Source organism: Arachis stenosperma, chromosome 4 (assembly GCF_014773155.1).
Source record: "Arachis stenosperma cultivar V10309 chromosome 4, arast.V10309.gnm1.PFL2, whole genome shotgun sequence".
NCBI classification, from domain to species: Eukaryota; Viridiplantae; Streptophyta; class Magnoliopsida; order Fabales; family Fabaceae; genus Arachis; species Arachis stenosperma.
In genome coordinates, this window is record NC_080380.1 from 4,334,628 (window position 1) to 4,397,634 (window position 63,007).

The 63,007-nt window shown below is 30.6% G+C and overlaps 5 protein-coding genes across 6 annotated transcripts; 4 read left to right on the forward strand and 1 right to left on the reverse strand.

Annotated features, from left to right (window-relative positions):
- Positions 1-11,681: 11,681 nt before the first annotated feature.
- LOC130976977 (probable 1-deoxy-D-xylulose-5-phosphate synthase, chloroplastic) lies at positions 11,682-15,176 on the reverse strand. The gene is made up of 10 exons (XM_057901963.1): positions 14,952-15,176; positions 14,703-14,834; positions 14,411-14,575; positions 14,176-14,326; positions 13,810-14,081; positions 13,452-13,725; positions 12,886-13,193; positions 12,539-12,820; positions 12,172-12,456; positions 11,682-11,977 (listed from the first exon to the last, which is right to left on the reverse strand). Exons 1-10 carry the CDS (start codon positions 15,060-15,062, stop codon positions 11,822-11,824), a joined length of 2,136 nt encoding a protein of 711 aa, XP_057757946.1. The 5' UTR covers positions 15,063-15,176; the 3' UTR covers positions 11,682-11,821.
- A 10,487-nt stretch (positions 15,177-25,663) lies between these two features.
- Positions 25,664-31,372, forward strand: LOC130974149 (squamosa promoter-binding-like protein 7). 2 transcript variants are annotated; one of them, XM_057898903.1, is made up of 10 exons: positions 25,664-26,324; positions 26,857-27,029; positions 27,190-27,416; positions 27,510-27,584; positions 27,688-27,795; positions 28,149-28,263; positions 28,591-28,726; positions 29,147-29,309; positions 29,669-30,235; positions 30,774-31,372. In XM_057898903.1, the coding sequence occupies exons 1-10, from the start codon at positions 25,801-25,803 to the stop codon at positions 31,059-31,061; spliced, it is 2,376 nt and encodes a 791-aa protein (XP_057754886.1). In that variant the 5' UTR covers positions 25,664-25,800; the 3' UTR covers positions 31,062-31,372. The 2 variants fall into 2 exon arrangements, with proteins under 2 accessions (XP_057754886.1, XP_057754885.1); XM_057898902.1 differs by having other exon boundaries at positions 25,665-26,324; positions 26,857-27,035.
- Positions 31,373-42,063: 10,691 nt separating this feature from the next.
- On the forward strand, positions 42,064-46,001 carry LOC130974844 (sugar transporter ERD6-like 16). Its single transcript, XM_057899685.1, has 17 exons — positions 42,064-42,435; positions 42,516-42,578; positions 42,801-42,890; positions 42,972-43,031; positions 43,110-43,175; positions 43,263-43,404; positions 43,508-43,572; positions 43,674-43,766; positions 43,974-44,054; positions 44,157-44,241; positions 44,316-44,362; positions 44,461-44,523; positions 44,619-44,678; positions 44,828-44,881; positions 44,990-45,049; positions 45,419-45,533; positions 45,676-46,001. Exons 1-17 carry the CDS (start codon positions 42,265-42,267, stop codon positions 45,798-45,800), a joined length of 1,440 nt encoding a protein of 479 aa, XP_057755668.1. The 5' UTR covers positions 42,064-42,264; the 3' UTR covers positions 45,801-46,001.
- A 6,636-nt stretch (positions 46,002-52,637) lies between these two features.
- Positions 52,638-54,758, forward strand: LOC130974430 (uncharacterized). The gene is made up of 2 exons (XM_057899317.1): positions 52,638-53,544; positions 53,623-54,758. Exons 1-2 carry the CDS (start codon positions 52,638-52,640, stop codon positions 54,756-54,758), a joined length of 2,043 nt encoding a protein of 680 aa, XP_057755300.1.
- Positions 54,759-55,453: 695 nt separating this feature from the next.
- On the forward strand, positions 55,454-56,849 carry LOC130974431 (uncharacterized). Its single transcript, XM_057899318.1, has 2 exons — positions 55,454-55,948; positions 56,205-56,849. Exons 1-2 carry the CDS (start codon positions 55,454-55,456, stop codon positions 56,847-56,849), a joined length of 1,140 nt encoding a protein of 379 aa, XP_057755301.1.
- Positions 56,850-63,007: the final 6,158 nt, after the last annotated feature.

Genomic DNA, 63,007 nt, shown 5'->3' on the forward strand with positions numbered 1-63,007 from the left:
AGACACCCCGTTTCTCTAAGTGATGTACAAGAAAGGGCCGAGAAGTACATCAACATGGAAGAGAATGCCAAGTTAAGAGACCTAAGTTCACGACCTGGACCTACTTCCTCCTCTAGGGAAAGGGAAAGGGAAGTCAGGAAGAAGGAAGAACCCGGTCTCGAAAGACCCAGAAAGTATCACTCTTATACTCCTCTAAAGACTTCTATAGTGGATGTATACAGAGAGATATACAACACTGAAAGGCTGCCACCCCCAAGACCTATTAAAAACAAAAAAGGGGGAAGTCGCAGCGAGTATTGTGAGTACCATAAAATATATGGTCACTCCACCAACGACTGTTACGACCTCAAAAATGTGATAGAAAAGCTGGCTAGAGAAGGCCGGCTTGACAGATATCTCATAGAGAGGTCGGACATCCATGGAAAGAGAAAGCGAGATGACATGGACAGGAGAGATCCACCACCACAAACCCCAGAGAGACATATCCATATGATCTCGGGAGGATTTGCGGGAGGCGGGATCACCAAATCTTCTCGCAAAAGACATCTCAAAAGAGTCTACCAAGTCGGGGAAGAGACACCCGACTTCCCCACCATCTCATTCACGAAAGAAGATGGGCAAGGGATAATCCCCAGGCATGATGACCCCGTGGTGATAACTATGATCCTAGCCAACGCCCATCTCCACAGAACCCTAGTAGACCAAGGAAGCTCGGCGGACATCCTTTTCAAGCCCGCCTTCGACAAACTAGGGTTAGATGAAAAAGAGTTGAGAGCTTACCCCGACACCCTATATGGGTTAGGGGACACGCCAATAAAACCACTGGGATTTTTGCCCCTTCACACAACTTTCGGAAAAGGGGAAAAATCGAGGACTCTGAGCATAGACTTTATAGTCATCGATGAAGGGTCAGCCTACAATGCCTTAATCGGCAGAACTACCCTTAATCGCCTTGGAGCAGTGGTATCAACTCCTCACCTCTGCATGAAATTCCCGACTCCAGGAGGAATAGCAACGGTGAGGGGAGATCAAAAATTGGCAAGAAAGTGCTACAACGAAAGCCTAAATCTGAGAGGAAAAGGCAAAGAAGTCCACACCATAGAGTTGGGCGGCACAAGGACAAGAGAAGAGCTACGACCCCAGCCGGGTGGAAAAACCGAGGAGATACAAGTCGGTAAAGAGGAAGGAAAAACGACTTACATAGGAGCCAACCTGGGGGAAACCCTGAAACAAAGGTTGGGTGAACTCCTAAAAGCTAATTCCGACCTCTTCGCCTGGAAGGCTTCCGACATGCCCGGGATTGATCCCGATCTCATGTCTCACAGGCTCTCGGTTTATCCAGGGTCCCGACCTGTACAGCAAAGAAGACGCAAGCTCGGCCCAGAGAGGGCCTCCATAGTAGAAGAGCAAGTACAGGCGCTCCTGGAAGCCGGCTTTATCAGAGAGGTCAAATACCCAACATGGCTAGCCAATGTAGTGCTAGTCAAAAAACAAAACGGTAAATGGAGGATGTGCGTCGACTATACCGACCTGAATAAGGCCTGTCCTAAGGACCCTTATCCCTTACCAAGTATTGATACCCTGGTAGACTCCAGCTCAGGGTACCAATACCTATCATTCATGGACGCCTACTCGGGATATAACCAAATCCCGATGCATGAACCCGATCAAGAGAAAACATCGTTCATCACACCAAAAGCCAACTACTGCTACGTGGTCATGCCATTCGGATTGAAGAATGCAGGAGCCACGTACCAAAGGCTGATGAACAAAGTGTTTTCCCCCCACCTAGGGAGCCTAATGGAGGTATACGTCGACGACATGTTAGTAAAAACCAAGCAAGAAGTCGACCTCTTAACCGACCTCTCACAAGTTTTCGACACTATAAGGTTGCATGGGATGAGATTAAATCCCGCAAAATGCGCCTTTGCAGTAGAAGCAGGGAAATTTCTAGGCTTCATGCTAACACAAAGAGGGATTGAGGCCAATCCCGACAAGTGCAGAGCCATCCTAGAAATGAAGAGCCCGACTTGTTTAAGAGAGGTTCAACAGCTCAATGGCCGACTTGCAGCCCTCTCCAGATTTATGGCAGGATCGGCACTAAAATCCCTTCCATTATTCTCCCTGTTAAGGAAGGGATGCCAGTTTGAATGGACTCCGGAATGTGAGGAGGCGTTCCAAGAGTTCAAAAATTTCTTAAGCCAACCTCCTATCTTGACCCGACCAATACCGGGAAAAGACCTCGTCCTATACCTATCCGTCGCAAACAGGGCTGTCTCATCAGCCCTGATCACAGAAGACGAGGTCGGTCAACACCCGGTCTATTTTACCAGTAAGGTTCTACAAGGCCCTGAGCTAAGGTACCACAAACTAGAGAAGTTTGCCTACTTCTTAGTGATAGCCTCACGAAGGCTACGACCTTACTTTCAGGCTCACACGATAAGAGTCCGTACGAACCAACCCATGAAGCAAATCCTCCAAAAAACGGATGTTGCAGGGAGAATGGTTCAATGGGCAATAGAGCTCTCCGAGTTCGATTTGAAATATGAAACTCGGACAGCAATCAAAGCCCAGTGCCTCGCCGACTTCATTGCAGAATATGCAGGAGAACAAGAAAAACCGACTACATGGGAACTCTATGTAGACGGATCCTCCAACAAAACAGGGAGCGGCGCAGACATAATATTGGTAGATGGAAAAGGAACCCAGATAGAGGTCTCCTTAAAATTTGAATTTCCGGCTTCAAACAATCAGGCAGAATATGAAGCCTTGATTGCCGGACTAAAGTTAGCAGAAGAAGTTGGCGCTACAAAGGTGATGATCTACAGCGACTCGCAAGTGGTGACTTCCCAAATAAGTGGAGAATATCAGGCGAAGGACCCCAACATGAAGAAATACTTGGAAAAAACCTTGGAACACCTAGGGCACTTTGCGGAAACCGAGGTTAAGCACATAACTCGGGATCTAAATAGCAGAGCTGACGCCCTGTCCAAGTTAGCAAGTACCAAACCCGGAGGGAACAACAGAAGCCTGATTCAAGAAACCCTCCAAGAGCCCTCGGTATCAAAGACAGAAAATGAACAAGAGGTACTTGAGGTAGTCGGCCTAAACCTCGGATGGATGAATCCCTTAGTCGAATACCTGAAATTCGACATCCTCCCCAAAGAGGAGAAAGAGGCTAAGAAGATCCGAAGGGAAGCACAACATTATACATTGGTGAGAAATGTCCTTTACAGAAGAGGGATATCAACGCCATTGCTGAAGTGCGTACCGACCTCAAGGACCACCGAGGTGTTAGAGGAAGTACATAGTGGAATCTGCGGAAACCATCTCGGAGCAAGATCGTTGGCCAGGAAAGTAATCCGAGCAGGATTCTATTGGCCGACCTTGCAGAAAGATGCCACAGACTTTGTGAAAAAATGCCAGCCATGTCAAATGCATGCAAATTTCCACGTGGCTCCACCAGAAGAGCTCATTAGTATAACTTCCCCCTGGCCTTTCGCAAAATGGGGAATGGATTTGTTAGGTCCTTTTCCCCAAGCACCAGGGCAAGTCAAATACTTGATCGTGGGAATAGATTACTTCACAAAGTGGATCGAAGCAGAACCACTAGCCACTATCACCGCTCAAAGAAGTCGCAGGTTCCTCTACAAAAACATTATCACAAGGTATGGAATACCTTATTCCATCACCACAGATAATGGAACTCAGTTCACCGACGCCACCTTCAGAATTTTGGTAGCCAGTATGAAAATCAAACATCAATTCACCTCGGTAGAACACCCACAAGCCAATGGGCAAGCCGAGGCAGCTAACAAAGTCATACTGGCAGGACTGAAGAAGAGATTACAGGAAGCAAAGGGAGCTTGGGCTGACGAGCTCCCCCAAGTGCTATGGGCTTATAGGACGACCCCCCAATCCGCCATAGGAGAAACACCCTTCCGACTAGTTTATGGCGTAGAAGCAATGATTCCTATAGAAATCAGTGAGCAAAGCCCAAGGGTAATTCTCCATGATGAGGTCGGAAATGTACAGGGGCACAAAGAGGAGCTTGACTTGCTCCCCGAAGTCCGAGAAAACGCCCAGATAAGAGAAGCAGCACTAAAGCAAAGGATGACTACCAGATACAACAAGAAAGTCATTCGAAGAACATTCGCCGTAGATGACCTGGTCTTAATTAGAAACGACATTGGGGTCAACAAATCAGGAGATGGAAAGCTCGCCGCAAATTGGAAAGGGCCATACAAAATCAAGGAAGTGTTAGGGAAAGGTTATTATAAAGTAACCGACCTGGATGGCACTGAGTTACCAAGGTCATGGCATGCTTGTAATATGAAAAGGTACTACAGTTAGAAGCGAACTCTACTCCCTGATGTACTCTTTTCCCAGCTTCATGATTTTTTCCCCAAAAAAAAAAGGGTTTTTTCTGGAGAAGGGTTTTTAACGAGGCATCATAGTAGGGGCTAAGGGAAAATATGCTGTCAAGACCCTTAGTAGCAAAAAGGTACCTTCCCAATTAATAAAGATCTTTTTTCATTCATAATATCTCTTATAATATCCTCCTTTATTTTTCTAAGTCTTTCTACGAAACGCGCCGACTTAAGCTCGACAAAGCGTAAAAATCCCATGAACCGACCTAGATGGTCGTCAGGATAAAACGACGAGGTACAAGTCGGTGTAAAGAGGTTATACAAGTCGGTCGTAAAAACTCGGAAACTAACCCGACTCATAAGTCGGAAAGTGATCCCGAGTAGAGAAACTCGGAAAGCTTCGATCCACAGATCGGAATATAACACCGAGTAGAAGAAAAACGCATCGCAAAAATAACCTAAGTCATAAAAACTCACTAAAGCAAAGTCGAGTATAAAGGATAACAAAAGAGATATGACAACCTGAAAAGTTTAAAGTTTGCATACAAGCCTTTCCACGAAAAAGGCTCGAAAAAATAATGCAAGCTAGCAGAAAGTTTTTCGAAAAGATCAAACATATTTCAAAATAGAAAAGCATGTGCACGCGCAAAGTAACTTAAACCCTTATCCAAAAAAGGGCACCTACTTCGATTGGAAAACCCTTATTCAAAAAGGGCATTTATTTTGTTTAAAACCCTTATCTAAAAAAGGGCAACAAACAGAATATTTTGTTTACGGCCTTGAAAGGCCAGAAAGCAAATTGTTCACAAACCACCAGCAAATAAATAGAAGTTTAAAAAAGAGGGGACCCACAGGCCGGGCCCCCATATAGCCACAAAAATAAAAAAGTCATTTCTTGGACGGAGTAGAGGAATCACCACCACCAGGAGGAACACCACCAGGACCGGGAGGAGGAGCCAAAGAGGAAGTCGGAGCAAGGGTTGAAGAACTCGGTGGATCTGCGGAATGAGGAGGAGACTCTATAATCCTCTGCCCCCGAGTCTTTAGGTCTGACTCGGAAAGGACCTCGGGAGCAGGAGGATCAACGATGGCGCCATCAATCACCACTTTGTCAGGATGTAATGGAGAAAGATCCAAGTCGGGGGCTATAACCCTGACCTGCTCCAGGAAAATTCTCCAAGACTCCTCGGCGGCATCGGCGATAGAGTCCTCCAAGTCAGCATAGGCATTCCGAGAGTTCAACAAATCCTTCTTCACCTCCACCATATCTTTAAATAGGCTTTGGTAACTCTCCTGGGCTGCCTTCCTTAGGTTTACCTCCATAGTGCATTGGGCTCGCAGCTGGCTCTCCTTCCCCCGGAGGTCATCTCTCTCCTTCCTCAACTTATCCATCTCCTCCTTTAACTCCTTCTGATGTTTTTCAAACATAAGAAGCCTCTCCTCCAGCTCCTCGACCTTTGGGGAAGTCCCCAGAGAGCTAAGAGGAGTCTTCTCAAACATGTCCAAAAGTTTGCCACAAACTCCCGCCCCCCTAAAACTTTCTTCGGCCAGAGTGGCAAGGTGTTTCCGAACAGAAACATCATCCATATTGATAAGTGGATAGATGTTCTTTCGGACGAAGGCAAGAGCCTCCGCCCTAATACCACCTTCCCAAGAAGGGCCAGACTCTGAAGTCTTGCGCTTCTTACTCTCTGGCTCGGAGAACGGTTGGGCAGAAGGGAGTGGTCGAGCCAAATTTGAGGAGGAGGAAATAACAATAGGTTGAGATGGAGTACCCACGTTCCTAGGAGGAGGAGGAAGAGGAGGAGGAGAGACGACCGCCTTACCCCCGGACCTAGCCCGGGACTTCGCCTTGGCTTCCTGCACCCGCTGGTAGGACTCTTGAGCATTTTTCTTTGCCATATCTACAAAAGGAACAACCAAGTTACAAGTCGGTAAAATACAAGTCGGTAAAATGCAACTCGGAAACAAGAAATGCATGCACTACCTATGCAAGATTGAACAAAGACCGACGTCCCCTGGAGGATTTTCCTCGTATCCAAGTATGGGGCCCTCCCCCATGCTTCTCGGAAAAACCCCACAATGGCCGCCTCCACCTCGTCTAGGTCATCTAGACCGATCTTTTCACAAGGGGTGGCCGGCAGCCAATAAAGGGGAAAGCGAGGGGAGGAATGCTCGTCCAGAAAAAAGGGGTGGTGACCCTCTACGGCTTGAACCTTGAAGAAGAAATTTTTGAAGTCGTGGAAAGATTCGTCAAAAAGGGTGAAAATCCTCCGGCCTTGAATGGCTCGGAAGGATACCCATTGTTGTTTGTTGTTTAGCCCACTAAAGGGCTTAGTCATATGGAAAAGATAAAAGAAGATTCTCAAGGAAGTCGGAAAGTCCAGAGCGTGGCTTATAAACTGGTAAATCTTCAAAAAACCCCATGAATTGGGGTGGAGTTGAGTAGGGGCAACCTTACAGTGGTGCAAGACGGATATCTCGAAATCAGAGAAAGGAAGAAAAACACCCAAACGGGTGATCATACATTCATACAGGAAGAAAAAATGAGGGGCCGCCTCATTAGCTCTCCCAAAACAGACCCGGTCTTCAGGACCCGGGATTATTAGTTCATATTTGGGCTCGTCCTCGTCTGAAGTACAGAGCCTATGATGAGTACGAAGGTGGGTGATGAACTCAGCGTCAACCAACGGTTCCTCCCCAAGGACCGTATCGTCAACCCACTGAGAAAGAATGTCTACAGAGGCCATTTTTTATAAAGAAGAAAGTGGCAGAAAACCTACAAAAAGGAAAAAGAAAAAGAAAATCAAAAATTACGGCCACTAAAGAAGAGAGATTCGAAACTAGAATCTACAGGTCAACCTATCTACTCGCAAAACATGCAAACATAAAAGCATGGCATGAATAAAACAAAACTAACCTTTATCCGAAAATGGAGGATGGAGAAGAACAGAAGTCTTCGAACGCAAGGATGCAGTACGAACAAGATAAGGAGAAAGTTTGAAAGATTGCAGAAACGGAAAATGGAAAGAGAGGGAAAGAATTTATAAAAAAGGCTAAGGGGCATAATGGTAAAAAGCGAGGCAGTCACTAATGAGACTGCACCGTTACCAAAGCCCTCAACCCCTAAATGATCCCTCAACGGACACGACGCTTGAATTGACGTAACTGTCAGAAATCAAAGGTCGCGAAAATCACGTCGGTTTCCAAGATCCGTATTCTCTCAAAAAAGTCGACTACGAACCCGAATTGAATACTTGAACCCAAACTTTAAAGAAAATTTGGGCTCAAGTAGGGGCACTGTTCATACCCTGGCCCAATGCTAAGGGCCCAGGTCCAATCGAAAGGCCTGATCCAATAGATTAAACCTAGCAAAGCACCCACCTCAACTCAAGAGGTCGGTGTCAACCCCGACTTGGTACGAAGAAGTCGGTTGTGAGATTAGCTGGCAGATAAATACTCATTCAAATGAGTAACCGCCCCTAAAATCTCTCTAACCACTTCATAAAGCCGTATCTTAACCTCCCTAAGATAATGGGACGGTTACCATCCTAAAGATGCGGCACTACTCCAACGGTGGTTATTGGCTCACCACTATAAATACACTGACACCCCTCAGGTATCACTAAGTCCAATACTCTATAAGACCTGCTTACACCCTTGCTAACTTAGGCATCGGAGTGTCTTTGCAGGTACCACCCCCCATTCACACGCGAGCACAAGTCGGACGGAGCCTCCCGAGTTGCGAACCTACCTGGAGTCCTCCTCTATTATACACTTGGGCCGCCGAACGCCATCCATTGGACTAATCTCCGGTTACCTACCGTAACAATATCCATTAAGTATTGATAATTTTTTTTGAAAGTTTCATTATTTTTTAGGTAATTATCAGAGATTATTTATTATATTTTTATATTTTTATTTTTTATATATATTAACTAAATTTAATGTGTAAAAGTGGTTAAATATTACTAATGTTTAATTTTTTCATTCATACAAATTAAATATAGTATATATTATGATATTTAAATAATTTTGATAATATAATATCTTAACAACCTTTTAAACAACAGTAAACAAATTTGAAAATCATTAATATTTTTTTATTCTTACACAATAAATTTAGTCAATTGTATATGAAAAATATAATAAAAAAATAATAAAAATTATAAATTAATAATTATCTTTAAAAGACAATAAAATTTTAAATAAAAAATTATCAATTTTAATTAGTACTTAACGAATAAATAAATCAGCATATGTTATGTAGATATATTTCATTAATTCGAAAAAAAAAAATAATTAATTAGTGTTATAAAAACAAAAATTTAAAATTTAAAAAGTATTTTTATTTGTTAAAAATACAAAAAATTAGCAAGACTGTTTATATTTTTTTAAATAAAACAAAGAGTAAAGTGACAATTAAATCCTTAAAGACGTTGAATTTGGATTAATTAGTTCTTCAAAAAAAAGAGTATCAATTAAGTTTCTCAAAATAGTAAATGGTGAACATATATGCTCTTTTGTCAATAAATAGTGCGAAACAAAATTAAATTATCCATGTATTTCATTATTTACAGTGGTGCATGTCTTGTTACTGTCACATAAACATAAAAATGATGTAGTTTTAGACAATAAAATATTATTATCTTTTGAATTTTTATATACTCTTTATCAACTGCTCTTTATTTATCATAAATTCTATTAGGATAAAGTATATTTTTAGTCCTTAAAATTTGACTATAATTTTAAAAATATCCCTAAATTTTATTTTATTTCAATTTTGTTCTAGAAGTTTTTGATTTGCATCAAATATATTCCTGACGGTTAATTTTTCAAAAAATTTAAGACCGATTCAACAACAATTTCATAAGAACAACCTCTCGACACAAGCAAATCAAGCATAATTTTTGTGCATTATTGTTAAATTAGTCTTAAATTTTTTGAAAATTTAGCCGTCGATGATATATTTATTTCAAATCGAAAACTTTTGAGACAAAATTAAAACAAAATAAAACTTAGGGATATTTTTAAGATTTTTGCCAAACTTCAAAGACAAAAAATATACTTTACCCATTCTATTAAAACAAATGAAAAACTCCAAAAATTTTAATCTATATATTTATCTTTCATAAATAAATACATTAATACATATAAATATCATCGTTAAATTTTAATTGATAAATTTATAAAAAGTTATTATATATCCACTATTTATTATTTTAAAAGACTAAATTTATTATTTTAAAAGACTAAATTAATATTTCTTTTTTAAAAAACTAATTTATTCAAAATCAAAATATCCAATAACCTAATTATCACTTTACCCTCAAACAAAAATACGAGAAAAGAAGGGACCAAATCGTAGTCATATGCTTCGTATAAATGTGACACGACGTTGTAACACATTTTCATGCACGCATTTCTTGGAAGTAAGTACATATCCATTCATCAATAATATTGGAGGATCCTAGGTGAGAAATAAATGGGAAACTCCTAATATATATATATATATATATATATATATATATATATATATATAATTACATTATTTTGTAAAAAAAATACATTATCTATTATAAAAATAAAGACGAAAAAAAATATTTTAATAAATACTAAATATTAACAAAAAATTCATTAGTAAAAGAGATTAAAATTTTATAAAAAATAGTACTCTATAATTTGAATCATTCTTTGTTAAAATTTTTTTATTATTTCTATAATTATTATTGCTATCAGCTTCTCACATTCAAAAACTTTTAAATTTTTTATCTTTCACAATATCCAACACAGAGATATAAAAAAAACTATAAAAAATGGTCCTCTACTAATATCTTTACTTATGCAAATTTTATTATTCTATTTTATACTATAACATTCAAAAAAAAAAAAGAAAAAGACTAAACCTCAGAAGTAAAACCATATTGTACCAAAACGTAAAGAATTATTTTATTGTCATTTTTACACCTTGAATACATTACTAAAGTATTTGATATCTCCAACACTTTCTATAATCTCTTTATTTATATCTCCAATAACTCTTTTGTTTCAGCTATTAATACAGTTATGAATAGCATTCACGTCATTTTTTTCTTTATTATTCAAAGGAATAAAACCTAAATTTTTTCTACTTTCTGTCATGGTTAAGAAAAGTAATATCAAGAGAGAAAAAAGATAAAAAAAAATTTGCTTCTAAATTAAGAATAAAATTATGAAATATATAAAAAATATTGATGACAGCACAAAAATTTTATTAAATTAAAAAATCTAATAGAATAATTTTAAAAAAATACGTACTCTTACTCCATGTGAGAATATATATATTTCCAATGTATCCATACAAGTTTAAATATGGATCTAGGTATAATAGGGACAAATTCGTGAATCAAGATTGAATACGATAAAATACATCAAACATATCCTAACTAAGATCTTTTACTCGTCGTTCCCAGATTTTAGTGAGATTTATGCACATTTTTTAAAACATTTAAAATAGTTGAAAATAGGTTGACTACAATTGATCAGATAATCTAAAAGTGGCATGTGTAACAGAATTAATATTTAGATTTAGTTAATATGTATTTTTATTTTTTAAGAATATATAATAAATTTATTAAAAAAAAATAAATATTTTTATTTAATAAATATAAAATAAATATATTTAATAAATATATTAAAAATTTAAATTTTTATATTTTTAATAAATTTTTTAATTTATAAATTTAATATATATCTGTAAAGTACAAACACAAAATAGATAATATAAAAGATTTTGCTTTAAATTTTTTTTCTGTAATTTTTTTTCATAGGTTGATCTTAACAAATTTAATGTTGGTGCAAATTTTGAGCTATGGGATAGAAATTTAAGTTTTGTTTTATCTCTTTACTATTATTTTGAATTAATATTTAATTTAGTCTTAAATTTATATGTAAATTTTATATTAGTCTCTAAAAATTAAATAAACACCACTTTTTTTTTTGTTTTGTATCACTCTTTTTGAGAGATGGTGTTTATTTACTTTTCTTCTCAAAGCTTTAATATGACATATTTTTAGATTATTTAAATTAAAAACTAAAATAACTTCATTTTATATATTTTGATGGAATATTTAGATATTTATATCAGTGTTTTATTAATGTCTGTATGCTAAAAATTATTCTAAAAACTAACATAAGTTATATTCACAAAATTTAAAAATTAAATAAAAATAATTAAAACTTTAAAATTAAATAAAGTGAAGTATATCAAAGAAAAAAAATAAGAATATAGATAACAAAGCACACATTGATAATCTTATTGTTCTACAACCCTAGCTTCAATGTCCACTGATATAATAATTCCCAATGCTAAACAACATTAAGATTTTACATTATTTTTGTATACATTATACAAGGGACATTAAGGCTAACAACATTTGTACAAAGTTGGAGATGATAAGGCATGGTAGATTTTATTTCATATTTATGATCTCAAGTGCTTCTCTTGTTTGTCCAAGGATTTTGAATACGGCCCCTGCTATGTGAGATGGTGTGAGACCAGCCAGAGATAATTGATCCGAAGGTGAACCATGGTCAATATAGCAATCAGGTAGAACCATTGGCCTCCACTGCATTTTAATATATACATTATTAATGTGTATTTTGTATTTTAATATATTAATAATATAATTGATAATTAAAAAATTAATTTTATCTTATTTAATATTTATTAATTATTAATAAAAAATAAATAAGATAAAATTTGATTTTTTTTTTTTGGTGAAACATTTTAGTATTATTATAATAAAGTATGCGTTGATACCTTCAAGTTTCCATCAAGAAGGCCATCAAGGGCCATGAACTGAGCAACATGAGAAGCAAATCCTCCGATGGATCCTTCTTCCACGGTGATCAATACCTCGTGAGATTTCACAAGGCTGCGAATGAGGGAGTGGTCCAACGGCTTGCAGAAACGTGCGTCCGCCACCGTCACATGCAAGCCGTGGAGTCCCAATAAGGATGCAGCGGCTAAACAGTTCTGAACAGCTGTTCCATAGCCCAAGAGGGCAACCCTTTCGCCTTCAATTAATACCCTACCTTTTCCAATCTGCTTAGGTTTCAGAACAAAGACATTAAATTGATTTGAAAATTAAAATAATTAGCTTCTACTCTTCATAATTCTCATTTACCTCGAGAGGAGTTCCTTTGTTCCCTGCTGGTAGTGCAACGCCAACACCATTCCCCCTCGGATAGCGGAAACAACTTGGTCTATCATCAATGGCGGCGGCAGTAGCAACCATGTGGAAGAGCTCAGCTTCATCAGACGGAGCCATCACCACCATGTTTGGGAGGCATGCCATGAAAGTTACATCGAATGAGCCGGAATGTGTAGGACCATCAGCTCCAACTAATCCAGCTCTATCCATAGCAAATCTTACCGGAAGATTCTGCAGATCCACATCATGCACCACCTATGGAACACAATACATTGAGTTATGAATCAATTTCAAAGCAACAACATGCTATGCTATGTTACCTGGTCATAAGCTCTCTGAATGAATGATGAGTATATTGCACAGAAAGGCTTAATGCCTTCACAAGCCAGACCAGCAGCAAATGTAACGGCATGCTGTTCTGCTATCCCGACATCGAAGCATCTTGATGGGAAGCGTTTATGGAAGAAATTTAAGCCAGTTCCACCTCCCATTGCAGCATGGATTGCAACTATGTCTTTGTCTGCTTCTGCTTCTGCAATCAAAGCTTCTGCAAAATAACTTGTGTATGACTCAGTTTTAGCCGTAGCCTTGAACTGTTTTCCAGTTGCAGGGTCAAACTTAGCAACACCTGCAAAATGAAATCAATCACAAATATTTTATGTTACTAAAGGATTATTGTTTTTTCTGCAGAATATTTAAGATACAATCCTCCAGTCTACTTCAATGTCTTCCTAATTCATTCCTGTTTTTATTAAGGCGAGGTGGGTGGCAATACATTGACATGCAAAGAATTTTATGTATGCAATCTCTAATGGCAGAGTGGAATTTATTAGTGTTAGGCTAAATGACCAAAAGGTGATAAATTCATTTGGCGAGTCTCCATTACCATGGTACTTGTCTGACGCTTTTTCTGCATAAGGATATCCACGACCTTTTTCTGTTATAACATGGATTAGCACAGGACCGGTTGTTTGAGTACTTTTGGTTTCTTTGAGAACGGAAATAAGATCATTTATATTATGACCATCAACAGGGCCAATGTAATAAAGTCCAAGCTCTTCGAATAGGGTGGATTTCGAGCCATTAATCATTCCGCGAGCATATTCATCAACTTTTGCAGCCAACTCATGCATGTGTCCGCCAATTTGTTTAGTTACACCCTGCGAAAAGATCACATTGAGTACATAATCAGTTTCACCAAAGCCAAATAAATATTTTTCATTAGTGACTTATAATTTGCTTACCTTTGCAACTTCTCTGAGATCTCTGAAAGGCCTACTTAATTGTAGTCTGTTGAGAGCACTACTCAACGCACCTACTGGTGGTATGGGTCCATCAAGAGTTGCAGTTGGGAGAGAGACCTGTTTATTGTCATTTAGTATAATAACCATGTCCGAATCAAGATATCCAGCATTATTCATTGCTTCATAAGCTTGGCCAGCGGTCATAGCACCATCGCCAATAACAGCAATTACAGTGTTTTTTTCTCCCTTCAAATCCCTCCCAACAGCCATTCCTATTCATACAATAATGAGATTTTCAAATTTCAATAGCATGGAAATTTCTATGTCAAATAGAAAATAGAAAATAGAAAATAGAAGAATTATTACCAAGTCCTGCTGATATGGTCGTTGAACTGTGACCCGTGCCGAAACAATCATATTCACTCTCAGACCTTTTGGTAAACCCACATAATCCATCTGTTTGCCTTATGGTATACATTTTATCCCTTCTACCAGTGAGAATTTTATGAAGATATGACTGAAAAATTCAATCAAAATGTTTGTTTATAAAGATGACCATTAAAAAAACAAATTTTAAAGAAAGAGTAAAATCAAACCATACTTGATGACCAACATCCCACAAGATTTTATCCTTAGGAGTATTGAACACATAATGTAGAGCAACAGTGAGTTCCACAACACCGAGGTTTGATCCTAAATGACCACCAGTTCTAGAAACATTGAAAATAAGGTCGGATCGCAACTCTTTTGCCAGTTGTTCCAATTCCTGTATAAATTGTTCGTATTATTTTAAGAATAATAAAATAATTTTATTTAATTTATGATTATTTTGTTATAAATTCATGCAGGGTAATTAAAATAAAATTAGATGGTTTGTTTAGATATTATTGTACCTTTGTAGAGAGATTTTTCATATGAATGGGATAGTTTATAGTGTCTAGTAGTGGTGTTGGTGGTCTCTGAGAATGATAATCTTCTGTGTCAGATAGTGATGCATGAACACCACACCATTTTTTTCTCCTCTTCTATAATAATGAATCAAAACCAAAAATTAAAAAGCAAAGAATGAAATTGGATAACTAGTGGAATACACTTTTAAGTAAGGAAACAAATAAACAACAAGAAAATAAGGATTTTCTAACCTGATTAAATCTATGTTGGGAATGATAAAATTGATTAACACCCCATTGAGACGACGATAATAATGATGTTGCATAGTGAAGAGGAGACGAGAATATACACAGAGAAGTCATTGTAGAACAACAACACTACTTAAAACTCTAAAAAAAATTGTCTAAAAAGACATGCACAACAAAGGGATCAATGATGTTGGGCATGCATATACATAAATACTAGTGAAACAGCAGCAGTTACATGCACAATAGAAAGTGAAAGTGATTTGTATTTCTGAAAATATGTGGATGAATAAAAGAGTGGAAGTACAATGAAACGAAGGTGATAGGAAATCTATTTCACCTTCAAAATGGCATTGGAGTTTGTTTATGATATTGTCTAGGAATGAGAAGTGATGACTTTATATTGTTTCAGTATTGATTCTAGTGACGAGTGTAGATTTTTACTTTGTGCGTTGGTGCGAGTTGTCTCTGTTTTTTTTATTGGACCACACGCACTCAAAATCACATTTAGGATAAATTCATCCATATAAATTATAAACAGAAAATGATGGTGAATAGCTAGATACAGTTAGTGAATTTAATTTTAATACATTAACAAATTATATTGTATGACTTTCTCTTATATTGAATATATTTGAGTACACTCTTTATCATATTAACTCTAGATTTTTCTGGCGTGAATTTTGTTTAATTTATTTTACACAATTACTCTATTTATTTTTTTATATTAATCATATCTGCTCATTATAAATAGAAGTACCAAGATTTCAATAAGGAGATACCTAGCATGTGATATTGAACTATTGATATATCCCTTTCTTATTTATGATATGTTGTTATATGAGTTTGGTCACAGTCATTATACTTGGCACAGTAAATTATAAAATACATACATGGAGACCAATGAATTACCCTAGAAGTAATAACCCATTCTTCCATCACATGCACTTATAATTACCACCTATAATTATATTATGTCTATTCTATTTTTTTCATATTTTTTTTATTAAGAATTAATAATAAGATGTATTTATTTTGACTATGTATTTTATTAAAAGAATGATATATATTTTTATAAAAACACCTATTATATTAAGTAAAATTCTAATAAAAATAAGTTTTTTTTTAAATTGAATTGTATAAAAATGTTGAAAATGACAAAAATAAAAAATTAAATTGATGTTCAGATTATTCCAAAATTTAAGATTTGAAGAACTAATAAATTGAATTGTTCATTAAATCAGATGTGATATTGACAAAACATTAGTATAAGACATTTAAACAGAGACAACAATGCAAAATACACGATAATGAGACAATATCCTATATTCATCTAACAATCTAATTATTATTTTTTTGTTGGGATTCATTTTAACTTTTTTTTTCTAAAGAAAAAAAATATTGTAATTAAAAAAATTTATTTAATTTTCACATAAAAATTTTATTTTAAATTGAGATGTACTAATGTTATTTTATTTTTCTCATAAAATATTAATTTAATAATATTATCAAATTTATTATTTTATCTAAAATTTTCAATTTTCAATTTTTATATATTTTTCTTCTTTCTCCTAAGTGAACAACACCAACGAATTCCTTTGGTGAATCTCCTTAAATCTATCCATATCCATAGAGAATCAAAGAAAGCAACTCTAAAAATAAAATACATTTAAAGAGTGAGTTTACAATTTTTTTTATGGCAATTTTTTAGGTTATTTAAAGAGCGAGTTTACTTTAAAACTTCAAATTTTATTTTTTGATACAAATTTTTTAAATTAACATGTGCAAAATTATTTTTTTAAAAGAATTTTACTAACAATAACATCTATTAAATTACTTAAAATAAAAAGTGTTTACATTTTTTCTTTAATAGATACGCTATAAAAATATTAAAAACATCTTTTTTTTATATTGACATTTTGTCTTCAATAGCTAAATCATGTAGAGAAATTAGACGATATAAACGTAACGTTATCTAGCACGAGTACAGTCGTTAATGGGAAACAACTTGTTAGGAATGATCTTATTCAAGTGAAATGAGTTTGACGCAATTGACTAGCACGAGAAATTTCTTTCTACTTAGTTTTTTTTTTCAAAAAGAATAGTTAAATCATTCAAAAATATTTAGTGTGAAGTTAGCCGTAAAAATTGGTATTAGCGTTAACAAAGAGAATGGCAGAAATCATAAACAAGACTATAAAGGCAGGAAGACTGATGAAGGAAATCAATTTTTGTAATGCACTTATATCTAGATAACTAAGTCAAACAACTCAGTTAACACTTTAACTTCAATTTGTTTTTTACATAAAATATTTTGCAATAAAAAGTTGGTTAGCTATTTAAATAAAAAAAAAACTTAAATGGTTTCAGATAAGGTAATATTTGTAAAATTTAACTCAAATCACATCGAAACACGACCTTTTCTTGGAAGTCTAAATACATTCAATTTGGCCACTGTCATTTAATAAGAGAGTAAGAAAAATCTTTTACATGCAACCAGATTAAGATCCGCTTTCTGTCGTTGATTGTCTTGTTTTCTTCTCTTAGCTTCTCCATTGATGATATACAGCTAGCGGATAGTGAAGGACCAACAAAACAACAGTGTTCTTCAAAATCTATAGCAGCTAGTTATAACTTATAGGGATGTTCTTCAATACCTGTTGCAACTAGTTATATTGATGATTTAAACAAACATATTATAGATGATAACATTTCTGCATGCGACCTTTAGATTTAAGTAATTTCAAAAAGATGAATTTTGTTCTGAATTAGAGTCTCTGTAATAAAGTTAAAATTGAAAAAAAAAGAAATATACAGTAGCAATATATAAAAGATATAACTATTTATATTTAAATAATATAAATGCTTTAGGTATTTGTTGTATTAAAAACATAAAAAATATTTTTCAATAATTTTTTAAAAATATTTTTTTATAGTACTCCTAAAATGTACTTTTTAAATACATGTTAACAAGATCCATATATAGAGTTAGGAGTAATTTGTACTTTTGATGCAGAAAATAATTTTTACTTATATATTATATTTTTTATTTATACAAAAAGAGCTAAGCTTGTAAGATGGAATAACTTACAGAGATGCATGCAACAATTTATTATTTATAGATTTTTTATTTTCACTTAAAGAGGAATTTAAAATAAATAATGCCAAATATCACGTTTTATCTTAGATGATTGAAATTATAGAATTTGGCTTGCTGTTGGTGTTTAAATTTAGAAAGATATATAAAATTAATATTTAATTAAATAATATTCATTAATTTTTGATTAAATAATTATTTTTTTAGTTCTTATTTTTTTTAAAAGTTTAAAATTTATGATTATATTTAGAATTCAAAAGTTTAAAAAAATAATTTTAAAAATAAGTATTATTAATTGAAAAATAATTAATTTTTAATTAAATTCTTTAAATTTTATATAACGGTTTATGATTTGAGTGTTTTTAGAGTTAACCAACTTGTTTTTAATGTGATTTGCTTATAAATTTTAAAAAGTAAGTGTCATTGTAATTTCTTAGAACATATATTTAAAATATATTTTTTAAAAAAAATAGACTACAAATCTTTAGTTTTGACGTACTGTTTTACTCAAATTTTTGTTCCATTGTTAACAACAAATAAATCAATAATTTTTTAGTTTTATATCACAATCTTAATTCAAGGAGCGTAAACGACTTTTTTTTGTGTGTGTCTCAAGGTCTCAATTGTAGTTTCAAAAGTAAAATTAAAGATAAAAAAAACATATATGATATCAGAGGTAAAATAAAATGCAGAAATTAAAAGAGAAAAAGAGAAGAAGATGAAGAAGAATAAATAAAAAGTAAAGATTTTTTATTAAAAATAGAAAATAAAGTATAAATTTGAGTTCAGACTTCATAGGAATTACTTAAGATTCCCAGTTTTACTCTGTAATGCAGAATTGAGAGCGTTTTGGATAAATTCGAAAAGGAGATATAAATTGAAGTTGATTTGCAAATCCAACATTAAATCCCAATCTTTTTTGAATTTGTTCAATCACTTGATTGACATCTTGTTCCCGATATTATTTTGCCTAAGTCTTTTTAACATATTATGAGCATTCTGACCATGTCTAGAAATATGAACATCATAATTAGAAATAACATCATTTTGGTTGACATTATCGAATCTTAAACCATAGTTGTCATTTTCTTCTAAGTTTACCACCATAACAATTCTATTAACTTGCATATTTAACTGTTCAATTCTAATATTTGTATTTTCTAAGAAAAGACTCAAAACAGTCACCATTTGTTGAATTGACATGTTCACTAGATCATGGTAGCTTTCACCTATCTGTTGCCTAATGTTTGCTAAAGATCCGACAGTTTGACTAGATTGATTAACAGGCATTGCTCTTAACATGTCAGGAAACATAGGCCTAGAATTTTCTACTCTAGTAGTAGTAGGTGTAGTAGGATTATATGTGCTGTTATTTCTTAAATTAATGGCAAGTGGCAAGTTGTGTTGTGATATATGTGAACTTGACACCCCGAAAACTAGTACATTTGACATGACATGCGAATTTTGGTAAGGAAGATTTTTAAATATTGAGTAAAGAGGTATAGGCAATCCTTGTGTCACCATGGAGGGGACATACCCCGGTGATAACCCATAAGGCGACCACCCCACAGTATTTATGTGAGTTGCATTTAACCTTAGATGGGCATGGCTAACGCCATCATGCCTCACTAACGGCAAGGTAGGCTTTGCGTTTGAAATCACAGGAGAATTTCCGCACTCATTTCCTCTAGTCTCTTCACTAGAAAAAGAAGAAGATGATGTTGAGCTGATTTTTTATTTAGTCTCTGGAAACACAATCTTACCATTATATAACCACGTGCAATTCAAAGCTCCTGATTTTTCTTTTTTTTTGACAAACTATGATGTCAATTTATTTTACTCAAATTTTGTTAATGTTTAAAAGAAAATGTGGGTATTTCAATGTCGCAATTGTATTGTCAATAAGAATTAAAAAGAATTAAAAGTAACAAATAAACAAAGAAATATAAGGTGTCGGAGGCAAAATAAATTGCAGAAATTAAAACAAACGAAAAATTAAAGAGAAGATGAAGAAAGAAATATAAACGTAAAAAGAAGAATAAGTAAAAGTAAAAAAATTTTATTAATAAAAACAGATAAAAACAAATTACAAGTGTTTAAGTTTAGAGAAATTATTTAAAATTCTCAATTTTACTCTATAATACCAAAGAACATGTACTATCAATTTATTTTCCCTCGTTACAATTAGAACTCAACTTTCTTTATAGTTTTCAAACAAAACTTTAATATTCAATATTCTTATGAGACTAATTAAAAATATTATAAAAAATTATTAAAAAGTTATTTAAAAAATAATTATTTTATAGTTTTTATATTAAATATATGAAATACTTTTTTAAAACTTATTATTGTCTTCTAAACAAATAGAATTAGAATACTTTTTAATTAATTCTTGAAATAAAATTTCTAAGGTTTAAATGAAATTAGTCTTTTCATGTCATAATAGTTGTTACAAAATAAAATAAATAAAAATAATATTAGAAAATTATGTAAATATATAGAATTGTCCTTGTTTTTTTCAATTAATTGAATAAGTATTTAATTTATTATCTTTCTTAAAATTACTTAGTATGAGTAAAAATTAATTAAAAAAACTTAAAATAGAACAAATATTTTAAAACTTTAATAAATAATATACATGAAACACCCACTGTAGAAAGAGACCTAGCGGAGTGATGTTTTTGTTTGTTTTCTCTCGAAAAAGTTTTGGAACATGGAAAACATATTTATGAAGATGCTAATAAAAAAAGATTGGATCCAAATTGTAAGTAAAATACTACCATAGATTAGGGTCCACTGAGCTGTTTTCAAAATGTCAAGCCCAATTCAATCTGGGCTCACTGTTGGGCTAACAAGATTGCTTAAATTTGGATTATGAGCTTAATCAACAAGAGCTGATTGTGGTTGGAAAAGGTCTTTAGTGTGTCCATCTGTGACCAAAATATGATTAGTATTATCTGAACTATGAAAATTTCTTAGATGATTTAAGTAAGAATTTAACTAATTTGTATCTTAAAGAGTACAATATTAAAAATTTTAAACGTTTTTATGTATTTAATAAATTAAAATTATAAGAAAATTATATTTTCAAAACTTTAGTAAAATATTTTATTTATCAAAAATGCTATTCATACACTAAAATAATCACTAAAATTATCCACCAATGTATTTGTATATAAATACATATATAGTTTAATTTATTTTTAATGTGTATTTATATTCCAACATATATTTTATACCGTCCAACTACGCATCCAAGTATTTTTGGTAAACATGTCCAACTAAATTGGTCCAAACTCAACAAAAACCATTTTCATCACACCAGAGTGTACACACGTGCATTTTAATAACGCAAAACATATCCTTCTTCACCTTCGTCCTCACGTTCTTTCTTTCATCGCATTCTTCTTTCTTCTTCATCGCTTTCCTCCTTCTTCGTATTCGCATTCCTTTTTCTTCTTTTTTCGCGTTATTCCTTCTTCTTCTTCGCATTCCTCCTTCTTCTTCACGTTCCTTCTTTTTTGTGTGTGTTTTCTCTTAATCGTCATTCTTTTATTGCTGCTATTGTTGCTGCGTTTTTCTTTTTCTTCTTTTAATTGAGGTTTATTTGGATCCATAAATGAATTCGATGCGTTTTTATTGATGATTGAGTCTTATTGACTGTTTGTTCAAAATTAATCTAATTTCGATTCATTTGTGAATTGATTGAGATTCATTTGATGCTGCTGATAAGTATTGACCAAATTTTTTATTCCTTAAGTAATTTCGGTTTATTTCTTAGTTTAATTGAGGTTCATTTGGATTAACAAATAAATTGTATGTGTTTTTGTTGATAATTGAGTCTTTTTGACTGCTTGTTCAAAATTGAACTAATTTCGGTTTATTTGTGTATTAATTGAGGTTCATCTGGTGCTGTTGATAAGTATTGACCAAATTTTTTATTCCGTAAATAATTTTAGTTTATTTGAAGTTCATTTGGATCCAAAATTAAATTTGATGTGTTTGTGTTAAATAAATTCTAGCATAGAAGGAGGAAAAGATTGTGATAAGACAATCTAGAACTTCACAAAATAGCCAACACACACGAATGAAGAAGCTTTGAACATGCAAAAGTAGAGGAAAAGAGACTCTTTAATATTGCAGAATAAAGGAGTCACTAGTTAGAATTTGTAAGAAAAAGAGAAAAAATTTAGAATTTCATAAAATGAGTAAGGATAAAATGGTCCCAAAAAAATTATTTAGATCTGTTTCCATCACTTAGTATTCGTGTCTCATCATTTTCTTGAAACATAAATTACATATATGTTATATATATTTGTAGGTAAACGTGTCTGTTTTTAGGGATGAGTACGGATTGGTTTGGTTCGGGTTTAATGTGAAACTTGAACTAAACCGATCAAAATGTAATTGGTTCAGTTTGGTTTAGATTTGTATTTTTTTTGTGCATGTATCCGAACCAAACCAAATCAATTAAGAATGGATTGGTTCGATTCGGGTAATTGGGTACTCGATGACTTTAAAATTCATAAAAAAAACTAAAATTTTATTTTAAAAATTCAACAAGTATAATAAATATGTAATATCAATAGAAATAATTCAAACATGTTAAACATCAAATACTTTAAAAACTAAACTCATTAAAATTCAAACATATTAATAGTGAATAATCTTTGTCTAATAAAAATACAAATTTTTTAATTAAACACAATTTTTTTTATTTAATTAATATATAATCGAATTTACGGATTAGTTTGAAATTCGCACTCTCAGAACGATACCCGAACCAATTACTAATAAAGACTATTGATTTAATTCAGATTAGACTGAATTATTCGTTGGTTCTAAAAAACTAATTTAATTAGTTCTATTCGAATTCGAACGAATAATTAAATATCCACCACCTGTGCTCACCCTTTATATTTTAAACAATAGATACCTCTCACTGTATCTATGTCTTAATATGACACGACACACACATCAAACAAACAGACTGTAATATAACAAAATTTTGAAGTAATTAATGTAAATGTTAACCAAAAGGGAGTAGCATCCACACCAGAGGATTAATCATTTTGAAGTAATTAATGTAAATGTTAACCAAAAGGGAGTAGTATCCACACCAGAGGATTAATCATTTTTGCATTAAGCAAAACTGGTATCTTCATCTGGTAATAACTTCTTTTTTTTTTTTCCAGCTGTAAAGGGGTTAATTCACTCCGATAGATATCAATCAAATTAAAGTTTAATTTGAACCATAAATGATAATTAGCAGGAGAGTGCAGAGGAGGCTATTCTCTATATAATCTATATTTTTAAATCTCAATAAAAAGAAAAGTATAATAAGGTAATATTCAAAAAATATTATTTTAGTCTTAATATTTGAAATAAATTTTAATTTCATTTTTAATATTTAAAATATTTTATTTTTAATTTTTTGTCTTATTTTAATGTCTTGACTAAAATAATTATAGTAATTTGAGAGTAAAAGTTATAAAAAAGTATAATAATAAAAAATTAATTAAAGAAAAAAAATACGAAACAAAATATTTAAAATAAAAATAAAAAATTTTAAACATTAAAAAACAAAATTAAGATTTAACTCAAATATTAAATCCAAAATATTATTTTATTCTTAATATATATTAGTGTCAAGAACTATTCTAAGTTGATTCAAGCATTAATAATAAGCACCTCCAATATAAATCATCTCTAAAGTGTAGTAGTAGATTGGGACAATTTGAGTGGCATCAAGAACTTGTCCAATTCTGACTTTGATTTGTGGTGTGTGAAGGAAGTTGCTTAGGAAACAAACAAGCAACAATAGGCCCTTAGTCCTTACACTTGCATTATTTGATTTATATGCAATCATAAGATGCCTTTGATAGCGATCCTTTGCTTTATTATATTTTCTTTAATTTCTTTGGTGGTAGGTTATTGTCAATGGGGTTCCTATATTACTTCAATCAATAAATTACAAAAGACTATGAATCTCTATATCATGTCATGTCAGACTTTTATCAAAGTTTAGGCATAATTATTATCAGATTAGTGATAATTATATAATTAAAATAATATTATATGGCATTTTGTTTGAAAAGAGTTTCACACTCTACTCTCAGGCTTAGCTTCTTTTACTTATTCAATTCAAAGCTATGACTTTTCCTTTTAAAAAATTTTATTTTATTTTATTTTTGGGTGAAAACTCAGATGCAGTTAACTTCACGTCAAGTTAATAACTAAAAATCGTTAAATGAAAATTTAGTCAAATTATTTAAAGCATTTAACAAGCTCTTAATTATAAATGCAGAATATCTTAATCTTAATATTGTATGTATATATATATTCCACGTGATGTATAGTATTATTAAATTTTCTTAAAATATTGCTAATGGATAGGAAGACAGTTTACATAAAATGGATTTAGACATTTTGAACTGTTTTAATTTTAATTTTAAAAACATGTTGGTAAACCGGAAGAAATTCACATGAGCCAAGTCATTTATTTAAAAATATTCTGAGTAAAAAATGTAAAATTTAATAATATATTATTTATTTTGTCATATATACAAAAATTTAAATAATATAATAAAACGGACAGATGATGATTAATTAATAAAAAGTAATATTTTTACATTGACAATAAAGAGTTACAATCTACCAAAAAACTTGCAAAATAATTAACATGATCGGAGTTTTTATATAAGATTTGATTATCATATATATCAATGTTAAGAGTGTTACTCTCATTGTAGATTAAAATCATTAAAACAGACGAGTTATTTATAAAAACAGTCTTCATATATTAATTAGGAAAAATAATACTATTCTAGACATGATTTTTTACAATTATATATTTATACGAATTTATAGGAAAAAAAAGACTGATATTATTTTTAAAATAGAAATGATAATATCTACTTTCTATTAATTAATATGTGACTATCAGTTTCATATTTTTATCTAAAGTGATCCAGAGTAATTCAACCCAATTTAAGAATAAATATTTTAGTATAGATATAATTTAGGTTTGGGTAACAAATACACTTATGAGTCATATAACTTTTAGTTTATTTAGTCAAAATTTATATTTAAATCTTCATCAGTGTTCTACCTGATTCCATATAATTTCTATGAACAATGAGAAAAACATCATATAAAATGGTCATAAGCTTTATTTTTAGTGTATTCAGAACTAAAATACAAATATTTATATTATATATAGATAATTGGAAAAGAGACAAATATTAAGAAAAACATTTTTTAACATAAAATGTGCTCCAATCATTTTTCTTCTTGAAAAATTAGAAAAAATGAGTAGGCAAATAAAGACAAAATATTTTTTTCGTATGAAATTTTTAATTACAAAATCAGTTTTTAAAAGTTTATTTTGTTAGATAAATTAACTATTAAATTGTTTTCTTATATGAAAAATCTAATCGAAAAATTTTAAAATGATTAAAGGAAAAAATAATTTGTCTAATTTTTTATTACAGTTTGACATAATTTATTTATTTAACAAAATAAAAAAATAAAAATTAATTAGAAAAAAAAAATACAAAATATTCCTTAGTAGTTAGTAGAGAAAAATATGGCTTGAAAATGTCGCCACTATGACCCCATTTTGTTGAGTTTGTGTTCGCAAGAGTCAAAACAAACCCAACCGCCGCCACCAACCGCCACCATCTATCTTACCTTCTCCGCGAACCAAAACCACTCCGTCACTCTTAACAATTCAATTAGGGTTCAGTTCCTTCATCAATGGAGCCCCTCCCTTCTCTCCCTCCCCCTCTAAACAACAACAACAACAACAACATGGACGATTCTTCTTCAATTTGGGATCTTACTTACCTTCTCGATTTCAACCTCGACGATTTACCCCTTGACCCTCACCAACCATCTCAACCGTTGGATTTCGATCCTCCAGCTGCCCCGGATCCACACAATATTCCTCCTCCTTCTCCTCTTCCCGCCAACGACAAGGTTCGGAAACGCGACCCGAGGCTCACGTGCTCCAACTTTCTCGCGGGCCGGGTTCCATGCGCGTGCCCCGAGCTCGATGCTCAGCTCGAGAACGAGGGTCTCCCCGGTAAGAAGCGCGTGCGCACCGCTTCTGCCGCGCGTGGCTCACCCCCGAAGGTTTGTTGCCAGGTTCCTGGCTGCGAGGTCGATATCACGGAGCTGAAGGGGTACCACCGGAGGCATAGGGTTTGCCTACGCTGTGCTAATGCTGCCACTGTTATGCTCGACGGCGAGGCCAAGAGATACTGTCAACAGTGTGGCAAGTAAGTTTTTTTTTTTAATTTTATTTTTAACTTTACCTCAAATTTTACGTTTGAATTTCCGGGACAGGTAAATTTCATGAGCAATTTTTAAGTGATAGAAATTCGAAGGGAGAATTCTGGAACACGTTACTTGAAGAAGCAATTCGAGTCATGATAAGCATAAGAAACGGTGCATTATATGGTCTAGCTCTAGCATATCTATAAAACATTTTTTTTTTTTTTTGCGTGGATTATGTCATAAATCATGCGAAATGGAGTAAAGAAGTTGCTTATGATAAACATATGTTATTTTCAGAAAGAATAGAAGCTTAGTATTCGTCAAATTCTCTATGATTTGCACCTTTGTGCAAAATTTTAAATATTAGAGTATGATTGTGAGCTAGGAAGTAGCAAATGTTGTGTAAGTAGTATCTGATGACTGATGGTGAGCTAGGTAGAGTATGTGACAAGATTTTGGGTTGTATTTGTTGGATACTTGTTGACATTGTAGATAGTAATTTAATGCTCTGATTGTGGGTCAATTGTTTGACAGGTTTCACGTGTTGTCGGATTTTGATGAAGGTAAACGTAGCTGTAGGAGAAAGTTAGAGCGCCATAACAATAGGAGGCGAAGAAAGCCAGCAGATTCAAGAGCTGAAGCTGCTCATGAACCTCTACCTGTTGCACAAAATGAGGATTCAAATAATGACGGGGAAACAGGAAAAGGTTTAGGTATTACTATGCCAATGGTTTTGTGACCTTTTCACACCACTTCCTTTTTTTCCACTATTTCATTAAATCCCGTGTCTATATGTTAGAAGAATGCTCATTGGCTGCTCATAATAATAATAATAGAATGCTTGTTGGCTGGGTTTGCATAATGCAGATTCTTCAAATTTGAGTTGTGAAATAAATGAAAAAGAAGTGTCACTGGATCTTGAAGATGAACCAGTTGCCAATCTGAACTCAGCTCCTGATATGCAGAATATTACAAATGACAGTGTTATGACTTTTCTTGCTTCTGGGGAAACACAAGTGAATAGTGGAAAAGATGCTTCCAACCTCTCTAACTCTCCTTCATATTGTGACAATAAGAGTGCCTATTCATCTTTGGTTGGTTGCCACACCTGTTTGTTGGTTGTCTTAATTATTACTTTGGTATAAGAAATTGTTTTTGTTGTTTGCTGATTGGAAGTTCATTTGTAGTGCCAAACAGGTCGGATTTCTTTCAAGCTTTATGATTGGAACCCTGCAGAATTTCCTAGAAGGCTACGCCACCAAGTATTTTAAGCTTTATTACTACAGTTTAGTATTTAAAAGTGTTAACCTAACATGCCATTTAAGTTTTCGTAACTGATTAACAAGCAGTTAAATGCATTTATAGATATTCCAATGGTTGGCGAGTATGCCTGTTGAGCTTGAGGGATATATCCGCCCAGGGTGTACCATCCTGACAATTTTTATCGCCATGCCAAAGAATATGTGGATAAATGTAAGAATTCAACTCGACGTTCATCATGTTATTTGTTCTAAGCTCATATTTTTAGTAGTTTGTAGACCAAATGCGTTGCTTTTTGTTACTGGTAAACTACTCCCATATTAAACTATATTGGTCTGTTTACTCATTCTTATGGTTGCTCTTCTTTTCCAAATTGAGTTGTTTCTGATCCTCACATGTACTCTAATTTGTTTAAGATATCTTTTCCCTTTTTTCTTTTGAAAAGAGGGCCTCATATCTCACATAGTTAACCTGACCAAGTCGGGGCAAGACTTGATTATTGTTGATGTGTTTGTGTTTCCTTACTTTTCCCCCCAGAATTTAATTTATTCTCTTTTATGCACCAGTTACAGGAAGATCCTATGTACTATGTGCGTGATCTTGTTGCTCCTGGAAAGTTCCTATCTGCAAGAGGCAATGCACTAATTTATCTGAATGATATGTTCTTCCGCATTATGAAAGGTTAGTCGTGATTCCATTGTTCAATCATCAGTTAAGAATCTTCAGTTAAATGCATATATGTTTGCATGCATATTTTTTGCATTATATGTGAGGTTAGATCAGAGTGTATTCAAGTTTATCTGGTTTAATTTATACTATGTTTTTTGTTTCATCTTGTGACAATATTAATGACTATGTTTGATGTGTATTCCATCTTTGCCAATAGAAGTAATGGATTTTCTATTTCTTTTGAGATGTAATGTTTAAGTGTTTTCTTAAAAAAAAATCAGATCTAATTTGTGAATCTTTAAATTTGTTTGAATTCATCAGCATATTTCATGGTTTCAGATGGAACTTCTGTGACAAAAGTCAAGGTAAATATGCAGGCACCAAGGCTTCACTATGTTCATCCCACATACTTTGAGGCTGGGAAACCTCTGGAGTTTGTTGCTTGCGGAAGTAACTTGATGCAGCCTAAGTTTCGGTATGTTAAAGTTACCTCGTCTAAACATACGTTGAAATAGTTTCTTACTGAATAATTCACACAATAGACATTATGCTTTTGTGTACTTAGCAATGTTGGGGTATGCACCAATGACAGAAGAGAGATGTGGAATTTTATGTTTGGTAGAGAGAGGTTGAAGTATCCTTTGTGCTCACCGAATGTAAAGCCTAAGTGATTTGTGTTTTGAGAAGAATTCAGGCATTGCATAACCTGAAATTGACTGTATACGTTGTCTTCATAGTGTTTATAATTGTTTGTTGTGGAGTGGTGGGGGCATGTGAAAGTGCTGTTTCAGCGTTGTTACTGTGGTTTTAATGTTTCATCTTTGTACTTGGTAGTTTATTTTCTTTTTCACTGCCCAATATCCTTCTGGTTTTAATGAGGTTGTCATCATGCCAGGCTTCTTGTATCTTTTTCTGGAAAGTATCTGAAGTGTGAATATTGTGTTCCATCTCCACATAACTGGACTGGGAACAATATGTCATGTGCTTTTGAGAATCAGTTATACAAGATATATGTCCCTCATACAGAGGAAACTCTCTTTGGGCCTGCATTTATTGAGGTGGGCATTCTCTTAATTTTGTGTTTCCTTTACTATGTGATGACGACGTGGATTTTTTTTTCCTGACCAGGATGCTTTTTGGCCGGTTGAATGTGATTTCTTTTCTTTCTGATTCACTAACTTGTGCCTTTTTATACAAACAAATTTGGTTGGATTATAATATTTCAACATTTGTGCATAAAAAACGTCAATATTCAATCATCTTAAGGAACATAGAATATTGTTTTTCGTGGTTACTGTTAAATACTTTAACAATGATACGGTTTACATCAATATACAATACGGAGGCACTTTCTTGAAAATGATGCTCTTTTATTCTTCGCCTTTTGTTATATCATATTTCTTTCTCCTTATTTTAGGTGGAGAATGAGTCTGGTTTATCAAACTTCATTCCTGTTCTCATTGGGGACAAAGAAATTTGCAGTGAGATGAGGACATTACAGCAAAGGTTAGATGAGTCTCTTCATTCTAAACAATTCCAGTCTACATCTGGTGGTTCTATCTGCAGCTTGTGTGAAGATTTTGCACATAGGCACACATCATCAGACTTGCTTGTAGATATAGCATGGTTGCTTAAGAACCCTACCTCAGAAAATTTTGAGAGAATGATGACGGCTTCACAAATTCAAAGATACTGTTACTTGTTGGACTTTCTTATATGCCATGATTCAATACTCATTTTGGAAAAAATATTACCAAAGTTGGTGATCTTTACAGAAGGCTTGAAATCAAATATTGTGATTAGTCGGACGAGTGATGTTGATGTGACACAATTACTGAATTGCATGCATCTTGCTAGAGATGTTATTAATCAGAATCATCAGAAAGGCAGAGGCATAGTTGTGCATTCTGAAACAGAAGGCTTTCGGATTGAAAAAACATGCACCCAAGACAGCTTGCCATCAGTTTCGAGAATAAAAAGTCAGGTTAGGATGACCCTTCTTTCTCCCCCTTGCTTCCTTTTTCTCTGATTTTGAAATATATACCGTGTCTTTTACATTAAAATGCTTTATATCTTTCTTTGGTCATTTTCGTACTCTATATAAGAGAAATGAAATACAATTGAGGAGTTTCCTGTTGGGATCAGCAGTAGACTTGATTTATTTAGTGGATACTCACTGTTTTGCGGTTCTACTGCAAAGATTAAGTGTATAATTTCTTTAATACTTAATCACAACTCCTGCTACGATCCCCTTGATGAATTATTGGTTGTTGAATAAATTAGTTCGATATATGGTTAATCAAAAGTGATGTGCTTGAATTTGTGTGTATCAAGCATTTCTTCTTGCATAATTACTGCATGACCTTGATTTGGGTTTAATTAGGAGCATGGTTTTCTAATATTGGCCTTTTCTTTCAAATGGTTTCATGAAGTAACTAATAAGGGACAGCTTCCATCTGATGCCTGCATAGTCTGAAGGATCTAATGAAACTGCAACTGACCTTAGGTTCCTTGTTTTGCAGGATGTTCTATCCAGAACGGATTCAAAGTGTGGAATAATGAGAAGCCCAACATCTAATGACAAAATTGATAGGATACCACTTTTGAAGAGGGAGATTATAATGAATATGGAAGAGTTGCCTAAACGATCCAGCCGGCGATATGTTGGTAGGGGATTCTTGAGCTCTCGACCGGCAATGTTTGTGATTGTTTCGGTTGCTGTTTGTCTTGCAGTATGTGTAGCCGTCCTTCACCGGGGGAGGGTTAGTGAGTTAGCTGTATCCATTAGAAGGTGCTTGTTTAACTCTTAGTAGATGTTGACAAGTTTTTGTACTTGCTCCTCTATTTGGTACATATTGTTGTAACACTAAATAACCAGGGTCCAGGGATGTTGATGTTATTACTTATTAGTGATGGAGTGGGTGGTTCATTAATGGAGGCAGGCTTAACTGGACCTGTTTCTGGTTTGTGCCATATTTGTCTGGTTGGCCCCCAATGGAACCATAAGGTATAAAATCTAACACAACTTCTAGGGGCTAGCTATTTTTAGGCAGCACTATACTTTGACCGAGTTTCCTTTTTCCCCCTTTTTGTTAGCTATAAAAGTAGTATTTTAATTCAACCACCTTAGGTATATTTATAAATATGTAGTGATGTGACTGATGTCACTTTACATGTTTGCAAAGCTATATAAAATTCATATGGCCTTCATGTGAGTGTGATAGATAGTTCGTTAAATATTAAATCTGAAAGTAATATTGTATTAGTAATTCAAACAAATACACGCATAAAACCCAAAAAAAAATCATTTGAATGCAAACATGTGAATTTTCTCTATAAATTCTCTAATCTATGGAAGAAGATTAAATATATTATACATTTTTGTAAGACCAAGCAATTTTACTTTTCTTTTTCTTAGAAAGGTGTCCTTTTCCCCCCTCATTTTTAACGTTTTAAGATTCACTAAAAGTTGAATATATATATATATATATATATATATATATATATATATATATATAGACAAATTTTTCAATTTACCCATATAAAAAATTTAGGGTCATCTATAAATATTTCTTATTATTAATTAATTTTTAGTTTTTTTATTTATTATATTTCATATGATAGTTTAATTTAGAATTTAGAATTTAAAGTTTAGAATTTAAATTTATGATTTAAGGTGTTTTATTTTTGTTTTTTTTAATAACATACTCCTTAATTTTTTCAAGAGGCTTGCTACACATATAAGTCTTTTTGACTTACAAGTTTTACAAGTTGCTACACATTAGAGTCTTTTAATGCGTTATTTAATTTCCAAAGCGCTACACTCACCGTGAATTATGAACGACTCCTCTTCCTCTTCCTCTTCCTCTTCTTCACTCACCGTGAATTATGAACAACTCATCTTCATCTTCCTTTTCCTCTTCCTCTTCCTCTTCTTCTTCTTCTTCTTCACTCACCGTGGATTATGAACAACGCATCTTCCTCTTCCTCTTCTTCTCCTTCTTCTTCCTCCTCCTCCATGTATTTCTTCGTTATTCTCTTTGCCTTTTCATTAGTTGTTTTATTTGCGTTTATTACTGGTATTCTTGCTTCGTTTTTTTTCGATTTTCATGGTTTCTGAAATCAAGCTTTGAAATCGTTTTGAAGATAATGAAACTTCAGAAATACACCCAAACGATTATAGAAAATACACCCAAACGATTATAGAAAATACACCCAAACGATATTTCTTCGTTATTCTCTTTGCCTTTTCATTAGTTGTTTTACTTGCATTTATTACTGGTATTCTTGCTTCTTTTTTTTTCGATTTTCATGGTTTCTGAAATCAAACTTTGAAATCGTTTTGAAAATAATAGAACTTCAGAAATACACCCAAACGATTATAGAAAATACACCCAAACGATATTTCTTCGTTATTCTCTTTGCCTTTTCATTAGTTGTTTTACTCGTTTATTACTGGTATTCTTACTTCTTTTTTTTCGATTTTCATGGTTTCTGAAATCAAGCTTTGAAATCGTTTTGAAAATAATGAAACTTCAGAAATACACCCAAACGATTACAGAAAATACACCCAAACGATTATAGAAAATACACCCAAAGGACACTTTATGCATAATTCAGAACTCTTTCTCTTTCTCCTCCTCATATTCTGCTTCTTCTTCTTCAAAAATGATTTCAGAGCTTGATATCAAAAAATAATGGAAATCAAGAATAACGAAAAAAGAAAACAAAGAGAAAAGCACGTAAATGAAGAAGGAGAAAGAGAAGGCAAAAAACGAAAGAAAAGAAGAAGAAGAAGAGGAGGAAGAGGAAGAAGAATGTGCAGCAAGAAGAAGAAGACGATGCAGTGAAATTGTGCAGTAACGGTTGAAGAAGGAGAAAGAGAAAGTAAGAAACGAAAGAAAAAAAGAAGAAAAGGAAGAGGAAGAAGAACGTGCAGTAACGTTCAAGCGCGTTAATATAATAACTTGTAAAGACTTGTATAAAAAAATGCTTGTATATGGAGAATTTCTCTTTTTTCAAAACGTATTATTATCCACCTAAAATCTGTTCAAATAAATCAAGTTTTTAATAAATTAAAAGGAAAGAAACTAATTTTAAGGATGGAATATGCTTTGTGATGCGGATCTTAAGTTAATCAATAATTAGAGTTACTTAGAATGATCATGGACATAGTTGACCACTATTAATAACATGTTTGAATAAGATTCTTCAAAGCTTCCGTCCATTTTGTGAAGCTTGTAAATAACTAAATACACAACATATAGATTTGTGCTGAATATTTGTAAATTGCAAGTATCCGGATTCATTTAAATTAAATATGTAGTGAACGACTCTTTCCTTCCATGTAGGATTTTTTCACATACATAAACATTAATTAGAAAATAAAATAGTAAATTCACAATATAAAAATAGCTATTTAAATTTTAATAAAAAACTTTAAAAGGTAGAGTATCTTTTTTTTTTTTTTTAAAGGTGGATACCACTAATGAAAACACTAGCATCTGGCATGGATGAGATACGTATATCACAGGTACAAATTCAGTGGTCCTTGAAAATTACTGGCATTGTCCTTAATTTAATTTAATAATTTATTCCAATACTAAGGTACAATGATGATTCACATACAAACATATGTAAACAAATAATTTTTATTAATTTATTATTGGTAGATAGGTTTGATGGTATGAAAACCTAACCTATACCAAAAATATATAGGTTCTCAAGATAATGTTGTTCTATGAATTCTTGTACAAACACATTGAGATGTTTGAATCAGTGGATGAGAAATTAATATGATTAAACTTGGCTCGCAATTCAATTTCTTTTTTCGATAAATTAAGTAGTCTAATCGGAAAATATGGGAAGTAAGATACCATAACTATCATAATTAATAAATATAAAATAAAATCTCTATTGTTAAATGTTCTCTATTCTCTAACTAATAATCAACTTAGTTATAAAATATAATATTATATTATTGCTCCTTTGATGAAGCAAAAAAACATATTTAGAATCTATTGGGTGTATGAAAATGGTTTTAGAATATCGTTAGATTATTTTTTAGAGAGATATTTATTTTTATATTTAATTATTATAGGATTGATGATAATATTTTTTTAAGATATAATAAAATCTAAGAATTTTTTAATTAGTAATAATAAGAAATTTTTAATTTTTTTAAACAAAAAAAATCTCTTAATAATTAAAATACACACTTGATTAATATGTATAAGTAATAGACAAGAGTTTTATTTATATATCTATTGTACATAGTAATTATAATTTATTATGTACATAAATTATTGTGAGTCTTCTATTATCAATAGATACAATGTTTTAAACATGCACCATTCTTAAAGAATTATTTCTCTTAGCCAATAAATATAATATTTTAAATATATATCATTTTTAAAAAATTGTGTCTTTTAACCAAATAATATTATGTATCATTATTATAATTGAAAATATATAAACGATTGATAACTATTTATTAATATTATTAATAATATTAATTAATCAAATTTATAAATATTTTTAAAAATGGACTGAACAGCCATATTGGAGTAGATGTTTGAATTTTCTTCGCTGTCTTTCATAAACTTTAGAAAATATTATTAGCAAACTTGAGGCGAAGACGGTGCATACACAATACAACTAGTATAACATATTATATAATTAACTGTTCGTAAGTTGAATTTAATTTGCATTGAAATGAAGATTAAATAGCTTTTACACTTATTATTATTATTATTAAAGAGAGAAAAAAAAACATTGTAATCTATATGACAACATCTAACATAATGATAACATTACATTTTTTTTTAATGAACAAACCAAAACTTTCATCCAAAGAAACTTAAAAATTTTCACTTAAAAAAACTTACTTGAACCTCATATTTAAGTCTAAATTTATCTTTGTTTTAGGTATCACCTCGAAACAATTAGAATGTTACTATCTTAATTATAGTATGTTCAGTTGCTAATAATTTTCTATCAAATTATTGGCTGATGCAACAACATATAATTAAACAACTTTATCTAATATCAATTCTATCTGCTAGATAAATTAATAAAAATCTAGCGAACAACAAACTAATAAATATTTTTAAATTATATTTTATATTAATTAATTATTATTAATAATTATTTAAATTTTAATTTTTTAAAAAATATAAAATTAATTAGTTAAAAATTATTTACTTATACTTTTCCATCCAATATTAATGACACCTCCATAATATGGTGCACAGTTAATTTTTTTTCCCGAACATTTATGCATATATGCTTCACATATATTATGTATTAAAAAATAAGATGTATATACTAAAAAATAATTATTAAATTAATCATTATATATTTATATATAAATATATAAATTTAATTTATTTTTAATTTATATTTTATATTTTAATATATATTTTATATTAATAGTTAATTTTAGTATACACCTAATTATAATAGTTGAATTTTCAAATGCAATCATTATTACTTTCATTCTAATTTTTTTCAAATGAATTATAAAATAACTGCCGTCCAAATTCTGTGGGGAAGAACATGATGTATGGCATTTCTCCTGTCCTAACACATATATGGAAAAATTAAAGGTTACTTTAGAACCAAGTGGACAATATATTTAACCGGAAAAGCTAGTATGTAAACATCATACTATGATTTTCTATTAGGTTTTGACATTTTCCAAGAAACATGGTTCAAGATCGATCAACATGCTAATACGGACAAGATATTGCAATATTAATACGATTAACTATATATTATATAGGTATCGAAAATTAACCACCAATTAATTAGTGTATAAAAGTATATATAACAACTTAATATTCATATTCATAATCAAATTTTATGGAGGGTAAGCAACTAAAATTATTTTCGATTTTTGAACGTACATACAAAAATATTTACCATTTTTATTAACGATAAAAATGTTCTCAAACATTTTAAAACGCGAAAAAATTTACATTAAATATATATTCTCAAAATATATTTTAGAGATTGAATTTTAATATGATTTTTTATAAGCATGATTAGAAAAATAAGATATTTATATTCTTAAAATTTGATAATTTTATGTTAAATAAATTTTTTTATGATTTATTTTTGTTAGTGGTCAAGAAAAAATGAGAAAAAAAGAACTCTAAAGATTAAAATTTTATTTAATTTTTTATATACATTCTAACTAATTATTCAAATATTTCTATAAAATTTTGGATCAAATGTATAAACAGTTTGCTAAATAAAAAAAATTTTAGGTATTTTTTTTTGCGTTTTATAATATTTTTGTTTATTCTAATTGTTTTATTTCAAAGCAAAGATATTCACGGAACAATTTGTCCTATTAAAACATTCACTATCAAAAAATATTGAATTTTCTTTCTTTTCGGATAGTCCTAAAAGGAGAAAGATATCTCATTGGTACAAATCTTCTCTTTGTTTTTCAAACCTACAGAAAGTTATAGACAGAATTCCAAAAAGTCAAATTTTTTATAATTTCAATACCACATCTTTTTGTATTTACTACGAATCCCTTGTTATAATTGGAAAGATCTTGCAACAGGCCATCCAGCATATAATTCATTCAAAATCCTTATTAAAATCAGAATCAAATAAAGGGAATCTATTGCACTTTTTTAGTGTATGATGAAACAAAGAAGAAAAATTTTGGTCGTCAAAGACCAACGATCATGTAGCCTAAATGATGCAACGGCTAGCTTGTGTCATGGAGATTTGTTTTCATACCATTCATGAAGAAGATCAAGTCTTATATATGGGAAATTTATCAAGGATGAGAGTAATCTTTTCGTGTAGATCATATTGAGAAAAATCAGATTTTAATCATTGTGTTTTGAGTGTGTTCTTCATCTCGTGTCTAAAAATTGAGTTTATTAAAGGAAACCAAAGACAAAGAGAGCATTCACACAAAAGCCATATATTTATTTTGTTTGAAAAGTTATATTCAAAAGTGTGCTTGGTTGAGTACACTTAGTTTCCTTTAATTAGGTTGAATTAGCATTTAGGTGTTGAATTAAACCTTAGTTAACTTAGGGTAGTACAAGAATATGAGATTTTTTGGAATTGGTGACTGTAATTCGATTTTGATTATAGTAAAAATTCTACCATTATTGTTGTGGAGATTGGATGTAGATTACATTGTACTTTGTGGCCAAACCAAGACATATCGTGGTGTTACTCTTTTTCTTCCCTAAAATCTGTAACTTCCAGTTTCGTTTTGTCTCCTACCGCAACACAAAATAAAAACGCAAATAATCTCCTAAAACCTGTTTTCTGCACAAGTTGTTCTTTAATTTAAAAAGTGATTTCTTGATTCAACTCCCTTCTCAACTCACTTGAGAATTTTCAATTTTGAATATATTTTTGTCCGTATAAAATATAGAGAACATTTTTATTAACATCTTAAAAAATCAGAAATAATTTTAGTAGTTTATCCTTTTATTGAAAATAGAATTAAACTAGGTTTATATTTATAATTTAACTTTATCAACAGTTTTATTAAATTATATTTATATTTTAATTAAATTATAAATAAAAGTACAAAAAAAATTAAAAATTGATTTAATTTTTGTGTTCACGAAAATTTTATTTATTCTATTATAAAAAGTTATTACACTCTTCTTAAAAAAATTGATTATTCTTGTTACAATAAGGATGTGTGGGATCTGGACTTTATGCAAATAATAATATTATAGAGTTTAGGACGAGGCAAGGAATACTTGAAAAGACTTCAAATGTTAAGTAAATAAAAAATTAGGATAAAGTATTAAATTATTTTGTTTCTTAAGGTTTAAAATGTTTTATTTGATTTTAAAAAAATTTTATTTAGCTTTAATGTAGTTTTATTGTGAGTTTAAAATTAAATAATTAACGGAATGTCCTACATAACAGCAATACAAGAACAAGATCGATAATTTAGAGAATAAGTACAAACTCTAGAGACACAAAATCAAACGTGAGTACATCAATATATTTATTTATCATTCTTTTTAGTTCCATAGAAAATATTTCATTTAAATTGTAAGAAAAATTATAAATAAATATATTGATGCATTTAAGTTTGATTTTGTGTCTCTGGAATTTATACTTATTTTCTAAATTATCAATTTTATTTTTGTATTGCTGTTATGTAGAACATTCTGTTAATTATTTAGCTTTAATCTCACAGTGTGACTACATTGAAACTAAATAAAATTTTTTTGAATTCAAATATGACACTTTAAATTTTAAAGATCAAAATAAAATTACGTCCAAACATAAAGGACCAATTTAATACTTTATTCTAAAAAATATGAGCCTATAGAGAGATTACGAACTTGAATGATTAAAGCTACTTAAGGTAGGTATTTATAACGTAACAGAGAGTTTGAAGGTTGGATTTTGAGGGCTTTAAACGCTTTTTTATTGGAAATCTCTATGGTACTGATAGAAAATTTTTTTTCTTACATGTTGATGGTGTATGTTACATTTTAGAAGCTAATGGATGTTTTTACATGTTAATTTTTTTTTGTAGTCGTTGCAGATAAGATCAGCAGTTTATAAAAATAGATCTCATACTTCAGATAATTTATCTTGTAAATGAGTTTGACAAGATAATATTAGAAAATTATTAAGAGTTGATAAAAAATTGAATATAAATATTAACTAAGATAGGAATATATTATTTTAATTTAAAGTTGGTGGATTGTAAATAATTTTAGGATAGACTTAGGAGAGTCATAGTAAGGTAGATCATGTAAAATTGGTGAAGGTAGTGATGGACTCGATCAGGTTGTTGGTAGTTTTGTAGGATCGAATAACAAAATTTTTATGGTATAAAAAAAGGACTTGGGTCGTAGTTTTTTTATTTTGGCTTGTTAGGCCTTGGTGTATTCGTTTAAAAGATTGAATTTAACCAACACAAGTTAGCACAGATAGATGAAGGTCTGTGTCTTTTAACTATTTCTTTCGCATTCGATATTTATTAGAGGATAAAAATAGAGCTTGCTTGCTTAAAAGAATCTCCACTTTGTCTCTCTACAGTATTTGAGAAATTAGTCATTAAACTTTCAATTTGATAGATACCCTGATGTAAATAAAAAAAAAAGATTGAATTCAAAAAATATCTAGGTCCGTATTCATATTAGCTAATATCCAACAATAATATGTATGTTGGCAATGTGTAAAAACAAAAACTATGAAATAATTAGTCCATGACTAATATAACAATCAAAGCAATTCACCACATCATTTATCTCTCAATCCTTGTCTTCTACAACTACTTAAAGCTATTGTAATCACCACAACTCCAAAACCTAATATTTTTCAGAAGAATATATAATCATACCTCAAAAACTAAACTTCCATAAAATCTTAATTAAAAATTTACTCTTAATTAACTACAAAAACAACGTAAATGACGGGACCCACGATAAAACTATTGTAACCATATAAAAAAATTTTATAAGATTTTTTCCATTCTCAGACCCATTGAATTGGCTTTGGTTTTTTTTTTTTTGGTCGGTATTGGCTTTGGTTCTTATTTACATAAATTTCATAGACCCAACAAGGCAACAACTGTGTCAACAAGTGTCTTACATATTCACGTAATAGCCCATATCAAGTTCACCTTCTAAAGTCCATTGCACAAGTAACATAGATTTAGTAACAATATAATAAAGCAAGTGTCGGGAGTTCGAACTCCGCCTTTTGCATGCAGCAACCCATTGGTCAGCGACAGACCCTTAGATGGAGCTCAAATCCGCGACGAATTAGTCCTTAACCTGTCGGATTGGGGGATACCATTTGGGTAAACAAAAAAAAATATAATAAAATAATATTTTTTAAAATAATTTAATATTTCAGACTTATTTAATTAACATTTCATTAATATTTTATCATGATCCACTTAACATCTATTACAATGCTTGTTTAGAGACATTCTAAAAAGAGATTGGACTCCAACTACAAATACTATCACCAACAGCACACAACAACTATACCCAAAAAATAAGATCGAAACGACATGTGTTTTAGATTTAACCATGACACACACCATTTAACAAAGAAGATGAATCTTACTTTAATATCATAGAATTGTCTTTATTTATTCAGAGTTCTTTCTGAAAAGTGGCTTGAATAGTAATACTAATTTAGAGTTAAATTATGTTAATAACTATCATATCATAGAGTTTGAAGTAATTAGTTTGCTCCCGAAATCAGGTCGGATATTTTATGTTAGACAAATCTGACTTGATTTATTGATCGAAACAAGAAGATTGAACATTTTGGTATTTTGAACTTAATTGGTTGGATTTTCTTGTAAGAAGACTTATTGAATCGAATGCATTTTGTGCTAACGGATGATTTTGAATCATTATCAAAATAATTAGGTTGTGAGAAAGTTTAATTATTTTATTAAAAATGTAAAATACGCAAAAATATATTCAAAAAATAATGACTTATGATATTCATATACAGCATTTTGATTCATTGTAAACATACAGAATTATTAAATTAAGTTAGGTTGATTTAGTGGTTAATTTATTAGTTTGTTTAAATCAGTATTGATTGTTTAAATTTTATCTTGTGCATGTAACAATTTATTAATTAGCCACAAACCAATAAATTCTTAAATAAAATTATGATCGACGACAGATTAATTTTTAACTTGTTAAATTAAGAGATATGGTAGGAGAAAAAAATACACGTATAAAATTATTATTATATTCAATAAACATTGAATACTTTTAGAAAGCTTAGCTGTCATTAAAAAAATATGTATTACCATGTGTGTGTTCAGCAAAAAGATATTATAAAAAATTTAGGGGCTAATAATTTTATTAAATTATAGTCAGTATGTAATTAACAAAAAAAAAATAGATCATTGAATGAAATTTCACATCAATCTCACACCATTAAAATTATTATTAATAATTATTTAATGACTACAAATATTAAAAGTTATTGATCCTCTAACACTGCTCAAGATATTATATTGATGCAATGAAACCTCCAAGTTTGAATCATAAGTACTAATTCGTTTTCTTAATGCCTCATTAATAAACAACCAAACAAAAATATCTGCAACTACCCTCCTGGTTACATAATATTTTTTTATTCCTAACACATGCATCACTATTCCAAAACCTGATATTAACAATATATCTTGCATAATTACGAGAAATATTAGAAGACGAGTAGAATATATATTTTTTAATTATTATTTAGTTATTAATATTTAAAAATATAAATAAAAAATATATTGTTAAATTATTAAACTAAATAAATTAAATTAATAACTAAAAATAATAGTCAAAAAAATAAATTTTACTAGTTTTTGAATTTTCTTTATAATTATTCCATAAATAAATGAATAAATAATGATTGATCACGCTTGCCGCGTGCGTAATGTATGTATGTATGTATGTATGTATGAAAGAAGCTAAGGTGGTTGATCCGAGTAAGAACCACGTAAGCATAGCTAGATGGATAAAGAATCCTAAAGACCAAACTATATTCAATATTTGCAACTTGCATTTCTTCTTTTCTATATATTTAGGAATACGTCAGAATTTGCTCTGTCATTCTAACCGCTACCACCACTGACAGCTTCTATCCCACGTGATCTTATGTGTTTTTAACCCTTCATGCAATAATCAATTCAATCTTTTATATATTCATTTTAAATTTGATGCAAGCACGTAGTGACGTGTAAAATTGTTATTTATGCAATAATTGTTATATATACATATTCAGTTAGATTAGAATTCATAAGGCAACTAAGTGTTTTACAAACGTAACCAAGATTGATAGTTATATTCAATTGTTATACCAAGTTGAGTGTATTATATATTTCACGTTGGAAAGTTGTATAATCCTATCCAACATAATAATAACAATGATGGCGAAAATTCAATATAAGTAGCATTCTATTCTTTTAATTTGCATGCTGTCTCTTTTCAACAACAACTACTACATACTACCACATTCTTTTTGTTTGAGATGGCAATTGAGGAACACAAAGATGTTGAGAGTGGTGGTGGTGATTTGCAAGAACCGTTTATTCAACATGCACATGATATTGGATCAGATCATGATGGATCCTCCTCCATTGGGATGGTTATACTTAGCACACTTGTTGCTGTTTGTGGTTCTTTCTCATTTGGAACTTGTGTATGTTCAATTAACCTTAGCTTAATTAAGTACTAAATTTTTTTAATTGCATGTTGAATGATGAACATTATGTGGATCAGGTGGGTTATTCAGCACCAACTCAAGCAGCTATTAGAGCAGATCTTAATCTCTCTCTTGCTCAGGTTAATTACTTATTATCAATTTCCCTTTTTATATATATCATAAGGTGGAAACTCAAGTGCAGTCGACTTCACGTAAAGTGATTTGACTAAATTTTCATCTAATGGCCCTCAGTTATCAACTTTACGTGAAATCGATTGTAGCTGAATTTTTACTATATTATAAGATGAAACTCATGTGCAGTCGATTTCACGTGTTAATAATTTGATGTAAAATGGTGGCAGTTTTCGTTGTTTGGTTCATTAGTAACGATTGGAGCAATGCTTGGGGCTATAACAAGTGGTCACATTACTGATTTCATTGGCCGCAAAGGAGTATGTATATGCTTAATTAATATCTTCAATTCAAGTACTAATTAATGTTAAGTTTCTTATTATTGTTGTAATTACTTACAGGCCATGAGAATTTCATCAGGATTTTGCATTACAGGTTGGATAGCTGTCTTCTTCTCCAAGGTAATTAATAACAATAATTCCATTTTCTGCATCACACAAGATTATTTTTCATATTATAACATTGATAATATAATGCAGGACTCTTTCATACTTGACTTGGGAAGATTTTTCACTGGCTATGGAATTGGAGTTATCTCATATGTGGTATATATATTACTACAATGTTCAAATAATATAGATCTTAGCTTATTCATATATATATTAATATTAATGACTAAGAAAATGGAACAGGTTCCAATATATATAGCAGAAATAGCACCTAAAAATCTTCGTGGAGGACTTGCAACAACAAACCAGCTTCTCATTGTGATTGGATCATCAGTCTCATTCTTAATAGGAAGTGTTGTAAATTGGAGACTACTAGCACTAGCAGGTAATTAATTAAGTAACGACATCGTTTAATTTATTCAAAATCTTGCTTTAGTTGTGAAGAAAAAATGGTCTAATTCTATTGGCTTTGTTTGCAAATTTTGAAGGCTTAGCACCTTGCATTTGCTTGTTGATTGGTTTGTGTTTCATTCCAGAATCTCCTAGATGGCTGGTAATAATTAATTAATTAATTAAGCATTATTATATACAATAATAATAAGAAACCAAGCTGTGAAATGAAAATTAATTAAAATGAGCATGATTTTCTTTCAGGCAAAAGTTGGGCGTGAAAAGGAATTTCAACTTGCTTTGAGAAGACTTAGGGGTAAAGATGCTGATATTTCACATGAAGCTCAAGAAATTCTGGTACTTAGCTTTCAATATTATAATCTCTGATCATAATAAGAGGCTGATATCCAATTAGTTGCTGCCATGTAAGCAAGAGTGGTCTTTTTGAGATACTATTTTCGCTTACATGGTCGAATTTGATTTGGCGTGCGTCAATTTAAAACTATTTTACTCTGACAGTGTATGCATACGAATTGAGTCGAACAAATTTGGTGATTTGAACAGGATTATATTGAAAGTCTTCAAAGCCTTCCAAAAGCTAAGCTATTGGATTTGTTCCAAAGCAAATATATGAGATCTTTAGTTGTAAGTAACATACTATTTATTGCAGAAACTTAGTCACAAAATGTAATTAAATTGGTCAAATCAAAGGTTTCTAAATTCTAATAGTTTGTTACATAATTTCAGATTGGTGTTGGTTTAATGGTATGTCAACAAGCTAGTGGAATCAATGGTATAGGATTCTATGCATCTGAGACTTTTGTAGCTTCTGGTAAGTAATGAGAAGAACAAGTAATTCTGTTTCTTCATATCATGTTCATTCATCTATGGTTTGATTTGTTGCAGGGCTTTCTTCAGGAAAAGTTGGTACCATAGCCTATGCTTTAATACAGGTAGTTGATCACTCTATACAAATGCTTCTAAGTTCTAAGAAAGTAATCATATACCTACATTTTCATGTATGAACTTCATTTGTTACAATGATTCACAGGTTCCATTTACAGCATTGGGAGCAATACTGATGGATAAAACTGGAAGAAGACCTCTTATAACAGTAAAAAAAAAAATCTTTTTTTGTTAACACTCAGTTATATGAAATAATGAGAATCAGAAGTTTGATACTTAAACTAAAGTTTTATTTGTTCACAGGTTTCTGCTAGTGGCACTTTCTTAGGCTGTTTTATTACTGGAATTGCTTTCTTTCTTAAGGCAAGTCTATATATATATATATATATATATATATATATATATATATATATATATATATATATATATATTTAATTTAACTATAGATATAATGTGCATATATTTTATTATTCAGTTCATAAATTTTATTTTTTGTGACTCAATGAATTCAGGGTCAAAGCTTATTGCTTGAGTGGGTGCCAACATTAGTAGTTTCTGGTGTGTTGGTGAGTTTAATTTTTCCCCTTCAATTAAATTTACAATCCTTAAGCTTATTATTTAGATTCAGATTTTGAGCTGAAAATGATTCATCTATTGGTTTTTGTTGTTATCAGATATATATTGCATCATTTGCAATTGGAATGGGATCAGTTCCTTGGGTGATTATGTCTGAGGTATGTATTATAGTTAAGAGTTTAATAACGGATTTTTTATTTTTATAAATTAAATAAATGTAATAATTACCAAAATAGATAATTTAAAAAATATTTATTGAAATAAATATCTCTCTTATTTTATTTATATTGTAAACAAGATAATTTTGCATGTATCTCGTTTACAGTGTAAACGAGATAAGACAAATGTATGCAAGATACATACGTAAATAAAATAAGAAAGGAGTATTTATTTCAGTAAATATTTTTTAAATTATTTATTTTGGTAATTATTATATTTATTTAATTTATAAAAATAAAAATTCGTTTAATAAATAGTAGAAAAATTAAGAAAATATTTTTTTTCTAATACAATATGTCACATTGCAGATCTTTCCCATAAATATTAAGGGAAGTGCTGGGAGCTTGGTAGTGTTATTGACATGGCTTGGAGCTTGGATAGTTTCATATACTTACAATTTTTTAATGGATTGGAGTGCTCCTGGTAAGTAACATTTCTATAAATAACATTGTGTAGAAAAAAAATCAATTATCATGAGTTATTTAATTTATTTTTAATTTATATTTTATATTTTATTATATATTTTATACGGATGATTAATTTTGTATTATTATCTTTTGGACAGGTACTTTCTTTTTATATGCTGTTGGGTGCCTCTTAACTATTGTATTTGTAGCAAAACTAGTTCCAGAAACCAAAGGAAAAACACTGGAAGAAATTCAAGCATGCATTAACACAGAGGAAAAGTAAATTAATTAATTAATCAAGAAAGATGAGATGAATTAGATTCTAAAATTGTATTGTTCTTTTTTACATCCATTTTGTCAATAGGATCCCCAAAGAGTAATAGATGAGTTGCAGTATTGTAACGAATAGTAGTAGTAAATATGTGTTCATTAATTGTAAAATCTACTTAATATACTAAAACTGGGTTTTCCCCCTACTGCTAAAGGTGACGTGTCGATCTCTCATGCCTCCGTTTTCTCTCCAAAACGAAATATTTTTTTTCTATTCTAAATTATTTTATTGCAATTATATTATAATTAATACTAAATGAATAGTATATAATTATACAAATTTAGTAACATATCTTTATTATAATTATATCAAATCAATATTTAATGCACTATTAAACTACTTATCAATTATCAATTATAAATACTTTTAATAATTTTAATGATAATAATAATATCAATAATAGTAATAATAATCTTTGTTACCCGTATATCAAATAATTTTTCTAAATTATTTTATAAAAAAGATCTTTAATATAATTATATTATAATATATAATTATACTAATTTAGCAACATATCTTCATTATAATTATATCAAATCAATATTTAATGCATTGTTAAACTACTTATCAGTTATTAATTAAAAATACTTTTAATAATTTTAATGATAATAATAATATCAATAATAGTAATAATAATAAAAAATATTTGTTACCCGATTCACGTATATCAAATAATTTTTTTAAATTATTTTATAAAAAAGATTTTTAATATCATTATATTGTAATTAATATTTAATTAATAATATATAATTATACTAATTTAAAAACATATTTTCATTATAATTGTATCAAATCAAAATTTAATACACTACTAAACTACTTATCAATTATCAATTAAAAATACTTTTTATTCAAATTATATTCCGTTAAATTATTTTTGATACATAACAAAGATTAGGAACATATGTTCATTATACTAATTGATTATGGTTAATAATTTCATTAAAATTATTCATTATTGTTCCTAACTGTATTCATCATATATTTCAATCTATTTTGATTCACATTCAAATTATTGTACTAATCTTCGTTCCTGGATATGATGAAATTAATATATAATTATACTAATTTAGGAATATATATTCATTATAATTGTATCAAATCAATATTTAATGCATTATTAAAAATTACCTTAATAATAGGTAATTTACATATTTATTTTTGTTTTACTAAAGTCTATATATAGTGTTTTCCTGTTGTACACGAATCTAAATTTGAGAGTCAATTCATAATTTTATATTTAGTATTTTTTTTTACTACTTCATAGAATAAGAATGTATTCTTCGTTTTTTATTGAAGTTGATCCTTTTTAAGGTACAATTTATAATTTTTTATAATATTTTTCATATACTCATTATATGATATTATTCTTTTGATAATTTTTTATTTGTTGTTATTCTAAGTTATTCTTATCGTCTAATATTTCAGTTCGATTGTCTTTTGCCACAATCGTTTACAATGCATCACATCCATGAAATACCTCATCGAGTTGTCTTCACTGATTCGGGTTCCAACTACATGGATGTAAGTGTTCAAAGAAGAGGCAATAGTCTCTACTTTACCGAAGGATGGTTGGATCTACTCACCTATTATGACCAACCCAATGGAATGTGGTTAAAGTTAGATTTCTTAAGAGGAGCTCGATTTTTGATTGAGGAATTGCATCCACGGAACTTTATAGGGCAAGTTCAAGTTCTATCCCCTCCATGCTTTTTACGTCTGCCTGAAAATCTTCGAAGTGGAGCACATAATGAAATTGAATTCCCTCAGTTTCAGTTCAGTTTTGCTAAATTCGTGACAAATTCAGATATGCAATTTCAACGATTGGTAATATATTTAAAATTTCTTAGTTTAAACTGTTCATTATTAGAATAATTTTTTAACATATTTTGATTTTTTTTTCAAAAATTACCAACTTTTTTTTGCATGCATGCAATGCCATTGAGGGGAATAAGAGTTAGTTTGGTTTCTCGGTGTGCCAATTCTATACCTTGCCGCATTGCATGGATAGCGGATGATGAAGCTTATCTAACAAGAGGATGGTCTGAGTTTGCACGAATTCTAAATATTGAAACTTACGATGTTATTTCAGTTGGTTGTCGTTACACGAATGATTCTATACTATACGTGACTAAGAACTAGAATAGGTTCAATATTGTTTAGGTAATTTGGTTTCACTATTAGTATTTGATTAAATTATAATTATAGAATTTTAAATTATTGCATCAATTTATATATTACGATTATTTTTTGTGGATGTGCTATTTTTAAATAATTTAATACAATGAAGTAGTGTCCAATATTATTAAGTTTATTTTTATCCTTTATTTCTTTATTTGTATTTTCATTATATTTGACACAAAATAAACGTACACATATATTAAATCGTTGACCTAAAGATAATTTATTTGTCAATAAAAACAAATTTTATTTATAATTAGAATAAAATTTATTTACCAATAATCGATGGCAAAAGTTGAAATTCACCCGTGTTTTAAATTGTAATTTATCGAAAATTTATTTAAGACAGCACGTGATAACATATTTTGAAAATAAGATAAATTATAATGTTAAGATAATTTTATATTTATAATTATTGTTTTAGATAATTATAATAAATTTAGATAATATAAAAATACAATATAATCGAATATAAAATAAATCTAATCGAATTTTATATTGTTTTATATTACTTATTTCCCTAATAATTTCTAATTTTACATTTTAAATTGAAATTCTAATTATAATATTAGTTTTAGAGAAATTTAATTAACCATATAGAAAATAATATACTAACAGTTTTAGTATATTATCTATGGCAAGCGAAATGATTTCGTCAGATTTTTTATTAAAATTGAAATTATAAATTGTTTAAAAAAAGGTTTATTAATAAAATTACTAATAGTCATATTTTTATACACATGATATATATTTTTTATATATTATTTTAAAAATATAATAAAACATGAATAATGAATGAGTATGTTATTTTTTTTTACTAGCTAATTAATGCAAAATTGAGTACCATTTTTTATTCGATTGAGGTCATATTCTGATTGGTGAAAGTTTCAATCACCTTAATTAAATCCTGTCTTTGTGCCCTAACTTATACAGGTAGTAATATGTTACATATTATTTGGTATATCTAAGTAATTATTTCCCATAGTGGAGATGTAAAAAATCATATTAAGATTTATTACCAAATAATTAGTTGATGAATAATAGTAGATTATATTATTTTGGGAAAGTATTTTCATTATAATTATATCAAATCAATATTTAATTATGACAAAATATGTTAATTATAATTATATCATAGAATTATAATAATTACGATATTTATGTTATATATTTTAATTATTTATGTACGTAAATAAAATAGAAATCAATCAAATTAAATTATCACGGTAAATAATATGTTGTATATTCTTACGATAAATAATTCGTAGATAAAATTTAAATTACACCCGTGTCATATAATCATAATTTATTAATTGGTATAAAATAAAATTAGTAATAATCTAAATAATTATATCTTAACAAAATATAATTTGAAGTAATAGAATATTTTGTTAAAGGTAAATCAAATGAATAAGATTGAAAATTATATACCAATGAATAAAATTGAATAAATCAATGATTTTGTACTTTAATTAAGTAATTAATGCACGTGATAATTTTGTACTTTAATTTCGATAATGATTTGTAATAAAATCATTGATTAATTACGATAATGATTTGTAATAAAATTATAATTTCGATAATGCTTTTATTACATTTGCTAATACACGTTCATTATTTAGTAAATCAATAATTTTGTACCTTAATATTTTGACAATTATTACTCAATTAACCAGTTAATTGAATTAATAATAACAATTTTTAATTTCAAATTTTGTATATTAAGTAATTATTAAAAATTGGGTAATAACGATTTACACAAGAAAATCATTGATAAATTCAATTAACCATAAAAAAGATAATATAATAACGGTTTTAGTATATTATTTAGAGCAAGATAAATTATTTCCTCAAATTAAATTTTATATAATTATAGTAAATCTCTATAATTAAAGCAATATAAAACTGCTTCATATATAATAATAATATTATACATATAAAATTAAAATTGAAATTAAGATTAACAAAATAATTTAAATATTATTGCAAAATCATATCGTTTATTTAAATTTAATGTCTATTTTGAAAATAATTTTAATTTAATAAATATATGTATTAGATTATATACACGGGTAATAATTGATTTTAAATTAAATAAATAAATAGTTTAGTAATATTTAAAAAAAATAAATTTAATTTAATAAATATTTATTACCCGTAAAATAATTTCAAAATAATCGCAGTGTCTTATCAACATAGTAATAAAATAATTTAAAATCATAATTTTCTTTTGAAAACCATTATTTTATTATATGAAATTGAAATTGAAATTTAATAATTTCTATTTATATAATTTTTTTCTATTAGTATCAAGTATTTCCATTAAAAATTCATATCATTTGTAATTAGTGTGTATATATATATATAAGTCGTAATAGTCAATTATTATTAACTTAGGACAGCTATTTATTAATTTGTTGTTTATCAAATCTCTGTTAGTCTGATTTTATATACCCAATATGCCTAAATAGGCTAAAGTACAAATTTCCTCACTGACCTCTTCTATCCACACATGATTTGAGAAGCCTGATTGCTCAAATAGAGTTCAGCGTCTCAGTTCTTAATTAAACTCACATTTGGTAGCATTAAATTAAATGAAATGAATTTGGCTAATTGTGCTGCCTATTATTCAAATCGTCAATATTAGGTACTTAGATACATGAAAACTGGACCCATCAGCAGGCCCGTTATTACTTAGATACATGTTAGGCACGTTAATTTTAAAATTCACATGAATATTGTTTTAATATATTAAAATTTTAATGTGTCTAATATAAATGAATCTTGCTATAAATATAATATGTTTTAATATATAAAACATGCTATTTTGATAAATGGATCAAATGGTAAATTGGTATATGTCTAATTTCAAAATATATCATAGAAAAAAGAGGTTTATACTAGAACAGTTCATTTTTTATTCTATTGAATCTGTAAAACACGGGCATGTATATCTGGCATGTTATTTTAACAGCAGCAACTAGAAAATTACACTATGTGAAAAGCGTTGCATGGTTTGTAATGAATTATTTAAGTGGTCAATATTAATAATAGCGGATATGGGTTAATTGGTGATTTGGCAATTTAATTATGCATGTGTTTTGACTTCTGGTGGCTCTCATCCAATTTTTTATTTTATTTTCACTCTTCTATTTTCTCTTTTGATTTGTTTTATTAATTCTATTTCTCCTATGATACTATAATATTCGTTTGTTTTCTTTTTAACTTACTTTCAGATTTGGTGAATAAAAAGTCTCCTATTCCTTTACTCTCAAATGAAAACCCAAGACGTGGACGTGAAAACATAATTCAAACACCAATATTGGTAACAACTAATTCAGGAAAAAATACTGATAGTATAAAAAATCGTGATGATCATCGTGGTAATAATCAGTGTTCTTCGAGTCTTCAGTCAACTATTGTACCAGCTTTTGAACATTTATCAAACAGGTACATGTGAAAATTATATAACATTAACTATTTCAATATTTCTTTGCTATTTTCTTATTGGAAAAACTGCTAATGACATTAGGATAGCTATTGAAAAGACAATGATCCAAGCTTCACAGGTTATAAAGTCTGTCACAAAGAGTGGAAATGAATTGTTTAGAGAGTCTCGACATTGCATTAGTGAATCATCAATTCAAGCATGCGGAAATTCTAATATTGATCCTCTTAGAGATTATGAAGGTTGATATCTTTGTTTTTTGCTTTATTTTCGATAAAGTTGGAATTAATTTCTAATCTTATTTATTTCTGCAAAAAAAAGTGAGAATTTGAACTTTTGTTATTATATTGATATACGTTTATCTCAATTCAATGATCGAAGCCGTTGATGATATCAATTATGAGCCAGAAGATATTGAAATATCACATGGGTACCATGGTCTAAACCCAATAGATGAAGAAGGTATTGATGTATTCTCTTTTTTATTTTAAAATCTCTTGAATTCTGGACAACAATTAACTGATGTTATAAATTCTTTAGATACATTGAATCTTGGAGATCCCATATACCAATGTATACATTGTCAGGCCTTGATGTGGCTAGATGAATGCTTGGAAAAGTCAAGACGTAGCTCCAATCCTATATTTTCTTTATGTTGTATGGAAGGAAAGGTTGAATTGCCTTTCTTAAAGCATCCACCTCAAACGTTGCAAGAGTTACATAGTGGAACGGACAAAAAAAGCATATACTTTCTTAAAAACATAAGGGCTTTCAACGGAATGTTTGCATTCACTTCTATGGCAGGAAGAGTTGACCATTCTATAAACAAAGGTGGTGTACCTCCTATCTTTCGCATTGGAGGTCAAAATTATCACCGTATTGGCAGTTTACTACCACCGGAAAGTGAGAAACCAAAATTTGCCCAACTATACATTTATGATACTGATAATGAGATTACAAACCGCATGGAATCATTTAGGTAATTGTTCGACTCACGCGTGTAATTCTTCTGTTTCCTAATTTTATCTAAAATGCTGATTATAGTAATATAATATAATGAGGAGTTAAATTCTCATGCGATCTTCTCGAAGCTTGACAAATGAGTTAAAGTTCTCATATATTGTTTATTCATTAACAGGTCAAACATCAGTGCATAATTGATGGAAACTGAAATTGTTTCGTCCTTGAAAGTCATGATAGATGAAAATAATGTCCTAGCAAAGGCATTTCGTTCAGCACGGGATAGATTCCAATTTGATGGGTCTGCTGATGTTAAGTTACGATTAATAACCAGAAGAAATACTGATGCAAGGACATATAATTTGCCAACGGCATCTGAAGTTGTTGCACTGATAGTTGGAGATATTGACGAGAGCGGAGTTAATAGGGATATAATAATTGAGACAAAATCAAGAATCTTGCAGAGGATAGAAGTATCACATCCAATGTACCTTGCTCTTCAATATCCTTTGTTGTTTCCATACGGTGAGGATGGTTACAGATTACATATAGCTACTTCTTCTCGACCAAATGTCAGGAGAACTCAGAAAAGATCAATAATAAGCATGAGAGACTTCTTTGCATACAGACTTCAGAGAAGGACTAACGAGTCTCAGGTCCTTTTGCGGTCAAGAAGATTACTGCAACAATTCATAGTAGATGCCTACACTATGGTTGAGTCAGAACGGCTTTTATACTTACGATTGAAACAACCAAACTTGAGGCTAGGCAAGTTCAAGCAATTGCATGAGTGTATGGTTCGTGGTGAAACTAATGCCATTAACACTGGACAAAGAATTATTCTCCCAAAGAGTTTTACTGGTGGTCCAAGGTACATGTTCAACAATTGCAAAGATGCTTTTGCAATATGTAAATATGCTGGATATTCAAGTTACTTTATCACTATGACATGTAATCCAGAATGGAATGAGATAAAAAGAGAGGTAACACCCCAAGGACTCCATGCAGAGGATAGACCAGACATCTTATGTAGAATATTCAAGTTGAAGGTTGATAAATTAATTAAGGAATTGAAGAGAGGAACATTCTTTGGAAAGATTATTGGATGTAAGTATAACTAATCTTCCTACGAGTTTTTATTTACTCTATCTATATTATCTACAGTTAATATTTTTAAATTTGCAGATTGTCTAACCATAGAGTTTCAGAAAAGAGGTCTACCTCATGCTCATCTTCTTTTATTCATGCATCCGGAATCAAAACCACGAACTGTTGATGACATAGACAAGGTTATTAAGACAGAGATTCCAGATAAGAAGGAAAATCCAAAATTGTATGCTGCTGTTGAGAAATATATGGTTCATGGTCCATGCGGTCATTTAAATAGAAAGAGCCAATGCATGATCAATGGTAAATGCTCAAAGTTTTTTCCCAAGGCATTTCGAGATAGGACAATTATTGACGAAGCAGGCTTTCCAAGATATCAAAGAAGAGATGATGGGCGAACTGTATCAAAGAAAAATATAGAGGTTGACAATTCATTCATAGTTCCATACAATCCCGACCTTCTTCTAAAATTTGGATGTCACATCAATGTTGAGTATACTTGCCAAACTTCAGCAATCAAATATCTGTTTAAGTATCTTCACAAGGGTAATGACAGGGTGACAGCTGCATTTTATCAAAGCAATGAATCTCAGGTAGATGAAATACGTAATTATTATGATTGTAGATATATATCAGCATGTGAAGCTGCATGGAGATTGTTTGGTTATCCTATTCAAATGAAGGAACCAGCAGTAATAAGATTGCCATTTCATCTTCCTGATGATATGCCAATTGTCTACAAAGATACCGATACAATTCAGTTAGTTGTTGAGACTTCTTTTTTCAAGGAATCTATGTTGATTGGATGGTTCAAAGCAAATGAAGTCCATAATGATGCCAAAAATCTGACTTATTCTGAGTTTCCAACAAAATTTGTTTGGAATGGAGAGCATCATATGTGGACTCATAGAAAGCAAGGCTATGCCATAGGAAGGATATCTCATATACCACCAATGAATAAGGAAGATTACTATCTAAGGCTACTTTTGAACATTCAAAAGGGATGCACGAGTTTCAGTGATCTAAGAACAGTTGATGGTGTCGTTTATGACTCCTTCAAAGATGCATGCTATGCTCTAGGACTGTTGCAGGATGACAGAGAATTCATTGATGCAATCTCTGAAGCAGGAACATGGCACTCTGCAACTTTTTTAAGGAGACTTTTTGTTGTTTTATTAACATCAAATAACATGAGTAGGCCAGATTTTGTTTAGCAAAAGACTTGGAACTTTCTCTCTGATGACGTACTATATGAATAGAGAAGATTACTGCAAATGGAAGGTAACTATAGTCTATTATAATTTTTTCCCTGTTAGTATTCAATTTATCATATAATTATAACAAAAGTATTGGATAAGAAATTTTTGGAGTTATTTTCTTTAACAGAATGCTTTTTTTTGGGAATAAAATTATCATACATATCGCAAATTGTTTATTGGTGATCACTTTAACTTTTTCTCTTTCTCTGATAATATTTAGGAAATATAACAAAACATTACTTAAAAATTGGATTATATATATATATATATATATATATATATATATATATATATATTAATTTCGTACTTGCTTTACTTCCTCCTCTTAATACAAATTTTGATTCATTGCTGTAAACCATATCTACTTAATCTAAGAAACCGTAACTAAATCCACATACTTCCAATACTTGCATTTGCATCGGTTATTTGTGTGTCTTTTTTATTTTATGTTATAATGATTTTGATATTCATGTTAATCACAATAATATTTTTTTAAAAGGACATGTTACTAATGAAGCATTTTTTAAATAGAAAACAAGGAGTGTTATTTATCATTCAATAGTGCATTTCAAACATTTTTTACCAGAGATTAATTTAATAATTTTTCAAGTAATTGTGTTATTTTAAATTGAAAAAATACAGATTTGATCATGTCAAAAGTCCAAATAAAAGATATTGCACTTGCAAAAATTGAGGATTTGCTCCAGTCAAATGGCAGGTCATTGAAAGAATATTGTGGAATGCCATATCCTTCAGAAAATTTGGTGTCCAGCTTACAAGACAGAATTATAATGGAAAAGTTGAACTTTGACGTTAATGCTCTTGCGAATGAACTAGGTGGGTATTTAGAAAGGCTAACTAATGAGCAAAAATTTGCATACGATCAAATAATTGGTGCTGTTAGCGGTAATATGGGTGGACTTTTCTTCTTATACGGTCAAGGTGGTTGTAGAAAAACGTTCTTATGGTCAACTATATCATGCTCAATTAGGTCTAAAGGAGGTATCGTTTTAAATGTTGCTTCGAGTGGGATTGCTGTACTTTTGTTGCCTAATGGAAGAACTGCACATTCAAGGTTTAAAATTCCTTTGGCCATAAATGAGGATTCTTTGTGTAGCATTAAACAAGGAAGTCCTCTTGCAAAGGTTAATATCCAAGGCCAAATTAATCATATGGGATGAAGCTCCAATGATAAGTAAGTATTTTTACGAAGCTTTAGACAAATGCCTCAGAGACATCTTAAGGTGCTCAGATTCGTATAATGCTCATTTGCCATTTGGAGGTAAAGTTGTTGTTCTCGGAGGAGATTTTAGACAAATTTTACCTGTGATTCCTAGAGGCTCAAGGCAAGATATAATTCAGTCTTCTATTAATTCTTCATATTTGTGGCATAACTGTAAGGTTTTGAAGCTTACAAAAAACATGAGATTGTCACTAGATGAAAACAACAACATACAAAAACACAGAAATTTTGCAGAATGGCTACTCAAAATTGGTGATGGTTTGGCTGGTGATACAACAGATGGTGAATCGATCGTTCATATACCATCTGACATTTTGATTAAGAACTCTGAGACAGCTTTGGATGACCTCATTGATTTCGTGTATCCAGATATGTTATCCAATTTATCTGTTGAAAATTATTTCAAGGATAGAGCAATTCTTGCACCAACTTTGGATTGTGTCAGTGATGTCAACAACAAGATGACTGCAGGATTACCTGGACATGAAAGAGTCTACTTAAGTTCAGACTCTGTGTGTGCTGAAGAGGAAAATATGGAATTTGAGTTAGATGCTTTCTCGCTGGAGATTCTAAATGGAATAAATTGTTCAGGTCTACCACCACACAAGTTGGTTCCAAAGATTGGCGCTCCTGTTATGTTGCTGAGGGGAGGCAGGGAGGGGAACGGCGGCGGCCTTGGTGGGGGGGGGGGAAGGGGAACGGGGTGGAGAACGGGGACAGGGGGAGGGGGAGGGGGAGGGGGAGGGGGAGGGGGAAGGGGACAGGGGAAGGGGAGGCAGGGAGGGAGACGGTGGCGGCGTTAGTGGAGGGGAAGGGGAACAGGGAGGGGGAGGGGGTGGGGAGGGGGAGGGGGAGGGGAGAAGGGGAACCGGTGTTGGAGGTGGGGTGGGGTGGGAGGGAGGGGGAGGGAAAAAGTGGAAAGGGGAAGGGTATTTTTGTCCAAAAAAAATAAAAAGGACGATTTTAATACGAAAAAAAACGATAAGGACGATTTTAATACCAAAAATACAAGAGGGACGATTTCGATTCTGGCACTAAACCTTAGGGACCAAAATCGTACTTACCCCATTAAATAACTATTTTATAGTTAATACAATTAACACTATATTAAAAAAAGAAAAACAATGCATACAAGTTATTTTTTTATTAATTAAATTATTATAATTAAAATGAAATTTAACATAACAACTTAAAATTATAATTTCAATCTTATCACGTGCATGGCACGGGTGATTAAACTTGTTATTGTTTTAATTGTTGGCTCTCAAGAGTATTATTGGAATAAGAAGTTTTTTTCATATTTATTTTCTTGACCGGCATATTTTGCTGGTACTTGTGACTCTTATCAGTTAATCATGCAAAGACTTAAATTTAAGCATTACTAAATGTTTAGAGAATAAATAGACAAAAATATTCATAAAAGAATTTGTCGTAAATAAACATATTAAAGTTTATAAATATCAAAAATACACTCTAAAAACTGATTTTGATGGACAAAAATGTCATGCCCGTAATAAATATGTAAGATCTGAACTATACTTTTGTCTAAAAATAATATTTGGAGTTTTTTAATATTTAAATTAAATAAATATAAAATTAACAAAAATACATAAAGTTCAGCATAATTACATAAATACACAATTGGTCACATCTCAATTATTGAAGAGAATTTCGAAAAATAAATAGGTTTTGGATACCGAAACTTCAATTTGTGCTAGAAGAATTAAATGGGGTCTCAATATCTGAAATACAACAAAAACAGGATACGACTCAATATTCGAGATATAGTAATGCAAATATGAGCTTGATCATGGTAATTCAGTATCCGAGATATGGTCATTTTTTAACCCTCCATTAAATCCTCCTCTTATTTTTATATTTTCAACTTTTTTTTTTATTTCTTGTCTAGTTGTCATTTTCTCTTTGTCAAAAGGTAAATTTTAAATTTTTCATTTTTTTTATATAGTTCTCCATGACTCTATGTATGTATTTTTCAATTTCATTGTTTCTCTTTTTGATATTTTTAATTGAAAATTTTAATTCAAACAATTATAATTTAGGTATTAATCTAATGTTTTATTCTATTCATGGCTTTATATATTTTATTTTATTCTCAATTTATTCATCCTTATTACTTGTTTTTTTTTTCTTTTGTTCTATTATATGTACCTATGTTTCATATAAAATTTTAAAATGAATTGATTAATTTAATAATTTAAAATAGATTTTTTATTTTTAGAAATAGTAATGAAAAATATTTTAATTATAATACGTAATTAAACAGATGCATAAAATTTTTCATCTAATATTATATCAAAATTAAATTAAAAAATATATAACAAATTTAATTATTTTTAAAAGAAAGAAAGAAAAAAATTATAAAATAAATTTCTATTATTTTATATAAACATACTTTTCATATACAAATTTAATTTTTTTAGTATTTATATATAATTCTAATTTCAAATTATAAATACTAGTGTATCGTTAGGCGTTAATGTGCCAATTGATTCAGTTTTTTATTATTAAATGTGTATAAAAAAATTAGTTAGGATAATAAATTATCCATAATTTAATTAAAATATTTTAAGTTTAAGTTTTAGAAATAAAAAGTTATTTTTATAAATTATATATAATGAATAGTATTTTAAGAATGAAAGTATTTACTAATTCTTTTTAATTTTTATATCTTCATATAATTAGTAATGTTTAATACAATTTATTTTAGTATATATATTTTTGTCCCCACTTCTAAAATTTTTTGGGTCTATCACTAATTGAGTCCATATTATATTTTTGCATGTATATTGGATACCGAGACCCCATTTAACACTTCTGAATTCTGACACAGATTGGATCTCAGTATCCGAGATATGTTTATTTTGAAATTTTCCTCTGTCACTGGAATGTGACAAATTGTGTATTTATATAATTATGCTATACTTTATGTATTTTTGTAAATTTTATATTTATTTAATTTAAATAAAAAAATTTCCAATATTTGAGATATATTTTGATATTTATAATTTTTAATATGTACTTTTATCCACTTTAATTTTTTTCATATATACTTTTATCCATTTACTCTTTTTTTAGAAGTAATTTTCTTAAATTTATATTAATAAGGTGATTTCTTTTTTTGTTATCTACAATATTAAAGTAAAAACTTAAATTTAAGCACTACTAGTTTTTTAGAAGTAGTTTTTTATGGCAATCAAAATAAAAATATTATTTCATTAAATTAGTTTCTTAAGTAAAGCCATTATTATATTTTTTTATGAGACATAATCATACTTCATTTTGTTAAGTAGTAAGTGTGAGAAGTGTAATGAAATAATTTCATATTAAAAAAAATAAGAAAGAGGGGAAAGTTTATAAGATGAGAAATTCATTAACTTACTACTTTAAGGTTTTGAGTTAGATGTGTTGTCTTCTTATCCTATATTTCTCACTTAGTTTCTTCCCGAATTCTCTCCAATGATTGAGAGATTTTTATAGTGGGCCAACAAGTGGTATCAGAGCTGAAAATCAACACTTAAGGTTTTGAGTTAGATGTAGTATCTTCTCATCTTATGCTTGATTCTTTCACAGTCTAGTACTCAAGGAGTATTCAAAGTGAAGCAGCATCAAAAGTCATCAAACCCATTAACTTGACACTTTAAGGTTTTGAGTTGGATATGGTATCTTCTTATAAATCCTGTTAAATTAGTAAATAATTAGTCAATAAATTAAATGTTAATAAAGAAAATTAGAAATGTGAATACTATATTAAAATAGGATAGAGGTAATTAAAACGAGAATTTTGACACTAATTTCAAAGAATTTGGCCCAAGATTGGGCCGAACGGGCCAACCGGGCGAATTGGACCCCAAAATGGGCCCAAGACCCAATCCAACCCAATAGCCCTTATGAACACAGCTTCCCCTTCCTCCCTTCTCATCGTTCATGCTGCAAAACATTAAGGAAGGAAGGAAGAGAGCTTTCAAACTTAACAAAAATTTTGGAAAAACGTACGCTCGCATGTACACGTGGTCCACGCTTACGCGTGACTCGGCATTTGCGTACATGTCTAGCTGCTCACGACGCGACCAACCTTTTCGGGTTCGGAGTCATACGTACGCGAGTGAGAATTTTTCATGCCCACGCGTGCGCGTGACTAGGGATTTGGGTACGCGTCCAGTCGCTCGCGACACGACCAAACCCTTTCGGGCTGCGATCCACGCATACGTGTGGCCCCTGTTTTAGCAAATCTGGATTTTTGAATTTTAAACCTAATTTCAAACTTCTAAACCTCTATTTTCATTCTTTTAGTCATAAAATATAATATTAAGCCTAGTAATTAGCTGAAGCTTGGAATTGGAGATAACTTGGGATGAAGTAAAGGTAAAAACGATAAGTTATATGAGGAAAATGTATATGCATGGAGAATATATGATGCTATGGCTATGACGAACGATTATGTAATGAATATGAATGATTATGAATACTTATGTGGCTTATGCATTCAATGTTATCCGAGATACAAGCTTTTCTGAGTTAAATATCGTGGTTTGCCACCATGTGTTCCATGTTGAGACTCTATACTCTATTGACCCTACATCGTAAGGGTGATCGGGCACGTATAAATTCCCGGGAATGGTTATCCTCCATTGAGTAAAGTTATGTTTATGAATGTATGAATTATGAATGAAATGAGAAAAAACTATGCATAGACTCATGGGGATGTGCGACGGGGGATAGTCTAAGGATTTTAGACTTGTCGGGTTGGCTTGATAACTGACAGATGAGCCTCATCAGCCATATGACAGGCATACATCATGTGCATTTTGTTTGTTTGTTTGCTATGCATTACTTGGGAATGCCTAACTGAATATATTATGTTAATTGTTATATTTACTACTTGCACTACTTGTCTCCAACTTGTGCTTGCAACTATTTGTTTGTCTGTCTTTGCAAACCTTACCAGAGATGGAGGAACAGAGGAAATGTGGACATGTTTAGTGTTAAGGTTAAGTTTAAATTGAGTTTAGAATTTTCAAGACACCTACCCCTTTTATGGTTTTTGTTTAGTAATTTAAGCTTTATAATTTGAGTGTCGATGTTCTAGGATTAGCTCTGACATTCCTAGGACCTTATATCTTATATGCGTGGCACCTTTACCATGCTAAGAACCTCCGATTCTCACCCCATACTATGTTGTTATTTTTCAAATGCAGGTCGAGAGGCTCCTTGGTAGGCATCTGACTTCTGAAGCGGAGCGGTTTCTGGTTCCTTTTTCCTATATAGTTTATGTGTATATATACTTAGCTTCTTCTCCGAATAACTTGTTTATTTTGTTCCTTTTAGAGGTTTAAGGAGAGTTAGGGTTTCATCTATGTATTTTGGGTATTTGGGATATGTATATATGTATGTAAATATTCTCTGGCCAGCCTTGACTTTGCAGGCTGAGTTTGGAGTTAGTTATTTTTTGTATCATTGACTCTCTATTCTCACTTTTTGTTTACTTATGCCTATGATCATTAGGTTTTTTTGTACGCAAGTAATCTCGTTTCCTAAGCGTTGCGTTTTTTATTTTGCAATTTTTGTTTCACCTGTTTTTCAAGGCTCCTAGTTTATCATATTCGTTCTATTATTATTATTATTATAAATATTTTATTTTATAGGTCGTAATACTATACCACCTCTGTTTTACAGCTTAAGCATAAAGTTCTGTATGGTATGATGTTACACTTCTCATCTTATGTTCTCTGAGTTGGATGTGGTGTCTTCTCATCACTTAGTTTTTCCCCAAAATCTTTCCAGTAGAGCTTCTCATAGTAGCCCAATAAGTGGTATCAGAGCCGACAGTTAATCAGTTTGGAGTGAGGAGTGTAATGAATTAGTCCCACATTGATGAAAACAAGAAAGAGTGAGAATTTTATAAGATAAAAAATCCATTTTGACTTAACATTTTATTACACAAAATGAAGGTCCATTCAACGTATTCAACTGATCCATGTCTTCTATCTGACCCACAAATATCGATTATATTATATGCCAATTATGGATAATTAGTAATTACTCTCGATTGACTGGCGATTACATTATATGCTAATTATGGCCAACTAGTAATTACTATTGGTTGACTAACATGCATTTATACATCAACCGCCACGCAAGGTCAGCATGATCTAGTAATTACCGTTGTCATCCCCACAGAATATATATTATTTTTTCGATTAAAATTATTAAGTTGCTGGTATTTGCTCTCCAAAATTACCTCAAGTAAGGTTTTAAATTGGATATGATATCTTCTCATCTTATATTCTTTGAGTTGAATGTCATATATTTTCACATAGTTTCTCTCTGAAGTCTCTCCAGTAGTTCAGAGCTCCTCATGGTGGCCTAACAAGTGGTATCAAAGTAGATCATTAATCGGTTTGGTATGAGAAGTGTAATGAATTAGTTCCACATCAAAAAAATAAGAAAGAGTGAGAAGTTTATAAGATAAGAGATCCATTTTAACTTGATGCTTCATTTATATAAATTGAAGGTCCATTCAACATATTCAACTACTCGATTACTGGTCCTTATCTCCTACAATCTCCTTTTTGCTACCATAAGTCTAGTTTTTCATCAACTACACCAGAAAGAGAGAAAAGGCCCACAAATCAATTTTTTTCTGGCCACAAATATCGATTACATTATATGCTAATTATGGCTAATTAGTAATTACTCTTGATTGACTGACACAAATAAAAATTGCACGATGTCACAATCCACTACGAAACAGTGTTTAACTGCCTGTTACTACTTAACATGCGTTTATATATCAACGTGCCATGCAAAGTCAGCATGATATAATGATTATCGTTGTCAACCTACAAAATTTTCTATATATATATATATATATATATATATATATATATATATATTATTTTTTTAATTAAAATTATTAAGTTGCTTGTATTTTTCCAATCAA

Bases quoted from the DNA above. Each gene is read 5' to 3' on its own strand.
- LOC130974844 (XM_057899685.1), top strand. From the start codon at position 42,265: ATGGCAATTGAGGAACACAAAGATGTTGAGAGTGGTGGTGGTGATTTG. The intron at 42,891-42,971 runs GTATGTATATGC...AATTACTTACAG, and splicing joins ATTTCATTGGCCGCAAAGGA to GCCATGAGAATTTCATCAGG. The intron at 43,573-43,673 runs GTAATAATTAAT...ATTTTCTTTCAG, and splicing joins CAGAATCTCCTAGATGGCTG to GCAAAAGTTGGGCGTGAAAA.
- LOC130976977 (XM_057901963.1), bottom strand. From the start codon at position 15,062: ATGACTTCTCTGTGTATATTCTCGTCTCCTCTTCACTATGCAACATCA. The intron at 14,835-14,951 runs GTTAGAAAATCC...TCATTATTATAG, and splicing joins CCCAACATAGATTTAATCAG to AAGAGGAGAAAAAAATGGTG. The intron at 14,576-14,702 runs GTACAATAATAT...CAATTTATACAG, and splicing joins TGAAAAATCTCTCTACAAAG to GAATTGGAACAACTGGCAAA.
- LOC130974430 (XM_057899317.1), top strand. From the start codon at position 52,638: ATGGAAACTGAAATTGTTTCGTCCTTGAAAGTCATGATAGATGAAAAT. The intron at 53,545-53,622 runs GTAAGTATAACT...TTAAATTTGCAG, and splicing joins CTTTGGAAAGATTATTGGAT to ATTGTCTAACCATAGAGTTT.
- LOC130974431 (XM_057899318.1), top strand. From the start codon at position 55,454: ATGTCAAAAGTCCAAATAAAAGATATTGCACTTGCAAAAATTGAGGAT. The intron at 55,949-56,204 runs GTTAATATCCAA...CATAACTGTAAG, and splicing joins AAGGAAGTCCTCTTGCAAAG to GTTTTGAAGCTTACAAAAAA.
- LOC130974149 (XM_057898902.1), top strand. From the start codon at position 25,801: ATGGAGCCCCTCCCTTCTCTCCCTCCCCCTCTAAACAACAACAACAAC. The intron at 26,325-26,856 runs GTAAGTTTTTTT...ATTGTTTGACAG, and splicing joins TACTGTCAACAGTGTGGCAA to GTTTCACGTGTTGTCGGATT. The intron at 29,310-29,668 runs GTGGGCATTCTC...TCCTTATTTTAG, and splicing joins TTGGGCCTGCATTTATTGAG to GTGGAGAATGAGTCTGGTTT.